The 72,089-nt window shown below is 37.4% G+C and overlaps 1 protein-coding gene across 1 annotated transcript; it reads left to right on the top strand.

Moving 5' to 3' along the window:
- Positions 1-20,904: 20,904 nt before the first annotated feature.
- Positions 20,905-40,936, top strand: GPR37 (G protein-coupled receptor 37; the record flags this gene model as incomplete). The annotated part of the gene is made up of 2 exons (XM_080700903.1): positions 20,905-21,918; positions 40,121-40,936. 2 exons carry the CDS (start codon positions 20,905-20,907, stop codon positions 40,934-40,936), a joined length of 1,830 nt encoding a protein of 609 aa, XP_080557029.1.
- Between the last annotated feature and the right edge of the window lie 31,153 nt (positions 40,937-72,089).

Here is a 72,089-nt window from a genome sequence, read left to right as displayed (position 1 = left end):
TGGATAAAAAGAATGGTGGTACACATGTACAATGCAATTTTATTTAGTTTATAAAAAGAAAAAAAGATATGAAACATACGATGTGGGTGAACCTTGCAGATATTGCATAGGTGAATTAAGCCAGTCACAAAAAGATAATTACTTTATCACTCAACTTATATGAGGTTATCTCAAGCAGTCAAATTCCTAAAGACAGGAAGTAGAACAGTGGTTTCCAGGGACTTAGGAGGAGGGGTAATAGGAAATTATCTTTAATGGATATGGTGTTTCTGGTTTGTGAGACGAAAATATTTTGAACATTGATTGTACAGTAATGTGAATGTAGTTAACATTACTAAACTTTACATTTAAAACCATTAGGATGCTAAACAAAATATTTTAACACCAAAATATGTGTTTGTAGTTGGACGTGGTGGTTTAGACTTGTAAACCTAGTACTTGGAAGACTGAGACAGGAGAATTTGAGAACTGAAGCCAGCCACAGCAATTTAGCAAGGTGACTCTCAGCAACCTAGCAAGACTGTTTCAAACTGAAAAAGACAATGAGATTTGAATGTAGAATGTCCCTGAGTTTAAGTCCTAGAACAAGAAAAAAATGTTTGTGTTTCTGTATGTGGATGCATACATGTTAAATAGGTATATACATATGTGTGTACATAATGCTGTATATATTGTATCTTGGTGTCTTAACTAGAAATTACTAGTTTAGAAATCACTTATTAAGTAATACCATGGGTTGGAAAGGAAAGCAATTTAGGAATTTTATTTGGCTGTTCTTTCTCTCTTTTTTTCTCTCTTTCTCTTTCTCTCTCTTTTTCTCCCCTTTCTCACTTAGAAAAAACTCTTGGGAGAAACTAATACTTCAAAATTTCACTGGCTAGAATGAAAAAGTTTGATTACTTTATGAATTAAATACAGGGCATTTTAAGTTAAAATTACTGTCAAAATTTGAAAAACAAAAAACAAATGTGCATAAGTAATACAGAAATCTGTTAATATTTAGATCTTTGAAAGCACTATTCATGTTCAGGCCACAGATCACACCATTCATTCCACATCTCTGGGTGTATGACCTGGGCCTCTAAGTCTCAAGGTTCCCCTGATGGCCCAGGGCCTGGGATAGAGAGGGACTCCACTCACTTTACTGGCTACGGTTATCCATCTGCTTCCAATAAGATATTTAGAACATTACAATACAGGCGAGACAAAATGAGAAAGTAAAGGGAGGCATCAGAAAAGATGCAGAGATAAAAGGTTTATGTAGGAAATACAAACTTTTGCTTCAAAGTTTCCCAGATGTCCAAGTTAAAAGTATAAATTTGATGGACTGCATGGATTTCTTTGGCTAATAGTAGAAAAGCTTTTCTGGAATACACAACCTTTTCTAAATTATTGGTTTCTCAGTATTGATTGTTCTGTTATTCTCTACATATACTTTGTATTTTGTATCTTTTCTAATGTATATCCCTTTGCTTAGAATTTTGCCTGGTCCTCTTGGTTTGCTCTTCAAAGTTCAGCTGAAGTGTGATTACAAATCATTTCCCTCTGCTCTCTGACTCCTTGTCTAAATGATTCCTTCTTCTACTGAATTCCCACAATAACTACCATCTGTTACACATCTATCATGTGCCACAGTTGCACACATAAACTATGAGCATTGTCTCTAATGCTGACAATGACTCTTTAAGAATATTTTATCAACTTTATTTTACAGATGAGAAAAGTTAGGGCTCAAAAAGGTCAAGTAACTGGCCTAAGGTTTGCTCAGTAGATGCTCTGCGATCTCAGGCCTTTTGGGCACACTCGTTCCTCTGTTGGCGATGCTCTACCTCCAGGTCTGGGTGCACAGGACCCTTACTTCCAAGAGATGCTGTCTCTGTTCACCCAGTCTAAAGAGCTTTCTGTAACATTTTCCCATTTTGATTTTTCTTAATATTAATTGCTACTTTATGTGAAATGTTTGTTCATGTTTTTATTTAGTTGTTTACTTATGTGTTGTCTATCCCATTGGAATGGAAGGATCTAAAAGGAAGATGCTCACCAACTTCAGTCTGTACCATACCCTTGGATCCCAAAACAGTGTCTGGGGTTATCATAGATGCCCAGGAGGCATTTGATGAACAAATGCATGAATGAATGAGTGAATGGATGCATTAATGATAATGGGTAAATGCAAAAATACAGAACATGACACCATGACTTTCCTACTCCATGATTTTTCTACCCTCATTTGATTGAATGCATCCCATTTAAGATACAGACACTGAAAGCTGAGCATGGTGGTGTGCACCTGTAATCACAGTACTTGGGATGCTGAGACAGGAGAATTGCAGGTTTAAAGCCAGCCAAAGCAACTTAGTGAGGTCTATTCAAAGTAAATGAAATAGCCGGGCGTGGTGGCACATGCTTGTAATCCCTGCGCTTGGGAGGCTGAGATAGGAGGGTCGAATAAGTTCGAAGCCAGCCGCGCTGGCTTAGGAGACCCTGTTTCCAAAAATAAAAAAATAGGTCTGGGAGTGTAGCCCGGAGGTAGAAGGGCTTCCAGGAACCCCAGTACCACCAAAAAAAAAAAAAAAAAAAAAGCAAAGTAAATGAAATAAGGTTGAGGATGTAGCTTTTAGGGTAGAATGCCTCTGAGTTCAGTTCTCAGTGCAACACACACACACACACACACACACACACACACCTGTTATAGACACTGAAATATGTTTTATAATATACTGACGGTATTGGTTATAGTTATCCAGAGAAATAAAAACAAAAGGATATGTATCTATAGAGAAAGAGACTAATTTTGATGGAGTAGCTTACAGTTGTAAAGACTGGCAAATTTAGAACTTACAGGAAGGGCTGGTGCGCAGGAGATCCAGGGAAGAACAGACACTGCAGATAGAGGGCAAAGCTGAGAGTTTCACTTCATTGCAGAGGCCGACTTTGAACCTGCGCTCCTCCTGTCTTAGCCATCCAACTACTAGGATTACAGGCATGTGCCACCACACCCAGCAGAATGCAATAATTTCTACATTGTCACAATGGAATGACAATATGATTGACAGAAAGAAATAAAGCCTTACTGACATGTAGTTAGGAAATTCAGAGCCATAAATAAGAGCAGAACTGTTACATACAGAAGAAGACATCATAGTGAAGTGTAAGCATCGGGTGTGGCTCTGCCTGTGTGCCCAGCACTGCAGTCAGTGGAGTGGAGCTGCCTTAATGGAGTGAGGACTCAGCCAGGTAGAAGAAGCTTCTTACACACACACACACACACACACACACACACACACACACACACCGTGTACACAGACACCCAGGCACACATTCTACTGATATCAGCCAGGCTGTTCAGGACACTCTGGCTGCATGCCTGCCTCTTCACTAGGTGAAAATAACTAGAGCAAAACAAAATTAGCACCTTCCCCAGTGTTTCCACAGGGCGGGATAGAGCGAGGTTCTATTACGCATGATCAGGCTTCAGCAGGCCTGGGCTTCAAGCTCTGTGAGGACCCCGCCTGCAAACAACCAGCTCAGAAGATTCAGTATGGAAATATTGAAACCATCTAGCATGGAAAGGTGCACAGTCAATAAAAAAACAATTTCCGTGGCTGTTATTATATTGTCTACAATCCATGGGGATATTACTAGATTGACATCTAAATATACTATTCTATGATCTGGGTTCTCTTCCCTACTAAAGTCACTTGTTATACTGAGTTATTATTATGGGTTACTTGGTATTATTCAGTGAATTATTCAGTGCTCTCCTTTCAGTGTATATTCCAATGTTTCATATCCCCCAACCTCTTGTGCATTATAATACCTAAATTCTCCCCAAAGGGACACTATTCACCTTTTCATGTAATCAGTGTTGGCGAGTATAAAATATTTTATTCATTATATTGTTCAGAAAAAACATGGCGTATGTTTAAATGTGATTACTTAAATATTTGATGAGGTTTAGTCAGAGAGAGCTTTCCCTTGATTCTCTTCATGTTAAAAATAGCAAGTAATGCCAGTTTGAATACACATAGTGTATTTTTAAAAAGCCAGTCAGTTGTATATGTTACATATGAAAACACATAAAGCTTACAATTCTGTTTTATGTAGGATTTTTAAATATTATATGTGTTATCATATTTGTACTTTCCATAGTCTACATGTAATAACACCATATAATCAACCCCAGTTGTTCTTACATATGTGTAAACTGTTAGCAAGGTCAGCTGTCTGTTAGTGAAATTAAGAGATGATTAAATAAAGCATAAGAGCAAACCTGATTGTGTCATGCCACTTAAACAGCAAGTAATTCCCACCACTAGCAGACACACACATGCACACACATGTACAAATACACACACACACTGTGTGTGTCTGTGTGTGTGCATGTGTATGTGTTTTACTGGAGAATGAACCCAGAGGCATTCTATTTTCAAGCCACACCCCCAGTTCTATTTTATTTTTTATTTGGAAACAGGATCTTGCTAGGTTTCTGAGAGTCTTGCTCTATTGCTGAGGCTAGTTTTGAACCCATGATCTTCCTGTCTTAGCCTTCTTACATACACACACTTTTGTTTTTGGTGCTGAGGATTAAACTCAGGGGCATTCTAGCTCTTAGCTATACTCCCAGCCCGGGTCTCACTAGGTTGTGGAGGGCATCACTAATTGCTGAGGCTGGCTGTGAACCTGTGATCCTCCTGTCTCAGCCTCCTATGTACTGAGATTACAAGTGTTCACCACCACTCCCAGCTAACAGACACACACCTTAAATATTCCACTGAATTTATATACTTCTGAGGAGAGAGACAAACTGTTATGCCTTTGATGCCCTTCAATATCTGACTCTCACTTCTCTCTTGAGCCCCATCTCTTGTCAAAGCCCCTTGACTCTCTCTGCTTTAACCATGACCACCAACCACCTCTTTTTAGTTTCTTGAGTGTTCATACCCTCTCCTGCCACCAGCCTTTAAATATGGACATGTCCTCTTCCTGGAATATCTTTCTCTTTTTATACTAAGTAATTAATGGCTAAGAATTCTTTCACCCCCCCCCCCCCTTTTTTTGTTATAGAAGGCGTGTTCAACATTCTGGATTAGACTAAGTGCTCCAATCCCAATTTTAAGAATCTCATACAGTTTGTTTTCACTGAATTTTACATTTATTTGGTCAGCCATGCTCCCTCCCCATCGTCATTATACTGTGGACTTGTGAGGGAGCATCCCCATCGATTTCAACCCCCAGAGCCTTGCATTGTGCCTTAGAGTAGCAGAAACTTGAACCTTTGTAGAAATAATGGACAACTAAAGTATGAGCAGTGTGTGAAATCATGTGATGGTGACCAAGTTGTCAGCTCATGTATTTGTGCAATAGTTCTATCAGAAGGCATGAAGATGGCATAATCTATCTGGAATCCTGAAATCTAAAGATTCTACTAGATTATTTCTGCCTTTGCTATCGATTCTTTTGGGCCCCTCTCCATTTGTCTAAAGCCTTCAATGAAGACGTTTGCATCTTCTTTGACTTTTATTTGTGTTCTTGTCATCCTCAGGGAGTGGAATGCCTGTCTGGCTCACCCTGACAGATCAGCTATGGCAGGTCTGCTGTTATAGAGAATTCTCCACCCTAAAGGCTGCGTCTCTCCTGCAGGGAAATCTCATAGGCAAATGCTGTCATTAGCAGCCATGCATTGTTGGAAACACACAGTGAAAAAATACATCAGGCATTGTTCCAATGTATAGATTTAGTAGAAAAGCACAAAGAATTTTTCAGGATATTGACTGCAGATTAAAACCACAATTTAAATCTGTCATCTAAATCTTGAGAATTTCCCTTGTCATTTTCATTTTCTTATTTTACCTTGCCCATCTTTTAAAATCAAATCATTTGCTTTCATGTTTTTCAAGGAAAGTTGCTTTTATTGGGGAGACATTTGAAACTATGGATGTTGCTTCCCTTTTTGCACAATCTATTTCATACCTCTTGCTTCAAAACCATCAAAAGAGATCTTCCCTAGATAGCTAAGACAATAGGCATTCTAAGCTTCTTTGTAAAAGCTTTCTTGTTTCACTGTATACAACAAGCATACTGCACCATCTTCTGTCTAAAAATAGAGAATATCTGTTGAATTAATAGGTACTTAAAATGTGTGAGTGTGTGTGTGTGTGTGTGTGTGTGTGTGTGTGTGTATGAGAGAGAGAGAGAGAGAGAGAGAGAGAGAGAGAGAGAGAGAGAGAGAGAGAGCAGTATTTCAAATTTTCTGGTCAATATACAGTATTTTTAAATTTTTTCTATAACAATAGACTAGGGTAATAATTCTATGCTTTCCAAGAAAACCACAAAATTGGGTGAATGGGTTGATTTGACCAGGAAAGGAATTCTCTATAAAAATGGCAGCAATTAGAACATAGAATCAATGGCACATTTATTAATATTTATATCTACGACCATTGTTTTTACGCTCTTTCTATTGGGTTGTTATGGTTGAGGGAATATCTATGCTTTGTTGATAATTAAAGAAGAATTGAAGAGGAAAAGAAAAGCTCAAGGTTAGAGATACAGTAGGAAAGAAACCACAGAATAATAAATATATTGGTATCTAAATAAATAGTGATAATAGGAATTCTTTTGCTTAGCTTGATGAGAACTTGCAGTTGGTTATATAATTGAAAAGCAGTGAAAATGAGAAATCATTAAAAAGTAATTAATGCATATCTTACTCTAAAATATATAAATGTCTATTTATTTGCCAGTTTTGTATGAGCTGGCCAGGAATAGGAGGGATATTGTTGACTGAAGATCCTCACTGCATAAAACACATCTGTGCATGTCATTTATATTTTCAGTTTGAGTCTCTTTAAGGTGGGGTAAGAATCTTTGTGAAGCAATATAAAAGTATAAGTATTTTTAACATTTTATCATTATGCTTTATGGTTGTCTCACTCACAGCTAAATTAAAGGCATTTAAACAAAATCAAGTCTTTATGAAACATTCAAAGAAACAAGTCTTCGTTTTCAAACTACATTTCATTTGCCTTTTATGTAATGCTCATTTGCATAATTTATAATGACAAGTACAACCGGCTTTCATAGGTAAGGAAGCAAAGACAACCAATTATGACTTTGAGAAGCAACACAGTCAAGGGAGAGGGCTGGGTAGAAAAGCGCCCCAGCCAGCTGCCCAGCAGCCTGGCAGCGGGGAGCAGACCACATTTCACGGGTGGAGTGAAGAGCACTAGTGAATTCCACAATTCGGGTAATTCCAGCTGAGCAATATCCTTTTAAAGTGTACATTTTCTTTAAGAGTAATATGTTTATTATATGAATTTGTGAATAATACATACACATGCTCACACAATATACCACCTGGAAAACCACTATAAATATTTTAAATAACTTATCCAGTCATTCTAAATTCATAATGATGTGAGAGTTTCAAACACTGTCCATGTTTTTTGTTATCTCATATTGCATGTATCCTATAAAAACATAACAATACATTGGAAGTGGTGGTGCACACCTATAATTCCAGTATTTGGGAGGCTGAGATTGGAGGATCACAAGTTCAAGGCTAGCCTCAGCAATTTAGTGAGACTGTTTCAAAATAAATAATAAAGTAGGGCTGGGTTCGATTCCCAGAAACACATGCACACCTAAATTACTTATTTATTTATTTATTTATTTATTTATTTATTTATTTATTTATTATTTGTGGTACTGGGATGGAACCCAGAGGCATACTAACTCCCTCTGAACTACACCCTTAGCCTTTTTTTTTTTTTTTTTTTTTTTTGCGGTAAAACTGAGGATGGAACCCAGGGGCATTCTACCTCCAAACTATACTCCCAGCCCTATTTTTTAGTCTTTTTTAGTTTTGAAACAGGGTCTCAATGAGTTTCAAATGGCCTCACTAAGTAGCAGAGGCTGTCCTTGAACCATAATCCTCCTATCTCAGCCTTTCAAATGCTGGGATTACAAGTGTGTACCACCACACCTGGCTCTGAAACGTATTTATAATGAACCATTATTCCTATCATGAATATTAGCACTTCTGTTGGACCTAAAACTAGAGTTTCTATCTATTTTTTTTTGTGGTACTGAAAATGAAACTAGGGGCATTATACCTCTGAGCTATACCCCTAGCCTTGTTTTTTATTCTTAATTTGAAACAGGGGCTCACTAAGTTGCGGAGGACCTCACCAACTAACTGAGACTGGTCACGAACCTGTGATCCTGCTGTCTCAGACTCCTAAGTACTGGGATTACAAACGTGAGCCACCATGTCCAGCAAGAATTTCTAGATCTCCTCCTGCAGTGTCCATGAAGATGGCGGGTAGCAGAGTATTTGTTGGTTGACATTTCTAATCGTTTTTTTTTTAATGTGATCACCAAGTCTTAAATATTGTATTTGTTTCCCTTTCTTGTTACCTCAAACACAGGGCAGAGAAATGCTCTCTCTATCCACCTTCTGTATTATGTGCTAGCGTCTGGTAAAGCTGTTGTAGTTTTAGGTTGCAGATCTGCTCATTTTACGTGCCACACTTCAGAGCATCCAGAGAAAAGGGAGCAAATATGACTCAGTTGCCTATAATAGCTCCACCGCGGAGTCAGGCTTCAAACTGATCCATTATAATCTATCAGGTAGAGGTGGAGAACCCTCCTGATTCTATTCTTTTAGGGGCATAGAGAGATGATCTGTTTATGTATTAAAACTTGCATAGATTTTGGATGCAATAACATATTCTTATTCATTACCTACTCTTAAGAAGAAATAGCTTATACAGATTTAAAAATCTAAGATCTAGAAAAATAATAATTTTATACAAATCCTGCTACTGTTTAAGTTTCCACATATTGTAGTCATTCTCTAATCCCAATTAGAATGGTGATTATTAAAAACACAAATAATAATGAATGCTGGCAAGGATGTGGAGAAGTAGGAACTCTGATACATTGTGGGTAGGATTGCAAATCAGTGCATCTACTTTGGAAATCAGTGTGGAGGATCTTCAGAAGAATGGGAATAAACCTACCATGTGATCCAGCTTTATCATTTCTGTGTATGTAATCACAAGAATGGAAACCAAATTACCAGCGTCATGCATATCTATATTTATAGCAGCACAATTCATAAACCAAAGTATGGATCCAGCCTAAGTATCCATCAACAGATGAATGGATTACATTTTATAAGGTATACATACAATAGAATTCTACTCAGCCATAAAGAAGATTAAAATTATGTCGTTTTCAGAAAAATGGGTAGTATTGGAGAATATCATGCTAAGTGAGATTAGCCAGTCAGAAGAAGTGAAATGTCAAATGTCTTCCATCATGTGGAAGCTAAGAAGAAATTGGGACACAGGAAGAACTCCAGATAAAGGAGGAGAAACCCCAGTGGAGTGAATGAGGGGGACTAGTGGAGGGAAGCAGGAGGAGGGAGTCTCAATGAAGAAAATACTTCAATGGACATGACGTATATATACAAATTTGTCAATGCCAAGCTCAGTGTCATGCATGGGGAGGGGGTGTGGGTGGGAGCTGGGGAGCAATGTAAATGTATGCCTCTATCACTGTGAACTTCACGTGTATGATTATAAAGAACCAAATATTTTTTAGGGGGTACAAGTCTTTGCAGTAGTGATACTTAAGACATTTTTCTTCAAAGTTGGGGAATTTGAGTAGATAAAAGTGTAACAAGTTGTCTGTGGGCAGGGAATGGATGTTAGCAATGACACATTTTATTGCAAGGAATTGAATCACAATTCAACTTAAATTAATAAAAAGCACCACAGTCCCCCATGGACTCTGAGGCCTGTGAAGCAACTGGGTTTCATCTCAGAGCCATACTTTGGCGCTCTGTTACTTCTTCTTCGGAGGCTCCTAGCTGCAATTGCTCCTCTGTGTGTCTTTATCCTTACTGGAAACACATCTACTCTACACACTCCTACTGAATTTTTTTTTCACCAACTGGAAAAGTTCCAGAGAAGTAACTAATTGGCCCACCTTTGGTCAATTTGACAAAAACCAATACAGTAAACTCTTGGTGTTGATGAACTTCTTAGGAAAGTATGTTTGGCTATAGTCATGTTGGGAGTGTTAAGACCAAACAATGGTCCCTGTAAACACTTTAATGTTCTCATCCACATTTAAGTGAGTAAAATCAGTTAAACAGCAGTCACCGAGCATCAGCTGTGTGTCTTAGATCCTATGCATGTTACCTGGTCAGTCATTACCACAGCCTTCTGGGTCAATGGAGTGAACACATGGCTTTGTTGGGTACGCCTTCGTGTACTGGACAATGCCCCACATTGTTCTCTGAACTCTCTTCTCTGAATATAACTGGGAGGCATATGAAAGAGCTGCCTGTTATTTCTATTTTCATAGTTCCTCTGTCGACCTGTGAGTGGTACATGTAGAGTCATCTGGCCATGTTGAGTCTCTTCTTGGAATACTGGAACAAAAAGTAAATGCATAGACAGACAGACAGACAGTTAGATGAAACCAGAAGAAAAAGAAATTGTTCTCTTCCTTTCTCTACTGAACGACTGACTTGGCAATGCCTATGTAAGGGAGGTGGTGGAAGGCCTATTTTATAATACATTTGAGATTCACAGGAAGCTGGAACTCAGGGACAAAGAAAAAAAATAGAATAGCAGAGGGAAGCAGAGACAAAGGATGGATCACAGATCAAATTAATTTCCTGTTCCTCCTCTTATTTCATCATGCCTCAGGGCTTTCATGTAAGACACACTTATTGTACGGGATGGTGCACTGTAGTTGAAATTCACTGGTTCCTAAGTCTATATTCATAATGTATCCCTTCATTGTCTCTCTGACCCATCATCTCCCCACTTCTACTTTCAACTTTATTCCCAGCCACCCTGTACTACTGCTACTTTTGTAAGCCCTTCCTTTGAGTTTCAGCTTTGTCTTCATTTCATTTGGATGACTATTTCCCTTTTTCCCCCTATAGTCTACACCATATTCATATGTAAGTCTCCGTTTAAAATTTCTTCTCCAAGGACATCTACTTTGACTCTGCTTCCAGTCTGTGTAACATCTCTTTATGTCTCCACAGCACTCCCTACTTCTCCTACTCTAGAGCTAATTTTGTCATGTTACATTCTAATGAAATGTCTATTTTCTTGATTGAATTCCCTCTTACTGTGTGAGCTCCTTGAGGATATGGACCATAACTACTTTGCTCACTACCATATATCTAGCCCACATGGCACAATACCTGGCATGTAGGATATAGGCAATAAGGATTATTGAGTACATAAAGAGATTAATGTATATTTGAAGATAATTAAACTCAGAATAAGTGGATCTCCAGGTCAAACAATGACCTAAGTGTTGTCCAATTAAGCAACTCTTCAAAAAATAAAATAGGAAGCATTTTTTCCCTAGGAACAAAATGGTCTCATATTATTTCTAGCAATAATCCATGCACACCATTCTTTTTTCTTTTCTTTTCTCCAGGTCTTTGCTGGAGCTCATCCCTTTCCTTACAGCAGGGAATCCTCTTCCTCCCACTTTAATTTCTCTCCATGTACCTCCTGCAGGAAGTATCTTTGCACCTCTGGCTAATTGCTTCTTCCCTTTACTCTCATAACACTTGGTTTCTAATGCAAGTTCTGTTTCTGCTGCAGTGTGTGATATGGTACAAATCAACTCACTCACTTTGGTCTCAGTTTCCTTATTTATTAAGTGAATATGTTGTACTGGATTTGTGAATGTTAATTTCTTCCTGGCAGTTAAATTATCTTATCTTACAAATAAAATTCTCTTAGAATGTCTAATATTACAATGTAGAAGGACTGTCTGAGATCAATGTGTTACCTTTTCTGTAGTAAACTAAAGAGCATCTTAGAATCAGGGATTCCTACACTGCCCTAAGGGAAGCACTTCACAATCACCACGTAGCACTTCTACAAAAGAGAGACCACTAAGAAGGTCTTTGGTCATGTCATATATGTGTCTCTCCAATACAATGGGAGAAACCAGTTCTTTGTTGTCTGAATGTCTAAGGACAAACCTTTCTCAGTTCCTAAAGGTGGATGTTCGGGGAAGGATATTGAGTTTAGGAAGGGGGCAAAATGCCACTAGTCCTGCAAAAGCACTCTATGGACCATCCAGAAGCGGGTACACATGGGAATCTAAAAATATAACAATAGAAACTAGTGTTTAAGTATCCAAATTTCATACCTTGGGATAAATCTTAACATTTTGTGGATTTGACCATTCAAATTTTCTGTTAGGTTAGTTTGCCGTGACAATAATACTCAGTCATACTCTTTTCGTATCTTGAGTGAGTTAAAAATAAACATAAAGCAGATATCCTTTTTACTATAGACAATAATGTTTTTCTTTCTGGACCCTTATTCCAATTTGGAAGCTATGCTCCATAGAAGATCCAAAAAAGTGAATGCAAGCAAATCAGAAAATTATTGTGGGAAAGTTTTTCTGATGTCGATCAATTTTAGGACATATGTTTATGACCTTCACAATGCAAACATTGTTTTTCTGCCATTTATATTTCAACTACAAAGCAAAAATATCTTTACTAAAAGTGCTACGACTCAGGGTTTAGACGTGTCTATTGAATTGATTTCTTTGCTAGAGCTAAAATTTAATAGGTTGCCAAGAAAGCCAAATCAATGGTATATTTTCTTTTAAAATCCACTTTAGCTACATTGAGCTTTCTTTCACATTCTCTATATAAATATATGATCTTCCTTACTAGCTCAGTATAGAAAAATTACGTTCTAGTCAGATCACTAAAATTTCAAATTTACTTACATGTTATTTTTAAGCAATGACTGATGTTTCTACAGTTTGGCTTGACTTGCTTTTATACTTACAGGTTAACCAGTATCAAATGAACAACAACAACAACAACAAAAACAGATTTAAAGTATAATTCTTAGTTAGAGATGAAGCAACAAAAGGATAGAGTTATTTGTTTTGGAGAGTCTCAGGAAGAATCTTATTGATACAACATAAAGTTTGAACCCAGATACTAAGAGAAAAAAAGTAAAATATATACCTATAATGTTACCTTTCTTCTGAATAGTTCTTTAATAGCTCTGCATAGTATGATTATTGACAGATCTAAAATTAAAGTGATATAATTACTAGAGAAAAGATATTATTTGGAAAATCATGACAGACCAAAGTCTGAGATGCTGTGATCTCCTGCTATACCATTACTGGTTAAATTTTGAGTAACAAATTGTCTATGCTTCTCAATGGATTTCCATCTAAAAGTTGGCCTATGTCTCATAAGCATTTATATGTATAAAAAGTAGTGAAGGTTGAGCATGATTAGTTATGTATGTGTTCATCTTCAGTTTTGCCTTTTTTGCATTTGAGTTTCATTTTATTTGTTCTTAAAAGAAGAGTTGGCTATATAGTTTGGTATGGTGGTCCAAATATATTTTATGCAGTTCCAGAATACTTGATTTCTGGCATACAGAAGGAATAATTATAATTATTGCTGTTTGGTTTTAAATTCTAAATACCTTGATTTTGATATTTGGGTGTTTTTTGTTTGTTTGTTTGTGCTAATGATACTGGGGAATGAATCCAGGGACATTTTACCTTTGAGCTATACCCTCAAAGCTACTCTCAGTTCTTTTTATTTTTATTTTGAAATAGCAAGATAGGTTGCTGAAAGTCCTACTAAGTTACTGAGGCTGAGTTGCTGAGTCTGGCTTCAAATCTGTGATCCTCCTGTCTCAACCTCCCAAGTACTAGGATTGCAGGTGTGTGCCACCACCCCTAGCTTGATAGTTGTTTTTGTAAGATAGACAACATCATGTTGATGTGTTATATTCCTGAAAGTACAATATTTCCTTCTTTCATTCTAATTAGGCTATCATATGTAGCAAAAGACAGGGAGTAGAGTAGGTGATCAATGGAGGTTTCCGAAATAACAATTAGTAACTCAGAGACAGAGAAAATTTACAACCATGAACTATTAGTAAAAAAGAAAAGGCATATTTTGATTCTCAGAAAATAATAATATATTGGTCATATGTTAATATTTATTTTAGGAATATGGCCCTATTGAATTCTCTTTTCTTTTTGGAAGTAAAAAGGAGCAACAACAAAAAAGATTACTTTGGAAGTGAATTGGCTACTGGGTAAAATGTCTTCTGTTCTGTGATGTATCTTAAAACATGAAACAGTCATTTTTTTTTAACTCTGTAACACGTCTCATTTAAGCACACCAAACATTAAATGGAGTGTAATAGATTTTATAGAAATACCAAGACAGGTAATAATTTACATGTTCCCTTTTGTATAAAAAGTCAATATTATTTAATGAAAACCCTGTAGAATGCTGACATGGAAGAATCTGTGTTCAAATCTATTATTTTGTACAGATCAATGACCTCGGATCTAAGCCAGACAATTTTTAGCTAACTTCTTTTCTAATCTATTTCTAAAGCAGAAATTACATAGATGGATGAGTTATGACTATTCCAATATTTAAAATTATAGTTACAGATGGGATAAGTTTGGGGAAAATACTTGAAGGATATTTGTTTTTATTTTTGCAGTGAATACATTATAAATTTCCTTATATGTTAAACCCATTTGTTTAGATTTATTTATCAAGCATAATCTCCTTTAAGGTTTATGTGTTCATAGTGACATTTACATTTTGCTGCGAACCACAAATAGTTGAGCTACTGAAAGTAACAACAATAAATATTTTATAATTTATGAAGTCTTTTCATATCTATTTAATCAATATAATGACTGGGGCTGGCAGAATTGAGAGAAAGCATTAGTACCCTTGTTTTACAGATGAGAATGTTATGTTTCTAAAAAAAAATATTAATACTGTGCCAGGCTTCAACAGAGTGGCTGGAGCTTCCTGGGATTTCTGTTTTCTGTTGTTTGCATGTTTCAGGGTCTGAATAAGTTTTTACTGAAGGATTTAGAACATAGTAGGCATCCAAGTGAGAAGCCATCAGTGTTGGGGTTCAGGAGGAGACTGCTTTTGAATAAGGAGGTGTCATCTTAGTGTCATGCTTAGGCAGCCCCTCCTTCTGAATTTTATACACCATTCTTCAAAACTGGGTACTAGAATTCTGTAGCCTGCCACTTTGAGAATCATGCTTCACTAAAACCAAGCATGTGTTAATAGCAATAGAGCTTTTAGGAAAGGTATAAAGAGATTTTTCTCTCCTGATTAGCTTTAAGTCTTCTCTGCATAGAGGTGGAAATTTGTGACACCCTTAAGTGGTCTAGAGAAAAAGGTAAAAAATATACCTTACATGTACGCCAGAACGCCAAGATCCTAAGATGAGAGGGAAGGTAGTCTTGCTGGCTTTATTTTGGATACAGACGCACTACTGGGGATTTAACCATGGACATTCTACTTATACCACCAGCCCTTTTTTAATTTTTAATTTTGAAAGAGGGTCTTGCTAGATTGATGAAAATCTCACTAAGTTACTAAGGCTGGTCTTGAGCCTGCAATCGTCCAGTCAACCTTTCAGGTATTGGGATTATATAGTCATGGGTATAATCCATGCCTGGTTCACCCTCCTACCCTTTTGAAAGAGGATCTCACTAAATTACTGTGCAATGCTCTCAAACCTTAAACTTCTTTCTTGGCCTAGAAGTGTTGAGATTCCAGATGTGCACGATTGCTCCCAGCTTGGCAACTTTTATTTCTGGTTTCATAATTAACCCTGAATTCCTCCTTTTGATTTTTTTTAAAAGACAAAATTCTAAAATCATAATACCAATTTGTTCTCACCCCATTCCTAGTCTTCTATTTTCTGAGGTGGCTAATATTCTGAAGTTGATATCTATTTTTCCATCCATGTATTTTACACTTTTATGGTATAAATAAGTTGTATTGTTTTGTTTGGATCTTAAGAGTTACACAAATGATAACATAGCAGAGTCAAGACAGTGGATCTTGCTTTTTTTCTCTCTTATATTTATTTTTCAGGTATTTGGCCTGGTCAGTGCATGTGAATCTAGTTTGTTCTTTTTTAAATTCACTATAAATAATTTTCTCACTTTTTTATTTATTAACATCAAATGATTTACATAATTTCCATCCTTGTTATTCTTAAACAAGCACAGAGTTTTCTTTGTGTTGCATACAAGAGCTCTTGAAGGGTTTTTGGTAGGAGTAGTGTTTGGGGGTTTATAGGGTATAGGCCTTCAGTATCGTAAGGAATTGGCAAGCTACTTCTTCTTCAACAGCAGGACGTGAGATTCTCATTTCTTCCTATTGTCAAATGCCTGGGTGTTATCTTTCATTCTTGCCAGTGGGCTAAAGTGCACTTTCATCTGTGTTTTAATTTGCAGTTCTCTGTTAGTGATGTTGAGAACCTTTCCATACTTTCATTGGTTAAGTGTTTTTTTTTTCTTAGTGAAATTCATGGTCACATTCTCTGTCCATCTTTTTTTCATTAGGCTATTTTCCCTTATCCTTTTGTGTTTAGTGGATAATAGAAACTTTTTTTGAGCAATAGAAAAATTACAGAGTGCTCTGAGGTATGTAGTATATTTGAAATATAATGACAAAATGGTAGCAAATAACCTCAAGATCACAGCATTCCTAAATGTTCCCAGGAGACTCTACCCTCTTAGTGCCAGAGAGAAACATAACAAAGTGTGTCCCTGGACAGTATATTATTGGATATAGGATCACCAGGGCACCACCTGAGGATTTTATCAACATGCATAAAAGCTAATAGATATTACATCAATTTATCATGATAGCATACAACAATAATTTAGCTCTGAGTGGGTGCCCCAAATATTTTCTCTTTTTCAGATATTTCTTGTGATGGTGTAAATCTGAGTCATACATTGCTCTGTGTCTTTGGAATGCCAGCTAGAGCTAGACTCCTTTCTTCTTGGTCTCACCTCTCTTTCCTTTTACACAGTCTGATTCCAACCTGGGTCCCAGTTGTAGCTTTGTTGATAGTTGCCTTCTGAGTTCAGAAATACGAAACATATTTATCATTATTTCCTTCCTTCCTTCCTTCCTTCCTTCCTTCCTTCCTTCCTTTCTCCCTCCCTTCCTCCCTCCCTCCCACCCTCCCTCCTTTCCTTCCTGTGTTGAGGATTAAACCCAAGGACATTCTACCTCTTAGCTAAACCTTTAGCAATATTTTATTTTACTTTTTTATTTGGGAGCAAAATTTTGCTAAGTTTCTAAGACACTTGCTCAGTTGCTGAGGCTGGCTTTGAATTTGTAATCCTCCTGTCCCAGTCTTCTAATTTCTGGGGATACAGACTTATACCACCATGCCTGGATCCCTTAAAGTTTTAAGTACTTAATTTTAATGTTTAGCTCTTTAATCTGAAGTAGCTTTTATATATGGTACAAAGAAAGAAATCTAACATTATTTTCCTCATGTGATTGTTAACTTTTTCTAGTCTCTTAATAGTTAATTGTTAACAATTCTTAATTGTTAACTTTTTTCTAGTCTCTGGATGAACCATTCCTACCATTTATAATGGCAGTTCTCTTGCTGTATAGAGCTTTGATCTGAAATAAGTTTTACAGAGAGCATGAAGGAACAAGCATAACTTGATTTTTCTCATGTGGATTGTTAACATTTGCTAGTACTATTGACTGGTTCAACGGTTCCTATCATTTATACTGGCCGTTCTCTTGTTCTGTAAAATTCCCACATCAGTTTATGCATGTTTCAGTATTTTCTGTTCCATTTCATTGTTTTATTTGACTATTGTGCTTTTGTAAACACTAGCTATAAGACAATCTTGATAACTGGTAAGGTATATCTACTAGCTATAAATTTTCTTTAGGACTGGCATTCCTCACCCATTACTCCATTACTCTATTTCCTTATTTTTAATTATTTTCTCCCTCCCATTTATTACCTAACACACACACACAGTTATATATAATTATATAAAATTGTATATAAATCATATATATAATTTTATTATATATAATATATAATCTTATTGCTTGTATTTTCTAGTGAGAATAAAACTTTATTCACTATTCTGCTCTGTGTAACTTGAATGAATTTTTTTTTTTTTTTTTTTTTTTTTTTGGTGGTACTGGGGATGGAACCCAGGGGCTTTTCTACCTCTGGACTATACTCCCAGACCTATTTTATATTTTATTTGGAAACAGGGTCTCAGTTGCTGAGAGCCTCACTCAGCAGCTGAGGCTGGCTTTGAAGCTGTGCGATCCTCCTGTCTCAGCCTCCCAAGTGCAGGGATTAGAAGCGTGCACCACCACACCTGGCTTGAATAAAATATTTAATAGTGTAACAAATTTGTAGTGTGAAGAAATGAATGCAGTTTAAATCAATATGGTTTATTTATTTATTTATTTATTTGGTGGTACTGGGGTTCCTGGAATCCCTTCTACCTCCGGGCTACACCCCCAGACCTATTTTTTAAAATATATTTTTATTTGGAAATAGGGTCTCTTAAGTCAGAGAGACTAGCTTCAAACCTGTGTGATCCTCCTGTCTCCGCCTCCCAAGCGCGGGGATTACAAGTGCGTGCCACCACGCCCGGCCAAGTATGGGTTATCAACTTATGATTTTTTCTCATTCTTCTTCTGGTTCTGATTTCTATATGAAAGTTATTCTGGTTACATGGAGTGAATTGGCTGGCTTTCAAAGTAGACATGAAGGTCTAGTGCCTTCTTGTGGTACATCTTGACACATGCTCTAGTTCTTTTAATGTTACAGTTTTACTTAGACTTCTAAAATTTTTATTCTTGAGCTTTTTTGGTGGTTTGCATATCCTTATAAAATTGTTTCTATGGTCTCATTTTCAGGTTAATTCATGTATTAGTTTACCATTCCTGTTGCAAGCAAGGACCACACGGATGTATATTTATGAGAGGCAAAGCTTCTTCCTTCTCTGTTCCAGCTTCCAGAGACTCCTCCCAACACTTCTTGGCTCCCTCAGACTTCAGTCCCTCCCACTTGGAAGAGCTTTTATGATCGCCATGTGCCACCTGGATAACCCATGATTCTCCTTCCATCTCAGGCTCCTTAACTGAGTCCCATCCACCTGGTCCCATTTGCCCTGAAAGGCATCATATTCACAGGTGTCAGGGATCAGGGCATGGCCACCCTTTAGAGAACCCTTGTTCTACTTGCCACAATTAGCATCCTTTGTCACTGTATTTTCTCTTGTCTCTCTTAGTTGTGTGGCCTTTTGTAAACTGTGTTAATGTCTTTATCCCTCAATTTCTGTCAATTTGTCCTATATTTATCTATTTTATCGGCAATAGACTGAGAGCTGCGACAGGCTTATATTAGCCCTGGTTGGCTGTGCTGGGGGTTCTTTACAAGTAACACCCCCACCCACCATCGTCTCTTACTATTTCACCAAGAAAACACGTTCCCTGTGCTCTGGATGCCCAGGAGCAGCCCCTAGTAGGGTGTTTCTTAAATGGGCGCTAAAGGGAATGGTATATCCCAAGCCTTCCCATTCTTCCCCACATTCTCTTTCTCTGTGAATGAAACCTCGGAGCTCCCTTTCTTTCCCGACTCAGCTCTTGGGGGAATTTATCTATGGAGGTGAGCGCCTCCCTTTAACACTCTCTCCGGGGATCTGATGCCAGGGCCTGCGTGCAGCCGACTGTGGCCATTGGAGGCAGTGGCGGGGGTCGCATTCCCTCTACGCTGCAGAGACGCCCCCTACACATACCCCTTCTCACCTCCCCTTTCGCCTCCTCCCCGCAGGCTCCGGACCGGTCTGGCGGGTTCTGACATCTGGGGAATTAACCTGTCGGGTTCCCTGCTAGGTAGCCTGGGCGCCTCCTCCCGGTTCCCTCGCTGCGCCCATCTCCTGGGAGTCAAATCCGCTACAAAAGGCTTGAATGAAATGCGTGTGGGTTTGGTGAGCAGTAAACCACCAGGGGATCCGGTCTCCCCACAAACCAGAATCTCTCGGAGGACCAGCAGGAGGAGGAGAGGAGGAGGCTGGGAGCAGGGCGTTCGCGTCGCCGGGGCCACCTCCCCCTCCGCGGCCGCGCAGCGCCTCGCCCGCCCGCCGCCGCTCCAGGCACCGCGCTCTCCGCCCGGGCTGCGCGGGCCGAGGCGGGACCCGCGGCTAAGCCAGGGAGGGACAGCGTCCACCCCGCCAGCGCCCTCGGCTCCCCGCCCCCAGGGCTCCCTCCCCGCCGCGCGGCAGCCGGCGCCGCCCCCTGGTCAACTTTGAGCTGGAGGGCAAGCAACTTTGACAGTGGCCGCGGGTTTCCAGTCGGGCTTCTCCTGGGCCACAGTGGCCCCGAAAGTGGCCAGGGTTAGTTAGGTGGAGCTAGTTTCCCCGCGCAGCAGCCGGGCTTCTGGTTGCAACCTGTTTCCAGGAGCAGGGATCAGGACTGAGACTGCTAGTCATCTGCCGGAGGAAGACTTTTTTTTTTTTTTTTTCTTCCCTTTAGAGACCTCGGCTTGCAACTGGATTGAGCAGTAGGGAGAGGATGTAAATAGGCAGCGCAACTGTTACCAAGAAGGCAGCAACCACCCAAAGGCAGGGAGGAGCGCAAGGCTTCATCCGGACTTCGCCCAGTTGCAACATTAATCAACCATCAGCTGTTGGTTGCAACTTTCCAAGGTCAGCTACCCGATCGGCTATTCCCTCCCGGATCCCGGTGGGTACAACATCACTTGGATTGGATTTGGCTGAGAAATGCACCGGACAGCAAACGAGGAAGGATTGTAGTGTGTGTGTGTGTGTGTGTGTGTGTGTGTGTGTGTGTGTGTGTGTGTTACCCCAACACCCATCCCCCCCACTCGCCCAGTAGTCTCCGGCTCCCGGCTGAGCGTGAGTATGTGACATGTGTCTAACTCTCGGCAGCAAGTTGGGCAGCAGGTGTCGGTCCTAAGCGAGAGCCGCGGCTGCAGGGTGCGCCCTCTCCAAGCCATGCGGGCCCGGGGCGCGCCTCTCGCTTGCGCGTCGCAGCTGCTGCTTCTGTTACTGCTCAGGATTTCTGTCTCTTCTGCCCGGCGATTTGCCCCTGCTCCCAGAAACGAAACTTGTGCGGGAGGGAGCTGTTCACCTACACTGGTCCTGCGCCGCAACAGGGATGCTTGGGGCCCAGGGAATTCTGCGAGAGACGTTCTACGAACCCGTGCACCCAGGGAGGAACCCGAGGCAGCGGTGCGCCCTGTGCCCTCCTGGGACCTTTTAGCCGCCTTGGGCGGCGACCCAGGTGCAGCCAGAGGGGCGGAGACGCAGGCAGCCGGGCCCTCGGGACCTCCACCTGGCGCCTGGAGGTGGAAAGGTGACCGGGATCAGGAGCCCTCGAGAAATTTAGGAAGAGGGGACCCCACGGCCCTCCAAGTCTTCCTTCAGACTTCAGAGGAGGAAGAGAAGAGTTCCAGAGGCGCTGGCATTTCCCGGCGGAGCCAGGAGCAGACTGTGAGAACCGAACCCGGAGCCAGTGATCTTTATTACTGGCCAAGGAGAACGGGGAAACTCCAGGGTTCTCACCACAAACCCGCACCCAAAACGGTCAATGGACAGGCGGGACACGAAGGGAGGACAATTGCACCCCCTGGCAGGGCGCTGCCCCAGAATGGGTCCTTGGATGACTGGGTCCACGAGCGAGGGGGTCCCAGCCGGGGGAACAGCACAAACAGGAGGGTGAGACTGAAGAACCCCTTCTACCCGCTGACCCAGGAGTCCTACGGAGCCTACGCGGTCATGTGCTTATCTGTGGTTATCTTTGGGACCGGCATCATTGGCAACCTGGCGGTGATGTGCATCGTGTGTCATAACTACTACATGCGGAGCATCTCCAACTCCCTCTTGGCCAACCTGGCCTTCTGGGACTTTCTTATCATCTTCTTCTGCCTCCCACTCGTCATCTTCCACGAGCTGACCAAAAAGTGGCTGCTGGAAGACTTCTCCTGCAAGATCGTGCCCTATATCGAGGTAATGCCTTTGGGTGGGGGAGGGGCCCAAGCTACTGACTATCAGTTTCTGGGAATATAGCATCCAAGAACTTCTGCTGGATGCACCTGCTGGGCTGAGCCCTTGGCTTTTCCTCTGGGTCATTCTGTTTCTCTTTCCAATCATTTGGAAATCATGAATGTGTCTATCTGTTTTAAAAGAGGCAACTTTGCTCAGTTACCTTCAAATCCATTTGTTCCTGGGCTGTGAAGAAATGATAATTTCATAATGTGTAGAATTGTTTGGATTTATTCTGCTTTGGCACACAGCAGAGATTCTAGGGTTAAATAATGGCCAGCCCATGGCTGTCCTTACAAAATCCAACAGGGGGGAGGGAGAAAAGGAAATAAAAATCATTAGCATTTATCTACTAGATTTCTAATGCTTCAATGTAATCCCCCTAGAAAGAGTATTGCATTTTTTAAAATACAAAAGTGACAGTAATATTTTATTTTTTATAAGAGGAAATATTTGTCTCTGTGTTTCATGATATATTAATCACCTCTCAAATTAGTTTAAGTGCCTGGCTGTCTTCCAAGCTATTCCATCTAAATTCTTAGGTCATTTCTTGTTTCTCTCTTTTTCCTCTTCAATTTCTTAACAATTTTATTTATTTATTTATTTATTTTTTGAATGAGTGGTTTAAGAAAAAATAAGCCTCTGGCCACCAGGACACAGAGTCTACTTAACATTCTCAAAGTATGTAGTATGTATTTTTTTCATTTCTTATGAGCATAAAGGATTGACTGTATAAGGGATTTACTATAAGGCCAGGATTTTTTCAGGAAGAAAGGCAAGTAATAGGTTTTCAACTGTGAAAATGAAAGTCACTGTGAGTATATCTTACTGCTTCATCCTATGGCTAGCGTCTCAAACTCTTCCTATGATAGTTGGAATTTGCTCTTTAAATGGCTTCTCTTTAAACACCAGCTCTTGGAAGGGGCCCAAGTATTTGGCTGCCAGTTGTGGTTTTAGCCAGCTGGCCCTTGATTTTCTCCATTCAGACAGTCCATTTCATTTATAGAAGCAGAAGAAGGGAAACTGTAAATATTCCAGAGCCCCTGATTCTGTCTGGCACCAGAGCCAGTGACACTATGTTCAACATTGTTGCAGGGTCTAAAACTAGGGGATAAGTAAACAGAGAACAGTACCTACTTAGAAGGACCAAAGCAAGAGACAGTACATAAGACCCTCTGTAATCCTGGCAGGGATGCAGAGTCATTCCATGGCCACAGAGTCAGCTGTTGCTACTTTCCTGGGCTCTAGGACTTCTCTGGTTGCCAAGTTTAAAGTGTTCCTGAAACATCCACATTTATTTGGGAGATGGTTCATTTCTGAACTGGGGAAGAGGTCCTTGACTTTATGTTAGAGAAATTAGGTCTATCTATTCATTGCTCTTTTCAAGGCCTGTTTTAGTTTAGGGTTTCTCTGATTGTTTGAATAATGCAAAGAAATTGACTTATACAACAAGGAGACAAAAAACAAACTAAGGTCAGTAGGAGAGGTACCCCAATAAAAGAGAAGTGTATTGGCTTGTTTCATTGGGAATGGTTTGGACATGCAGAAACCTTTATACATTAGCTAGAGAAACAGTAGAGAAGTCAGAAAAAACTGAACTGGAGAAGAAGAAAAGTCACCAAAGTTTTAGAAAGAAAACTTTAAATGAAAAGAACTCTATAAAATTCAGGAAAGAATAGAAAAAACTTAAACTAGTTTAATGACACCTAAAAGTTTTGAATGATGGCTTTTATTATATATTTGTTTTAATTTTCTTTCTCACTGATTCTGAATTTTCTAAATATAATGATACCGTCATCCACTTGTATTTCACTTCCCAACTTAATTTTCTCCATCAGAATATCTTGTTTTTACCATTTTACTGGTTGTTGGTAAAATTTCTCTTTACTCTGAGCAGTTTGATTAGTTTCTCCCTATCTTTTTTAGCCCTATTTTTTAGTTATAATACTAGGCTTTATTTTCCCCAGAGAAGTAGACTTAAAAATGACTTCACTTATTTGCTTTTTTCTTGAAAAAGTATGTTGTACATTTGTGCAACATGTGTATCTTTACAGTTAGGGTATTTAATGACAACCTATGTAGCTTTTCTATATCCCTATCTCTCCCTTTTTATTACAGGATTATGAGATCTTTGTGGCCTTGTGACAAATCTCATAATGACCAAGGACAAATGGAATGACAGGGCAAGGGGAATAAGAGAAAAGAAAATTCCAAATAATTTTGTGATGTTTTATAAAAATTATGATTGAACCATAGTATCAGTTTAATAATTTCTAATTACTAAGAAGAACTATAGTACAAACTTCCAAATAAAGCAGAAGACAATGCTATTTTTACAGATATGAAAGAGATATAGTGTCTCTCCCATGTTATGTTCCTGAAAACAAAAACAAAAAACAGATCCTGAGATGGAAATCCACCTTGTTGAGGCATGACATTCACCGGAGCATGACTTCACTTTCAACATTTGTTAGGGAATAAAGGAAGCAGGATGGGCAGAGGGAGAAGTTGAACTAAGATGACATTGCTACAAAGTCCCCAGCTGACAGCATGAGGACCTCTGGGCTTAGGGTGGTCAAATAAAGACTCCTTAAAATGAGGGATGAAGGCCCAGCCTTTCTTTTCCTCAAGGGACCAGTCATTGGAGAAAGCTGCTTCCAGGAATGGGGCATATCAGTGGATATCTTTGGTCAAGGGAAGTTCCTGGAGAGGGATGTGACTAAGGGCTGTCAACTACCAATAGTCTCAGCAGCTGGGAAACTGAGGCTTCTTTCCTGGAAGACTCTGTGAGGAAGCAGTCTGGGTGGAAGACCACAGTACCCACTACAGTGGCTTTAGAATTATGTTAAATTAGAGATAGGAACATTCTAAACCACCTCCCTGATATTAATGATGAAACATAGGAATTAGAGAAAAGAAACAACCATACTAAGCAAACATGCTAGTTAGTGGAAACCAGACCCCTAGTCTCATGTTGATGGTTGCTGATTAGACATGATTCTATGGGGCACAAGTAACACTCAGTGCTTTTTTTTATTTTTACATGTCTTTTAAAAATATTTCTGTGTACTGGACATGAAAAAATAATAAGCCAGTCAGCATTATTTATTACAGCATGCAATTTATGTTCATAAGTTTCATCTTATTTCTTTTATATTAGCAATAAGTTCCACAGTTGGTCATTAATTAAATTATTTAAAATTCCCCAAACCTGAGATATGTATGTCTCTTAATATGAAAAACATGATTGCGTTATTAAGTAAAGTTACATCGGTCATACTTTGTGTTCTTTATTTTTTAGGCAAGGAATACTTTTAATATAGAAATAATTTTTACAAGCCGGTGAAGAAATGATTTTAAGGGAAAAAATGAACAAAGACTATGCAATGAATATTTTTGCAGTGAAGATGAATTTATAAGAAAATACACATAATCATTAGAAAATGCATAAAAATCTTCATCTTCACTAACAGTTCAAGACATTCTAACTCACAGAGCAACACATAACATTTACTGTTTGTCAAATGTTTCATTGCATTTCATTGCATTTCGCTTAAAAGGGCAGTCATCAGTAATCCAAATAATAATAAATGCTTATGATGATTCAGGGGGAAAAGGAACATTTATACACCATTGTTGGGATGGTAAATTAGTACAACCACTATTGAGAACTGTATGGAGATTCCTCAAAAGCCTAGGGATGGAACCACCTTATGACCTGGCTCTACCACACCTCAGTACTTATCTCAAAGACTGAAAGTCAGTATACTATATCAATACATACATACCCATGTTTACAGCAGGACAAGTCACAATAGCCAAGTTATTTTTAAGAGATGATCTTAATGGGCATGAACATATAATGTTTAAAAAAATAAAAATTACCCCAGTACCACCAAAAAAAAAAAAGAAAAGAAAAGTTAAAGCTGGGTGTGGTGGCGCACACTTGAAATCCCACGCTTGGGAGGCTGAGACAGGAGGATCGCATAGGTTCAAAGCCAGCCTCAGCTACTTAGTGAGGCTCCTAGTACCTAGTGAAACCCTGTTTCCAAATAAAATATAAAAAGTAGGTCTGGGAGTATGGCCCAGAGGTAGCAAGCCTTTGGGTCCCACCCCCAGTACCACCAAAAAAGAAAAGAAAAGTTATACCTGTGTGGGTGTCGTGGCACACACTTGTAATCCTAGTATTTGAAAGGCTGAGACAGGAAGATCACCAGTTCATGGCCAGCCTCAGCAACTTAGTGAGATCCTCTTCAATTTGGTGAAGCGGTTTTAAAATAAATGAATAAAATAGAGCCGGGGGTGTAGCTCCGAGGTAGAATGCTGTGGGTTCCATTCCCAAGCACCACACAAACAAAAAGTCCATCTTTTTGATGGACTTTTTCTTCTTTTATTGGTGAATTATAATTATGCAAAATAATATATTTCATTGTTATATATTCATACCCATACATAGTATCATTGGTCTATTTTATTCCCCAAACCTCCCCATCATTTTCCCCTCCCTCCCCATCATTTCTATCTTCTAATCTATTGGCCATTCTTGACATTACATAAGATACCCTTTTCTTCCCCTCTTTCTCGCTAGCTTCAACATATGAGAGAAAACATATCACCCTTTCTGAGCCTGGCTTAACTCACTTAGCGTGAGGTTCTCCAGTCTCATGCCCTTTTCTGCAAATGACATTTCACTATTCCTAATGGCTGAGTAAAACTCAATTGTATATAACTATTTCTTCATCCATTAGTATATTGATGGAGACCTAGGGTGGTCCATAACTTGGCTATTTTGACTTGTCCTGCTGTAAACATGGGTATGTATGTATTGATATTGTATACTGACTTTCAGTCTTTGAGATAAGTACTGAGGTGTGGTAGAGCCAGGTCATAAGGTGGTTCCATCCCTAGGCTTTTGAGGAATCTCCATACAGTTCTCAATAGTGGTTGTACTAATTTACCATCCCAACAATGGTGTATAAATGTTCCTTTTCCCCCTGAATCATCATAAGCATTTATTATTATTTGGATTACTGATGACTGCCCTTTTAAGCGAAATGCAATGAAATCTCAGTGTAGTTTTGATCTGCATTCCCCTAGTTGCTAAAGATGTTGAGCGTTTTTTCATGTATGTATTGGACATTTTGTATTTTTTCTTTTGAGAAATGTTTGCTTAATTTATTTGCTCATTTTTATTGTTTTTCTGGTATTACTTTTTTGAGTTTTTATATATTCTGGACATGAATCCTCTGTCAGAAGAGTAGCTGGTGAGGATTTTTCTCTCATTCTGTAGGCTCTCTCTTCATGCTCTCAATTGTTTCATTCACTTTGCAAAAGCTTCTTAATTTGGTGTCATACCATTTATTAATTTTTGGTTTTATTTTCTATGTTTTAGGGATCTTATTGAGGGAGATGATGCATACATGTTGAAGAGATGGTCCTATGGTTTCTCCTAGAAGTTGCATATTTTCAGCTCTAATTTGATCCACTTGGAGTTGACTTTTGTGCAGAGAGAGGAATCTTGTTCCATTCATCTACTTAGGGCTATCCAGTTTTCCTAGCAGAGTTTGTTGAAAAGGCTGTCTTTTGTCCAGCATATGTTTTTGCCATGTTTGTCAAGATGTATCTGTGACTGTATCTGTGCGGCTTCTCTCTCTCTCTTCTACTCTAGTTCATTGATCTATGCCAGTATCATGCTGTTTTTTGTTATTTTAGCTCAGTAGTATAGCTTGAAGGTGGGTATTTGTTATATTTGTTTCAGTTTGTTGGCCCAAGTCTTGAGCATGACACCCAGCTTCCAAAGTCCATTGCATGAAAGGGAGTTTAATGGTGTTAATATGATTATGAGTAGGAACATTATGCAAACTGTTGTAGTTGATATGTTCTCACTTTCTATTCAAGTGTTGTGATATCTTTGTGGCCTCATAATAAGTCTCATAAAGTCAAGGGCAAATGAAGTGGAAGGAAAAGGGACATAAAAAAGACTAGAGTTTTGGATAGATATGGCCCATTATTATAGCATTTATCATATAACCACTAAAAACCTATACTCAAAGTTATCATTATATGAACTTTGTGTGTGTGTGTGTGTATGTGTGTGTGTTTGTGTGTGTGTGTGCATGTACATTTTAGATATTGGGGTTTGGGTGTGGATTGCAAAAGAAGAATGGCAGAGGAGTTCTCTAATCACTTGCTTAAGGATCTAACAATGGTTTAATGCCTAACAATTCAGGCATTGCCTATGGAAAACTGAATGGATCTTTGCTCATTATTTGATGAATAGAAGCCAAACAGAGTTAATGTCTCATATGATCCAGATCTATTGCCAAATATTTACTTTGGCTTGAATATTAATTGACGGTTTTGAATGATTTATGCTTTTCTTGTTTAAAGAACTCATACTTTCATGGTGTGTGGTAGAGCAAAAAGCTTCAGGAATCTATAAGATAAACCTAGACCTGACTGTATTTTTATTTTACTGAAAATAAGATTCATGAATGGGGGTAAAGAATGAATAAAGGCAATATATCTCACCAGGGGTAATTTGTGACAAATCTTGAATCTTTTCTGATGAGAATAGCTAGCTTTTCTAATGGTCATAGAAATACTGGTTTTAAACGGAAAGAAAAAAATGGCTCTTAATTGCCTTGGGCTATAATTATTGCTGACAAGGAGGAAAGGAAGCATTTTGGGGGCTAAAGATGTCCTCACTGTACAGGTATGCAGTTCTACACAGAGTTTTCTAGCACACCCACATTCAAATAATAGCACATTTATTATGGCAGATGCTCAATTTTCTTGTGTGGCAGATTAGCCATTACATATTCTGATAGACTTTTAAGTGGAAGCATACTGTTTTATGAGCAGTTTGGAAGTTGCTAATAATATTCTCAGGGGAAATGGACTCAGTGTGTGTGAATGGTGCTTAACAAATACTTTATGACTTCCCATTAATTCCTCTGTAATAATTTTCTACATTTTCATGCTAATGAAAATAGTTGATGACTGTAGCATGAAAGAAAAAAGTTTCTTAGAGTGTGGTAAAGTTAACTAATTTGGGTCTCACGTAGGAAATAAAAGCTCTGATATTTAAAATCGAATTTCAAATAGTTGACCATTGGGTGGAACGAGAATGTGTCTTTTTCTAAATTTTATCAATGAAGTATAAACAGGAACATGTATTTTGCTTTACGTCCTTTCTAAGTTTATTATTAGACATTTAATTTTTAAGAATTACATATAATAAACAATACTCAGTTACTAATAAAAACAGTTTGAATAATTCATTACTTGATATAACCTTTTTCTATTTATGTCATTATGCATTCACTTATTCATCATCCTTTCATTTGTTACACATTTATTGGCCTTTTTTCAATGATAAGTACCATGTTAGGAGTGGGCAAGTGGAGTGAGGGAAGAACCCAGGCAAAATTTTTCAAATATGAAAGTTATAAATGAGCTACTGTTATTAAAGTTTTGGAAAAGTAAAGATAAACCAGTATTGTATAACATGACACATACTATAGTAAAGATTTAAACAAAGCATTATGGATGTTCAAAAATTGCTTTAGGATGGGTCAGCTCACAGATACACCTGGATATGACCAAATATGGAAAAATACAAGTGAAAACTATGCTTCTTATAATTATCTTCAATTATATTCTTACTACTAATCTTTATAAATGCTTTATACAGCTTAAATCCATGTTGAAGAGTTACAAATATGAAAATATATAATTAATGCTTCCGTTTTCTTTAGATTTTCTGAGGTTAGAAAACCCATTATTGCCAAGGCAATTCAGCAGACAGGACAGTTGTAGAAATTTCATTTAAAATATGGGATTTGTGTTAATACCTAAAATAATAAGGTAGGTATTACTTTGCATTTGTCAGCTCTTATCTACAAGGTAATTAAGTAATTCAGATTTAAAAATTTTACTTAGTTTATTTAGCAGTGTGACAATAGTAGATTAAGTTGAGTTACTTTTTTTTTAACCTGACAATCTCAAAAACAAACATAGTATTTCATTTGGCCTAGGAGAACCTAGGAAGGAAGGTTGGCAGCAGAGATTCTTTGCATGGTATTGAAGAATAGGGAAAAGGGAAGTATAACAAATGGGCATTCCAAAGAACTGGATGAATCTCCTAAGTGCACACCCAGAGGGATGATTTACCCTGCATTCCTGAGGACTTTCAAGATATCCCGTTATGTCAGCAAAGCATCCTTCAACAGAGAAAATAATAGTCATGTCTGCAAAAGCCAAACAGGTCTGAGCTTACAAGTGTGTCCAAGGTTGAGTGGGGGAGGGTCTATCTTGCCCTTCACGCTAAGGATGCATGGATCTTGATGGAATTCTTCCAGCTTTAATGGCATCCTTATGTGGTACAACTAGACTGGACAGTGTCCCCCCGAAAACACATGGACCTGTATTTGAGCTGTAGATGTTGGGAGGAGAAGGATGTTGAAGATGCCAGGCACGGAGGTTTGTCTTTAACACTGCAATTCTCCTCCCATTTTCCAAGGATGATCCTGTCATTTTGCCTTCTAAGAATTGACCTGCCAAGGTCCCATAATTAGCTCAACCTTGTTGTCAAGACTAACTTTTAAATATTTGAATTAGGATAGTATTTTTTGTGTGTGTGCCAGAAGAGCTTATCTCATCCGAAATTTCAGGGTAGAATGGAGAATGAGATGTTGTACGTTCAGTTATGGAGTCTTTGTATTTGCAAAGTAGGTATAGGTAGTTTCCACAAAACTTCCATGTAACACAAAATATGATCTTAGTGCCAGAATTGTCCTTGAGACAGACTACTTACAGTTTGTAAATTTACGAAAGTTTTCAGTGTTATCTGTGATGAGTTTTCAGTGTTGTCTGTGATGATAGTTTTCAGTGATATCTGCATGTTTCATAGCATTAATGAGGTCAAGATCATTGACTTGATCCCTGCCTGGCATGAGTCATTCTCATTAGGTCTGCCACTTTTTGGACAAAAAATAGCCCTCTCTTCCACACTTCCCACCTTCAGGGAAAGTCTTTTCTTCTACCTCTACTGTCTTCTTCTTGGTTCAAATTCCTTGTTTAGAAGAAAAGCATCTGATAAACTAGTTTGTGTTAAGGTGTGAGATTTTAAAATATTCACTTTTATAACAGGGTTATATGAAGGGAGCTTCCATAACAGGTTATCAATGGTGGAATTTTGGTTAAAATTGAGAAATTTCATCTTAAAATGTTGTTTTTCATTATTACCCAAATCAGACTTATTTAACTATAAATAATTTTGGTTTTGGTTTGGATGTACCATCGTGAAAATAGGTGTCAGTCACAAAGGGGAAGTAGGTGAAATTTGTTACAACTCTGAATACTCATAAGAAACCCTAGGAAAACAGCTGGAATTCTAGGTCACTTTAAGATTAATTAGAATCATCATAATAATACCAAAGACTGAAAACTGGACTATGGTAGTGGGGGAAATATTATACTTTTAAATGAATGTTTAGCTACTGAAAATAATTATGGATTATAAAATTTCTGTAGGTTGGTTGATTTCAATAGATTGCTTATATCTTAGGACACATGATATTAATATTGCTTATTTGCATTTTATATTAAGAAATACTTGAAAATTTATAGTTAAAATGCTAGAAAAGTTGTCATAGGATGATTTTTTTTTTACAATAAAAGGAATATATTGTGATACACAAGTCATACTTAAAAGGAAATCTTAAAACTTTGACTATAAAGGGAAATATTTATGGAGTCAAGACAAGTTTGGGATGATAAACTTTTAAATAGCCTTAATTATTCTTACAGAAGTCTGAGCATGTTATTAAGCTTAAGCAAGTGATAAGAATATGAAAATGGATCAATAGTGACAGTTAACAATTAATACTTTCAAAATATGTGTTCTGTCTAAGAAATTTGGAATCACATATGAACAAGGTTGTTTGGGTTTACTAAACATAGGAGGATAATTATTATTGTAGGTGTGCTAAGTTAAATATCAATGATATTAATAAGTCTAAGAAGGTTTCTGAGCCAGGTCTGATGGTGCACATCTGTAATCCTAGTTCTTAGGAGGCTGAGACAGGAAGATCACAGGTTCAAGGTCAGCCTTAGCAAGGCTCTTAGAAACTTAGATCTTATGTCAAGATAAATAAAATAAAATAAAATAAAATAAAATATGGTAGTGCTGGTGGGAGTATATCTCATGGGTATAATATTCCTAGGTTCAACCCCTAGTACTATAAAAACAAACAAACAAACAAACAAACAAACAAACAAACAAACAGAAAGAGCCTTTCATTTATGGAAGCTTGGCTATGAAGAATTCTATTTCATTCCAAAGATGTGTGTATGCTTGTCAATGGTGAGCCACATCTCTCCTACTTGTTCTCTTTGGTTTGGGAACCAAATTGACGTGTATTCCTACTATGGTATTATGATCTGCACTCTGAAATGATGACCTTTTGTTAAAGGTCATCCTATTCACAGTAGTTCTATAAACCATGTTCCCCACACTGGTGCTCAAAGCAGTATTTTTTTTTTTTCGGTGAGGAAGTTACCCTGAAGTGCCAGTACCAGTACCCAGTAATAGACTGGGAGGATGTGGAAAATGCAAGAAGCCACAGGCATACAAGCTCCAGCCATTGAGAGTTGCACAGGAAACTCTGCCCTGTGCTCATCCTGCTTTTTTCCCCTGACTGGTTGTTCGTCCTGCAACCAATGGCTTATAATAGGTTATCATTCATGGCCCATATGAATGGGGTTTATTAACAATAATGCCCTTGTTTTTGAGAGTTACTTGTAAACAAAGGGCAACAAATGAATAGATGTATTAAACATTTTTTGATATGCAATAGAAGTTAGGTTAGAGTACAGTCATCATGACCATGGTTGGAAAATTCTCTGTTTTATAAAGATTAGTGTATTCCAGTCACTTCACTGTATTTAAGCACATAGATTCAACTTCATGTGAAGAAAACTTTGCTTAGAAGTTTGTTGATATTGACCATTTTTTTTTGCCTCATCAACAGCATCACTCATGTGTACCAGAAGACTTAGCCAAAAGTACTATTTGTTTTATAAGAACTTTGTTGAACTTTATGTGATCTGCATTGTCTGTTTCAAGGCCTACGTTCATTCTGAAGTTTCTTCATTCCTTTTTGGTCTTTAGCAAGCTTCTGAAAAAATGGAACAGTAGCCAACACAGGATCCCACGAATGAGTGTTCTTGCTAAGCATGGGTATGCTCTTTCTTTATACCATTCTGAAAGAACAGGGACATAGCGTAGTATATCATGAATACATTAGCCCAGATTCCTCATGGCCTAATAATTCCATTGATTTAGAAACTTAACAGTAGGAACAATGCAATCCAGTTATATCTTGATTTATAAAGCACACTTTCTACACTTTCTACTTTGATTACTAGGGGATTTCCTTATTGGTTTCTTTTTGTTTGTTTTATATTTATTTATTTATTTATTTATTTTTTATTTATTTATTTTGGTGGTACTGGGGTCCCTGGAAACCTTCTATGGCCAGGCTACACTCCCAGACCTATTTTATATTTTTATTTGGAAACAGCATGGCTGGCTTCGAACCTGCACGATCCTTCTGTCTCTGCCTCCCAAGCACGAGGATTACAAGAGTGCGCCACCACGCTCAGCTTGTTTGTTTTATTTTTAACAAAAACCTAGGAATACATTGGTGATGGGCAGAGCAACACATTTTTGTTTTCTTATTACAGAAGATAGTTTCGTTCTAAATCTTTTCTCAGAGTCACTATTGCCACAGACTTTTCTGGCTGGGTTAATTTCTCATCAGTGGTATAAAATAGCTGTTTGAAATCAGTCCACATAATAGCTAAGCAGAAATTTGAAACTCATCATAACCAAAATACAAGTTTCACAGGACAAAGCGTTTGAGAGCTGGGGCTATCTGCGGTTCTCAATAGTACTGGCTGAGTTTCTTTTGAAGAACTGCACCATTATCATGCTTGTGTGTACATCTGTGTGGCTTCATTACCTCAACTGGACTGCCCATTTTTTATTTGCTTGTTTCTGCTACAGCATTGGAAGGTGACTCTAAAAGCGCTCTACAAAAGCTTCAGTTATATTTTCAGAATCCTTTATATTATATGGATTTACCTTTTCTTTTTCCCATGCTATATTTTATTTTCAGTATTCATAATAAGGGAGGAATGTCACTTTTCTTGCTTCTCATTAAGGAAACTGAGGCGAGGAGAAGATAAGAGCACATCTGCCATGGTGTTGGATGTTAACTGAAATCTTCTGGGTTATTAACCAGAGTCGATGGCATTAGGAATTATTAGTCAGAGTCAATATAATTAGGAATATGATTTTTTTTGGATGATTTCAAAAAATGGAGTCTGGTTTGGGTTAGCAAAACATTTAAGGTATAGAATGTAATGAAACTTTTTTTTATATTATGAGTGATTTAAGCCTTTAGTATTCATTCTCAAATATTTATAAAACTCCAAATTAGCAAACAGTGCAAAGACATTAGTTTTATTTCTAAAATATATTAGTATATACGGGAAAATTTAAGTAACCCATTAAAACATCAAATGATCCTATAAATGATTAAGATACTATAGAAAGGTAATGGTATTTTTTTCTGGCTTATTTTTTCCTGCACAAGTACAAACCCTTTATAACTCGATGAAGGTTACTGTGTATTTCAAAACAACAAAAAACACATTGTGATGTGAGTTCTGGGTGATCGTCAAGTTTTCTTCCCTCTGTGTACAACCTGGCATCCCCCACATTTAAACACATGCCGTTAAGTACTGGCATGCCGCTATCCTGAATTGTTAAAACATAATTTAAATGGACAAATCCCAAATCCTAGTCTAATATACACCCAGGACATAGATTATACTTACAAAGAACCTGATCGTATCTCTTGAAATACAAATATATTCATGGGAGATCTTATCATTTGGTCACCTTGGGAAGCTAGTTAGATGTTTATTGCAATTTCCCTCGGAAATAACTTGAAATTATGTTTGTCTACCAGTCTCATTAAACTTGTGATTCTCAACTTGTTTTCATGCATACAGACACATCTCCCAGGAGCCACAGCAAGCATGCCAGGAGTCATGCATGGCAAATCTATCCATCTAGCCGACTGCAGCGAGTCATCCTATAGAAAAAGTAATTTGTTGGGTGTGTAGCAGCAACTGTGAGATAGTCAAGAAATTCTGCTTTAGATTCCAACTCTCTTGAGGACAAAATCCATCCCTTATTTATCCTTGTTCCTAGTAGAAATCACGTGATAACATATTTTATAGGTTCTCTCTCAAAAAAAAGAAAAGAACACACGCACAGAGCATTGAGCTAATGCAATGCTTTCTTTGCCACTGAAAACAGAGTTCAATAAGGCCATGATGATACTAACATGGTAACATTTAGTATCACCCTATACTGTATAGTGATCAGGAAGTGGCACTGTGGCTGCCCCTTCCCTGTATAAATTCTTGGGCTCAGCTTATGCTGGTCTCTTCTGTGCTTGGAGCTCAGCTGTAGGTAACGGCAGCTGCCTGAAGCTTCCCTGATCCGGGTGTTGACCAACCCGGCAGGGACTGAAGGAGCTTTATTGTTGTTACTGGTGGATACAAAGAACAGCAGAACATTGTTGTTTGAAAGAAAGATCTCAGAGTTGTTTATTTTGATTCCTTGCCCTTTCTGAACTTTGATGCCCCCATCCCCTCAAAATACTCAGTATCCTCTTTTGCCTAATAGTTACAATTTTCTCCTTTCAGATTTCCTCTGATCAAGGAATTCTCAAAATTAATAGATTTTTTTCGGTTAAAAGTATGTGCAGTTATGCTTTTGTTGCTGTTAATTATTCCTCTCATTGTAGTTTATTTCATAAGAGATTGCATCTTATTCAAAGAATGACCCAGCTAAGCCAACATATAGCAGCTTTCCTCCCAGGAGCATATTTCACAGAGATATTGAATTTTAGCAATCAGATATGGTCATTAAATGCAGGAGATCCAGCATTCATGATACAGTTTTATAATTGCATATAATTGCACCATTCATCTTGGTAGAATCTTTAATAAGCTGTACATAAACAAGTACAGTTAAAGATGTGATGGAAATCTTCTCATGTTATCCCTACATTTAGGAATTTTAATTACATAGATAGATTTCACATTTGGGCAAGCAGAAACTAGGCTGACATCACTTATTGAAATGATTTTATCAGTTAATTTCAGAGGTTTATTTATTTATTTAGGTAGTAGAATTTAACCCAGTGCTGTAGAGTTACATCCTCAGCCCTTTTTATTTATTTATTTTTTTGCTCTGAAACAGGGTCTCACTAGGTTGCTGAGGTTGTCTGGAACCTGCCTCAGCCTCCCAAGTGCTGGGATCACAGACGTGCACTCCTGGCTTCAGTTAATTCTTTGTGTATGTTAGAGCCCTCTAGAGTGACTGAGAAAAGTGTTGAGCGGGGCCTTTTTACATTTCTAGCTTTTCTGGATCCTAAAACTTAGTGCCTAAGTGAGTTTACAGGAAACATCTGAAGGAACACTGCAGGCAGTGGTGGCAGAGAATGAGGATGTCTGGACTGGCATTTGGGCCGCCATTGCAGTTGGCAGCGCCAGTGTAAGTAGGGTCTGCATTTCGGGCAGCTCTGTTTTTCTCATTGAATTCTCACCAACTCTCTTTGTTGCTCCTGGGATCTTTCTGGCTTGCTGACCCTATTTCAGCTGGATCCTAACTGCAGATGATGCCATCACGGAGATAAACAATAGGAAAACACGAGGCTGGATCTGGGAGTTCCTTGAATTCTGTGTATGAACACTGAAAAGGATCCACATTTTGTCAAGGACAGTAATGATGAAATGTGTTTGCGATTCTAACTCAGTACTAAAGATTTTAAAGCTATGTTTGAAGCACTGAGCATCTTCAAGTAAAGTAGTGTAAAATTGTTCCTAAGCAAAAAGTCAGAGCACCGCTGAGTCTTGCTTACAAATTTCCCTGGCTTTCGTAATCTTGTGAGATGGAATATACAGAACCAGAGACATCTTCTTAGACTTTTGGAGGCAGAAAGCATCTTCTAATTAGGAGTGGATGTGCAGAGCACCATTTCTAATATCTAAGGAGTTGGCAATCTGACACACCTGTCTTAATACAGGTCCGCCTACATGCACTTGCAGTTACCTCTCATGAACTCCTCTCTAACCATTTAGGAGGTGTGGATGCAAGTACCAGCACTTGTAGTAATTGGTCCAGATTTTTAAAAATCTCCAGACTTATAATTAGGGTGATTAATAGAGAAGATTCTCTCCTTTGTGTGTTGTGTGTTCTTTGTTAGCAATGGTGTACTGAGCCACTAACAGATCGCCTCTCCTCAGAGTCTCCAGTATTTTTATATTACTGAGCTTTCCTTTTATTAGAAATGATGTTCATAATTTTAAAGAAATGCACAGCATAAAAAGCTTTCATTTTGTATTTACAGGTTGACTCAGGACATATAGTGACAGAGAACCGTGTGCAATGATTTGCCTTAATGAAAATTACATGGAAAGCCTTGCTGAGCCTCCGCATATTTCTGATGGCTTGAATATTTTTTACATTTTTAAGAAAAATTAAACTAACCATTTGAGAAATGTAAACACAAATGTAAAGCCTGAAAAATCTGTAAGATAACATACAGCTATTTCCAATGGTATTTTTGATGTAGGTAGACCTTTGGACAATGGCAGTTTTTTTATATATTTCCCCAAGTGTGGCAATTACTGGCATTAAACAATATATGATCAGAAGTGAGGTGTACTATGTGGACCTCATTTTTAAAATAATATTGGGTCTCCAGCAAATCCAGTTTTTATTGGGGTGAACAACTCAGTCATTTGAAAGTTATTTTAAAAGGCAACTGTAGAGATGGCTGCCTCTTTTACCGCAATAAGATTGATGTTTCTTATGCTGGTGTTTCTAGGAGATTTTCTGAAGAATTATTTCTGAAGAACAAGAATTGTGGTTATGAGTCTAGTCATGAGCTCTTTATCTGTACTGATTTAGAACTTTGTTAATCATCCTTTTCTTCATTTTTGCTTCTTCATATAATTAAAATCCTATTATAACTCATTTTCAGATGGTCTCCACTAACAGTTCTGAGGCTAGTTATGGCATGGATACAGTGTCTGTATTTTCCATATTAGAATGAACAGATGCTTTGTCAAGCATAGTGTGGAAGAGGAGGAGAATATTTGACACTGAACTCACAGAAGCCACAAGGCATGTTGCCATAGCTCTGGGGATGATGACAGCTTGAGTACAGTCGATAAACAACAAAGGTTTTAAGTGCAAAAATTGTATGGCAAATGGTTTCACTTTTGTCAATATGGTCCTATCGACTTTTAAAAATAAAATGAGATATTGACATGAGTCTTATTTTTTCTCCTTGTCCTTTTGCCAAGGCAAGACTCATAACTATGTCTCTTAAACCTTCACATCAGCCTGCTGAGTGAATGCACACGCTGGAGGTTCTGAGCCAAAGCATTCCACCTGTTGTGATTAGACAGAGAATGTCTCATGAAGAGCTCATGTATTAATGTTCCTATTTTATAAAGCTAAGTCATGAGGGCTGCAGTGAATTCACAAGTGGTAACCCTGGAGTGTAGTGTGTGGATGGAGAAGGTAGGTCCCTGGGGGTGAGGCATTAGAGACTGTATTTCTGTCTTTCAATCCCCTTCCTTGCTGTCTCTTTCTTTTGGCCTCCATGATGTGAGAGCAGAGCCCTTGCCCTCTCCCTCTTTCTGCTTCTCATCACCATGCCCTTAAGTGCCACAGAACTGGCCTGACATGAACTGAATGTCTGAAATTTCCAAAACTGTGAGCAAATAAATCTTTCTTCCTTTTAGTTGTGTGTGGTCAGGCCTATTGGGTCACAACAGTAAGAATGCTGACTGAAACACTACCCACTTAAGCACTTTTCTTTTAGGATCAAGTTTTATCTGAAATCTCATTAATATTTTGCCTTTTATTCATTTTCCTTGTTTAGATACATAAATAATGGCTACACTTGACAGTAACTTAAATTTTCCCTAAGATACTTGAATAAACTCGATGCTCCTAGGTGATTGCAATATTTATCTTATGACTTTGAGAACTATTGTTTCCCTTTGAGTTAACTATGATTTCCTTGAAGCAAAGGACTCCTTATTACACCTGTCTATACCCCCAATATGAAGTATAGTGCTTGACATAGAGTTGGTATCAATAAATGTGTGCCTACTGGGCATAATCTGTGTGCCCTGTTAGAGTATGTATGATGCTTAATAGATATAAATAAATTAATGATAGTATGCTTACCTTTAGAAGGGAGTCTTTGCCCTAATCCTTACCCTCATTGGCCCTAAGTCTGTTTTATGTCTCCATTTACCTGGCCATTTGACCCCATCCTTCAAAGTAAAACTAACCTGAAACCCTCATCAGGACTAGCAGATACCCTGGGGGCAAACACAGGTTTGTCACTGATCTGTTTAGAATTTGGTTTCTCATTGACTCTGGCCTCCTGTGGATTTCCCTTTCCTGTTTTCCAGAAGTATATGCCTTTGAAAATAACATTAAAATACTTTATTTGAATTTAGGAGAAATTGGAGGAGATTTCTCATCATCTCACTTGTTGGAAACAGTAAGCTCTGGAGTGCTTGCTGTATATGAGGCACATTGCTGACTCTCTTGCTGGAAAACAGGAGTCTTCTCAGCAGTGGAAATGAGATGACCCCACTATCCCTTCCCTTTATCTAGATTTCCTGCCAGCAGGCATTTTCATGGTGACTGAAATTCTAAAGGTCTCTGAGTTCTTATCTGTATTAAAATGGTATTGGGCTTCCTGAACTTTTTAGAGGTTTCTTTCTCTCTCTCTCTCTCTCTCTCTCTCTCTCTCTCTCTCTCTCTCTCTCTCTCTCTCTCTCTCTCTCTCTCTCTTCCTTTCTTCCTTTCCATACCCCTTAACCATGTCTATTTTTTCTATTTTTTGCTTACAGTGATTTAGCTGTAATCGCTAGCCCAGTTACCATGCCTCCTTTGTGGAAACCCTTTCCTCTTTCTCTGTGTTCATCCCTTAGCACCTTGGTCTTCCAGAGTGTACCCAGAACTAATCTTTGCACGTTCCACCCGCAGGTCGCTTCTCTGGGAGTCACCACCTTCACCCTGTGCGCGCTGTGTATTGACCGCTTCAGGGCTGCCACCAACGTGCAGATGTACTATGAAATGATCGAAAACTGCTCTTCGACCACGGCCAAGCTTGCTGTCATATGGGTTGGTGCGCTGCTGCTGGCACTTCCCGAAGTCGTCCTCCGGCAGTTGAGCAAGGAGGATTTGGGGTTTAGTGGCCGAGCGCCTGCAGAAAGGTGTGTCATAAAGATCTCTCCCGACCTCCCGGACACCGTCTACGTGTTGGCCCTGACCTACGACGGCGCGCGACTCTGGTGGTATTTTGGCTGTTACTTTTGTCTACCCACGCTATTCACCATCACCTGCTCTCTAGTGACCGCGAGGAAGATCCGCAAAGCTGAGAAAGCCAGCACCCGCGGGAATAAGCGACAGATTCAGCTGGAAAGCCAGATGAACTGCACAGTGGTGGCGCTCACCATTTTGTATGGGTTTTGCATCATCCCGGAGAATATCTGCAACATCGTCACTGCCTATATGGCCACCGGGGTTTCACAGCAGACAATGGACCTCCTGAACATCATCAGCCAGTTTCTTTTGTTCTTCAAGTCCTGTGTCACCCCCGTCCTCCTCTTCTGCCTCTGCAAACCCTTCAGCCGGGCTTTCATGGAGTGCTGCTGCTGCTGTTGCGAGGAGTGCATTCAGAAGGCTTCCACGGTGACCAGTGACGACAACGACGAGTACACCACCGAGCTCGAACTCTCGCCCTTCAGCACCATTCGGCGGGAAATGTCCACTTTCGCCTCTGTGGGAACTCACTGCTGAGGCACAGAACTTGGTCGGGTCCGATTTATTTGTTTGATTTTCATATCCTGTGAATGTTTTTACTTCCTATTTTTTTCCTTATAGGGAAACCATGCAAAACAATAAAAAAGAACAAGCAAAGAAAGAAATCCATATTAACTACTATAGAACTGATTTTGCAAATTAATATTTGTGCTCTGAAAAAGATGTTTATATTTAGTTATTTAAGAGGAGCGAGAAGGCCAATAGTTTTTAGATAATTTTATCTGGTATGGTGCTAATATTTTATTTGGAAAAGAGTTAATGCACCTTAACTTAATTAATTGCTAGATTTATTTCCTTCTTTTTTAAAAATGTGGTTGCTGTATATTGATTATCAGCCATGTGGTTTTGCAAGTTACCTTCTGTTTGAGCTGTGATTGGCAGTATATTGTATATGGTACGGTGAGATGATTTGTATTTAGAGGCATTCACCAAGTAGCACCAAATAAATTACACTTTATTCTTTAATGTCATTGTCAATCTACTTTTAACCAAGATTCAATAAATCTTTTAATTGCCTTAAAGACACAATTACTGGTTCTATGCACAATTTGAAATTGGCCTTACTGTTTTGTGAATATCTTCTCCTTTAAGGCAGGTAATCACTATGTTATAAAGACGCTTTCCTAATAGTATTATTTTATATGCATGGCTCATAAGACTATGTTGTATGTTAAAGCAAAACTGTATTTTTAATATTCAGACATAGATGTAAAATTACTTCCTAATATTTATATAATATGAATAAATAGACAGCAGAGTAGGAAGAAAGTATCTTTTTTTTTTTTTTTTTGAATTCACCTCTGAACTAGGATGCAGAGTCACTGGTTTTCCCAAGATAAATTATGGGCAGAATCAAGAATATAAAAAAATATATTCTTGTGATTAGATTTAGTCTGAACACTGACCTTTGAAGTGTTGTGGAGCATACATGAAAACACTTTGGATACATGAAGCACTTTGGATTCTAATATTCTTCCTTTAAAAAAATACACTTGATTAAATCTGTATGACTTAATTTCTTTAAGTGGAATGAAAACACGGTAGTAGAATAATAAAAAAATTTACATCTTGATTAGAACAGTTGAATATTCAAATAATACCTTTGAATCCAAACTTTATAGACTCTGAATACAAAACGAGCATCCTCCATTTGGATTATTTGAACCCAGTCTCTTGTGTCCTCAAGAATTTCAGTTACAGCAATACTGTAGAGCACTTGACATGTGGGACGCATGTTAAATGAGATGGTAGAGATAGCGCCCTGGTGACACTGGGATATTTAGAAGCTACCAAGCAAAATATGTGATTGAATGTCTCTTTCTTAAAAAACAAACAAAAAACAGAAGCCAGATATGGTGGCATATGATTATAATCCCTGTACTTGGGAGGCTGAGACAGGAGGATTGCAGGTTCTTGGCCAGCCTCAGATACTTAGTAAGGCTTCTGCAAATTAGTGAAACCCTGTTTCAAAATAAAAAACAAAATATAGGGATGGGGGGTGTAGCTCAGAGGTAGAATGTCCCTGGATTTAACTCTCAGTACCACACACACACACACACACACAAAAAAAAATAAAATAAAATAAAAAAATAAAAAACCTATGGGTATGGAAACCCAATTTTCTATCTGGGAAACTATGTTTTTTCTACTGTTCAGCATGATGAACAGTAGAAAAAGAAATTCCTTCTTCCTGATTTTAACATGCTGGTATTAAAAATAATTAGGGCCAGAGGTAGAAAAATTAAAGAGGCTTCATTCAGTTTATTTCAGATAAACCCAGGGTAACTAAATCAGAGTACTCAGGCTATCTCCTTTCGCTGGTCCAATTCTCTTCAAAAGATTTTTTTTCTTCCAGTGGCTGTATTCTGAGAGGCTAGGGGGAGGGTAAGAACAAGGTGTCATTGTCCTCCCCAGAAACCCTTCATAGGTCTTTAGAAAACTTCACAAGAGGACATCTGAGGACACCTGGGTTTGTGCTTCATCAACAATTGATGTTCTACACGGCCTCTTAGGGTGCTTAGGCAACTTTACAAGTGAGAAAACACTGATGGAAAACATCATGTAGCAAACATTCTGCGATACTGCCTGTAGTAAACCAAGGTAAGTCAAGCTTAGTATTGAACCTTACACCACCAGGCTGGGGTGGATGGGCAGGAAGGACCATGACAAATACATAAAGAATTATGATATGAACCAGGACTTGTTAGATGACAGAACAAAGGTTTAAAGTTCTGTGACCATTCAAAAAAGAGAACAGTTGGGGTTGAAGGACAGCAGAGAAGGTTTTATGAGCTAACTGATGGGAAGGCTTTCAGGAGGCTTTGGTGGAAGGCTGTGTGAGGAGTGGACATTGGTGGGAGAGAGCTAAGTTAACAAAGGGATAGAAGAAGACATCACTGGGAGCCATTGAAGACTGGATGGAATAGTCCAGTTTGGCTCCTGTGCCATGGGCACATAGAACCAACTATGGTTTAGACATGATTTCAGTGTTTCTCCCAAGCCTTCCTGTGCTGGAGATTTGGTTCCCCATGTGCTGGTGTTGGAAGGTGGTAAAGCCTTTAAGATGAAGTGTAGGGAAAAGTGACTAGAGCACTCTCGTGAATGGATTAATTCTATGTAAAGCCATCTCTTCATGTGGGACCAGATGAGAGTATGAGAACAGAGCAGGTTTCTATTCATCAAGACCAACCCACATGTATTTGGCTGCTTCTACCCTCAGATGTTACTTTTTGCAGTTCACCACATGTGATACAGTAACAGGGCCAGCTTGAGAGCCAAACATATGGGGCTGCCTGATCTTGGGCTATTAGCTTCCAAAACCACAGCCTAAACAACCCTTTTTATTTTATAAAGGATCTAGATTCCTGGATTTTGTTATAGCAACAGAAAATGGACTTAAGCATAAGCCTTGTGGAAAACAGCAATTAAAATGTACACTGAAGCCATATAAAAGGGCAATGTTTTGAAAGACATTTAGATGGAATCCTTCAGAAAATGTGTCTTTGTTTTATTAGGCTTGTGAGTATTGGAGAAACATCATCGTAATTCTGCAATAAAAAGATAAATTTGGAAACAGTTTAAATAGGCTAACAGGGGAGATTATGAACTTGAAATCCAATTTGGAAACTATGACACTGAAGAAAAATGGAGGCAATGACACAGAAGCTTTTTTGTTTGTTTCATACTTGTCTTTGACTTTCAGTAGTTGAAGAATGGTACCTTTTATTGACTCCTGTTTCTGTTAAAACAGAAATTTAAGTAGTTCAAAAGAACTCAACCTTAGTATAAAGTTATTTGAAAGTTTCCTCATAGCCTTGTTTTCTACAAAAAGCAACATCTATCATATTTTTATTGTTAAGACTTTTTGCTAGATCTCTATTGTTTTATTCTTGCAATGACTGTCGGCTTTGGTATCATAATAATACTGGTCACAGAGAATAAGTTGGAAAATGTACCATTCTTGATTTTCTAAGAAAAAGTTTGAAGGGATATTATTATTTTTTCCCTATATATTAGTAAAATGAATGAGTAACATTATCTTGATTGGGGCTTTTCTTTGTAGGAAGATTTCAAATTACCAGTTCAATTTTATAGCTCTTGTATCATATTAAGAAAATACATTTCTTCTCAGTCAGTTTTGGTAATTTGTGTTTTTATAGGAATTTGTACCTCTTCATCTAAATCATCATATTAGTGGAATAAAGTTTTTTTTATAACATTCCCATATATGATAGTTAATTTTGAGTGACAATTTGACTGGGTAAAGGTATACCAGATACCTAGATAACTGGCAAGTATTATTTCTGGCTTTGTATTTCAGGGTGTGTCCAGAAAAGATTAATAATTAAGAAGGACTAAGATATGCAGCACCTTTAGCTGACAAAACAACATTCTCAAGCCACTAATGTAATATTATATTTTAAGAAACCAGAAAATGAGAGAAAAACTAAATCCAAAGCAAGATAAGAAAGGAAATAAATAATAGAGTAAAATAAATATAGCATAAAAAAGAAAATAATAGAGTAAACCAATGATATAAATACTGCTTCATTGGAAAACTTAATGAATTGAAAAAATGTATAGCCTAAAATCCAAGTGTAGTGATGGATGCTTATAATTTCAGTACTTGGGAAACTAAGATAGAAAAATCATAGTTTGAGGGCAGCATCAGCCAGTAGTGAGATGCTCATCAATGTAGCAAGATCTTGTTTCAAAATAAAAATGAAATAGGAATAGAGGTATAGCTCAGAGGTAGGATTCCCACATATTCAGTTCCTAGTGCCAAACACACACACACACACACACACACACACACACACACACACACACCAAAAACAAAAACATTTATGTAAAAGAAGAAAAATACTAAAATTAGAAATGAAAAAGGAGACATATTGCCAGCTCTACAGAAATATAAACAGATATAATGTGTATTTGAGTTCTCCAGAGGGAAAGAACTAATTATATATATCATATATATCATATATATTATACATTATATATATGATATAGATGATATATACTATATATGTATAGTATATAATATATACATATATTATATATAATATATACATATATAATATATAATATGTGTGTATATATAATATATATGTATGTAGAAAGATGATGATAAAGGGAATTTATTATAAGAATTGACACAATTACAGAAGTGGAGAAGTCCCACAATATGACAGCTACCAGTTAAAGAACCAGAAGACCTAGTGGTGTAATTCAGTCTGAGTCTGAAGGCCTAAGAGACAGGAGAACAGATGATATGACTCTCAATCTTAGTCCAGAAGCCTGAGAACTAAAGTGGGGTGGAGGTCGGGCCACTGATGTAAGTCTTAGAGTCAAATGGCTGAGAATAAAGAGTGCTCATATTCAAAACCAGGGGATAGCTGCCTCATCTAAAGTGAAGAGAGTAAATTTGCTTTCGTGCTCACTTCCTTCTCTGGGGACCCTTAACAGATTGTAGGATGCTCACCCACTTTGCTGAGCATAGACATTTATTTTTATTTTTACTAAGTCTACTGATTTAAATGCTAATCTCTTCTGAAAATAGCCCTCAAAAATATGCCCAGAAATAATGTTTTACCAGCTATCTGGGCATCACTTAGTCCAGTCAGTTTGGATATTAACCATCACAGAAGGTATATCCAGAAACTGTTTGGCTTAAAAACAAGAATTTATTTTATAAAAGTTCTTGAAACTACCAGTTCAAAATTAAGATATTTACAGGGTTATGCTCTCTACTAAGCCTTTCAGAGAAGACATTTCCTGACTTTTCCAGATTCTCGTAGGTCTAGCTTTGGCTTGTGGCAGCTTATCTGCGAAGGCTTCCCTCACCTACACAAGAACACTCACTCTCTTTGTGTATTTCCTCTTCCTATAAAGACATCAATTATATTGGAGTAAAAGCCCACACTATTCCAGTATGGCCTCATCTATCCTAACTAGTTAGATCTTCAATTAATTATTTCAGATATGATCACATCCTGAAGTACTGGGGGTTGACTTTGATATAACTCTTTGAAGGATACAAGTCAGCCCTCTAAGGGCACTCTACGCAGAAGATTGAATTATTTGGACTGGGAGATTCATCATCAGCTTTCCTGGTTCATGGACCTTCAGATGAGGCTGCAGTGTACCACTGACATTCCTGGTCCTTCAGCTTGCAAATGGAATAATATGGGGTTTCTCGGCCTCTGTAACTACCTGAGTCATTTCCCATAATAAATCCCCATTTATATATCTATATATCTCTATCTAGATACAAATGCTATTAGTTCTGGGAAGAAGATTAGGAGCTCACATTTTTGAACATGAGATGTATTTGTACATGCAGAGGCTGTATCTGCAAATATAAAATCATATTTATATAGTATAAAATACTGTGTTCTATGAGACTTAATAGTGATTCTGCCTTATTTAAACATTTTGTGGCTCATGTCTTGCATTCACTTTCTCTTTCTTCTATGTTGATTATTACTCTAAATATTAGATAATATTATTACTTACCAAACATAATCAAATAGATAAGGTATTCTAAGGTTATATGGCCATTATGTATTTATTCAGTTTTCTTTAAAGGAATTAGGAATTAGAAACTTGAGCATAATGTTAATGGTAACATTGGCATCTTAGTTTCTGGTAATTGATATGGATACTATTACATTATAATCTTATACCTCTTTATTTCCTAAGATTTATTTGAATAGAGTGATATCTGTTTCAAAATTAGTGAGTGTTTAACACTCAAAATTTTCCTTGATTCTATGCTCTTGGGTCCATGATTTATCTGCATGAAACCCCTTCTCTTTTTCAAGATAACTCTGAGGCATTGGATCATATTCTGATTAAGTCCGCACTGAGCAACTAAGTGGGTTTCGTCAGGAAGGATCTCACTTGGAGAAACATTGCCCCAGATGTTCTAAAAAACAGTCCATTCTTTATTCATTTTATTAAAGCCTTTTTCAATTCCTTAGAACTTCTAAGTTATATGGATATCTGCTCATATTTGAAAGCACCAGAGATCTGAAAGATATTGATAGGACCTTGATTCCATTCAGAAAATTTTCCTCACTCACCTTTCACCCTTACTTTGAAATTAGTGAATTTTTCTACTCTTCAAAGAGTCTTTCCAATAATATAACAAGATAAAATTTTTGATTATTTGAACACATCTTACATGTCAGTGTACTCTTTTATTAACTTCTGTTGGGGTGGATTTTTATATCCTCTTTCTTGGCAGTATATTCTCCTATATATAATTCTGGCTAACTCTTATTAAAAAGAGGAGGGAAAAAAGAACATGAAAAGCTCCTGTAATTTCACAATCATCCTATTTGTGTATTTCTCCCCTTCCTTTGGGAAATAGAACAGTAAGTTTTTTTTCTTTGTGTTATTCTTTTAGCAAATGTAATCAAAGATTATTTACTGAGACTCACTTTTGCTTTATAACTTATATTGTCAATTTTTGAATCTGAATTACTCAACATAGGGCTCATATTGCATACTGGAATTATGATGAACCTCAGTTATCTCAGTATGAATCTCTCATTCACTTGGTTCACTCAGTTAAGCACCTACATGTCAGACAGTTTGCCAAGTGCTAGCAATGAAACACTACATACATTATATACAAAATCCTCTTGGTATTTATATTGCAGCATCACATCCAGGCAGTAAACACTATTTATATAATTAGATATTTAGTGAAAACATGATCAGTGTTGAGAAAGACAAGTGCTCTTGTGATGGGGTGTGTCTATACAGCGCCTAAGAAGATTCGGCCTGAGCGGCCTACAGCCTAAGGCAAAACTTTAAGTAAAGTGATTCAGCAGAAAATGGGCTAAAGATGGCACCTGGAGGAAGCTAGGAAGGCGTGTTTCCCCATTCATTATGGGTGGGGAGACTGAGCGGTTTTTCCCTTTCTACCTTTAAAGGAGCTTTCCGCACACATGAATGGCTCATGTACTGGCCTGGGATTGGCTGTAAACTACGTGCTAGTGATCTTTATCCCGGATAGGCTAGGCTATTTCTCATGGAAATTCCCCTCGTGGCTTGGTGCTATATAAAGAACTGCTTGGAGAGAAATAAATGAGATCCTGCTTGACTTGACTCCCGGTTCGTGGGCTTGTGTTCGAGTCGTCCGGTACTCATCATCTCGCCAAGCCCTGCCAGCTGTCGGGCAGGATTCCCGACACTCTTGCAGTATGTAATGGGGCAGCCCGATGTAGTTGTGGTGTCAAGAGCAGTTCCTTCCAGGGAGTGCTAGGAAAGGCCTAGAGGTGGGCAGAGCAGGAGCCTATGTAAAGAAAAATATTTTATTAAAGCTCTGTGTGGAGACTGAACAGAGAAGGTTCAGGAAAAGACACAGGCCAGCTTCTTCTTTTGTAAGAAACTGGCTTACAGAAAAGCAAGAGCAGTAGAAAGAGACCAGAGTTTACATGGAAGAGATTGCTGCTCATTTGCAATGTGTTTCTGTTATATAAAGTAGGCAGTATAACTTCGTTCCGTTAATGCTAATCTGCCCTTCTAAAGTTTGGGGAGGCCACATGTCATTGATATTAAAAAAAAAAACAGACTTCAAATTTCAAATTCTATGTATTTGGATGTTAGAGTTTCACAGTATTTGGTTTTGATTTTTCACTATCTTTCATTGTTTTCCATGACTTTTACCCTATACATTATAATCTTTAGTAAGATAAAAATTCACTGATCAAAGAGATTGTATTGATATATAAGATGAAAAAAATTATTACTTATCATTATAGGTATGAGATCTTTGGTTTCTAGAATTCTAGTGCTATATCAATTTTCTATTGTTTTTTGCAGATATGTAGAGAATTAGAAATCTTTGTGACTCAAAAACTCAGAATTCTAAGATAAATTTTTTTTAATAATCTATGTAAACATCTTCCTGATTATATTTATTCCCAATGTTTGGTCACTATAATTTTTAAATTAACAAGAAATTTAAGTTTTTTTTTTATTGGTGCATTATATTCATACAACTTATTGGGGTAAAAAACTTGTGTGTACAAACATGTACTCATCGCTGATTTAACCCCTACCCAAATACCACCCCATTCCCTCCCCGTCCCTCCCTTCCTTGCTTGGCTTAGTGATTGACTTCGATATGTTTAAGTACATTGTGTGCTTTAGAGATTTTTCTCTTCCCCCTCCTTTCTCTTCCTTTAGGTTATCTTGTTTGCTGCTCTTTTCTCCCTAACTCTCACATATTAGGGAAAGCATCTGATTTCTTATTTTTTGTGACTGACTAATCTCACTTAGCATAATGTCCTCCAGTTCCATCCATTTCCCTGGAAATGACATAATTGAGTTTTTTTTTGATGGCTGAGTAAAATTCCATTGTGTACATATTCCACAGTTTTGTAATCCATTCATCTGTTGATGGACATCTTGGCTGGTTCCATAGTTTGGCTATGGTGAATTGTGCAGCTATGAACATAGATACACATGCATTAGTTTGGTAGTTTGGTTTCTTTTCTTTTGGGTAGATACCCAACAGTGGTATTGCTGGATCAAATGGTAGGTGTGTTCCCATTCTTCTGAGGATTCTCCATACTGTTTTCCAAAGTGGTTGCACTAATTTGCAATCCCACCAACAATGTCTTAGAGTTCCCACTTCTCCACATCCTCGCCAGCATCTTGTTGCTGACTAATCTCAGTTGGGTCGTTATTGTCAGCTCCCGGTCAAATCCTCAGAAAGATGGGGCAAAAGGCAGGTGGAGTTCTGCAGAAACTTATCTGCAGCGATTCTTTCCCCTCTATGAATTCCTTAAGTTTTTAGGTACGACGCTTTGGAAAGAACCTGAGATGGACAAAGGCTTCTTGAGCCAATGACACTTTATTACAAAAACTCCAAGAAATTTATACCCTTCACCAGTAAAGTTAATAGTAAGAGGAAAGGAAGTGAATGTAATCACTGTGAAACAATAGTGAATGACACGTAAACAGAGGTAAAAAAACTAGTCCGGTTTTCAGCTGGCTTTTGGCTTTCAAGGGATTAACTCCGGCTCTCTCCCAGATCTTGCAGTCAAGCAGTTCCAAAGGGCAATCTTTCAGAAGAAAACGGGCACATCCAAGGCTTGGAGGCTTCTCGGGGAATCTCCTTTAACTTTCCTGGAACTTTCCATCTTTTGTGCTCAGTTCCATATAGCAAGTGTGGGGAAATGTGGTGATTCAGGTGGATGTGATAGAGTTTCTCCAGGTGTTGGCATTTTACCTTCTAAATCTGAAAGCTTAAGCAAACTCACAACACAGTTTGGTAGACAAAATACCACAAACAACACCACAAAGTTCTTGGTTTTAACTGTCAGATGTATTTCCTTAACTGCTGAACACTCTTCTTTAGACAACGAGCCTATTAAAAGTCTAACCATCTTTAATAATCCATTTCCCTGTCACAAGCCCTCTGCTCTTAACCTTCTAATTCCTTTCTTTCCCAGTTGGGACTTTCTTATGATAAGCTCTTCTTCATGCAAAAATGCCTTTTTTCTTCAGGAATATTTACACTGGGCGTAAAAGTCAACAATCTTTTTCCTTGGCTCTATTGTATTTGGGCAACTAAGTTGTTCATCAACTAAATTGCTTCGAAGTCACACACAAAATTTTATCTTCTCTGTCTCCAGGCAGGATCTCAAGGGTAAGCAAAGTTTCCTTAAACTGAGCTACTGGTTACCGGAGTTAACAGCTTAACCTAGCGATAGGAGTGAGGGTCGGAGACCCTTTGTGATTGCTGCAGCTGGAATGCTTATCACAGCATCTGAGTTCTGGCCAGTTTTTTCATTACTATTGAGCAAAGCCAAGGACATTTAGACAAATTATTAGAGAGTTTATTTCCACGGACTCAGTTTCTTTTTATAGTCCTAATTTCACATCACCGGAGCAATTCATGTAGAGAGTTAAAAGGATAATAGTAAAAGTGGGGGGTACTTTGGCCAGAGACGATACCTCCTTCTCGGGGCATTCTTGCCGATTTAACTATGTGGAGTGGGGGTCTCAACACATAGATGCCGAGGCAGCAGGATGTCTTGGCACTTCTCCCATTTTTGATTTTAAAATAAAGGCATAGGTTTCACGTTGAATGGTAGAGATAGAACGACAGATTAGGCGAAAGACAATTGGAAATATGAGAAGTATGAAAAATAAAATTGCTCCAATGACTGAAAAGCCAATTATATTATTTGTCCAATTGAAAGGATTAAGTTCTTTTAAACCTGTCAATAAAGAATCAGCCGAAGTTTTAATATTTTTCGCATCCAGATGCGCTTTGCCCATAGTAGTGATTTCAGACCGTAAAAGCTGCAAATTATGTGTAATATCTGTATCCTTCCAAATACCTAACAGATGATTTCTAGTATTATTCCAATCAAGTGAAGAATTGTATGGCATAGGGGTTACACAAATATACTTAAAGCTGGCATGGCAGTGTGTGGACAATAAGATTTTTATATTCTGTATTTCCTGCCCCAGCCCGAGAACCGCTTGTTCCAGAGCATCGACTTTTGTTTCTAGTTTCCTATCAATAATCTCTTGCTGTGCTAAAGTTAGAGAGACATTCTTACTTAGATCATTTACATAATTAGCAGTTTGTATTTTCTGGACTAAGGCCGCAGTAAAAAGTGCAATTCTTTAAGTATTTGTAAAGCTGGATTTTTAAACCAAGGATCATCCTTTAAATCTACTGGTAACATTACATATTGTGGTCTTTTAAGAATCATAATTATGGAGTACTGCTTATTTAATTCTGATGTTAAACAATTTGTAAATATACAATTTTTGCATGAAATATGATAAGATCTTCCAAATCTATTTATAGCTAATTTTCAGGTTTACAAGCTAAAATTCCCATAGGATATCCTATACAAGTTCTTATCCCAGTTGGAGTAGACTGTTTTCCTTAAGTTTGTTTTAAAAGAATCATATTTGAGACTACAAAGAAATTATTGCTAACATTGCTAAAAACATATTTTACACTTGATTCATGAGTTTCTTAAATTGAACCCAGGTGGGGGGGATGTGCCTCCTTTGTAGCTCTTGCCTGTGTAGGGGAAAGTTTGAACTGTTTAAATGTCAGCATCATCCTCCTTTGCTGTCTCCTTCTCTTGCTGTCGCTCTCACCTGGAAAGGCTTCATGAGCCAGTCTGGAATCCAGATGGGTGATTCTGCATTCTGTGGAAAAAACACACACACATCCTTCTCCCCGAGGTTATCAGGCCTTTTCCAGGCCCCATGGAGGTCTTTTAAAGCACTTGTGGCTGTTTAGCCAAAGACATTTCCTCCCAATGTCTCTGCATGGGAGTGTGATTTTGATAATAATAATAAAGCATGATGTAAAGCTTGATGAGGTGAAAAATAATGATTTTTCTTTTGTCTTAACAATTGAATTTTTTTTAATTTACTTATGTTTACCCACTAAATTATCTCTTTTAATAACTAATCAATGGGTTTAACCATCATTTTTACAAAATAAACCTTTAGGATGATATTATAATTTAAACATCTATTGCCAGGAAGGCAATATGATAAACCAAGGAATGTTAATCTCTCAGTGACAATTTTAAAATTTCAAATAAACCTTTAGCAATTTATACCACATGAACTAAGGTGTTTTACTCATTTAATATTTAACAAAGTTTCTTATTTTAAGAACAAAAAGCTGCTGAGATTGAGCATCCAGAATTAATCCAGTATCAAAATAAGCCTTTATTTGTAGGCCAAACAATAAAGTCTATATCTCCGAGCCATCAGGCTAGAGTTATAATTTTACTTTAAACATTGACCTCTGGTCAGACAAAACTGACTCTTAGTCTACTTAATACCAAGTGTTAAAACACAAGCATCTGCACTTAGAAAAGCTATCATATGATTTGTTATAACAGTTTAGGCTAAAGATGAAAATTAAGCTGTATCAGTCTAATATTAAATTTTCAATTATATAAAGGAATTTTAGTTTAAAGCCTCTATACCTTGTAAGACTATATCTCTGTATTAGAAGTTCCCATTTAAATCAAACATAAATAATCTTTTAGTGGTCCAAAACTTTCTAAGGACACATGTGGACAGTAAATGCTCCAAATTTCAAAGTCAGTGTGTATAATAATTTTTGAATGTCCAGACAACAGAGCTGTTTCTATAGCAGGAAATATTGAAACCACATACTTTGAATCTGTATACAAATTAATCTTTTGTTTCCAATGTGTTAAAGCTAATACTACAGCATAAATTTCTGCTTGCTGAGCAGAAAACTCTGCACTATAATGAATTATGGGTGGGTGATCTGGTGTATAGACCACAGACCTTCCATTTGAAGATCCATCAGTAAATATAGTAACAGCCTCACTTAAAGGTTCCACAGATATAGTGTTTGGAAAAATAAATTGTACTTCTCTGGCAAATTTTACTAAAGGGTGTTTTGGTAAATTGAATTTAATTTCTCCAAAATAATTTAATAAAGCAATACCCCAATCATCATCATTCTGCAATAATGTTTCAAACTGTTGTTTAGTATATGGAATCACAATATTATGCATTTCTCTTCCAAACATTTCTCTTGATCTATTTCTGGCTTTAATAATTAATTGACTACACAACAAAACATAAGAAGCCACCATTCTTACTTGTGTATGAGGCAAATGTATCCATTCTAGCACACCTTCCTGCCACAAACACCCCGTAGGAGTATAAGTGGTAGGGAATATCAAAAAATCCCATTGCTTTTCATAATTTATTTGCTTGAATTTAGCTTCCTGTAACCTCTCTTCTACCAAGGCCAATGTCTGTAACATTTCTGGAGTTAATTTTCTTTTTGATTTAGGATTTGGGTCTCCATTAAGAGCTTCATACAAAACATGCAAATCACCTGTTGTGATTTTCAAGTAAGGTCTAACCCAATTTATATTCCCTAACAATTTTTGCAAATCGTTTAATGTTTTTATTTTATCCAATCTAATGTGCATCTTTTGAGACATTATGCACTCATCATATATTACTTTTCCTAAGTAATTTATAGGCCTATTTTGTTGAACTTTGTCAGGTGCTATCTGAAGGCCATATTTAGTCAAATGCTGAAGCAAATGTTTAAGAATTTCTAGAATGAGCCAGGAAAATATCATCCATATAATGAACTATATATAAGCATTTGAAAATTTTGTTCCAATTTTTAAAACTGCCTTGTCTACAAATTTTTTGCACAAGGTCGGAGAATTTTACATTTCTCGTGGCAGAACATTTCACTGAAATTATTTCATAGGCTAAACATTATTTAAAAGAGGGAAGAATAAAAACAAATCTTTGACAAACTTTGAGGAGATACAATTTTTAAGATCAATTATAATAATTTTCTAATCTTGGAGTATAATGCCTTCATGAGTCTAAAATCTTAGTAACATTTCTTAGATTAATTAACATTTTCTATTATTTATTTATTTATTGTTTAAGGAATTTTTATTAAAGCAAGAATTTTATAATCCAAATTATGTGATTGATTTTATTACTTGGAACAAAACTGATATTCTGAGCTATTTCCCAGTAAGGTTATAAAATTAAAGAAAGAAATGCTTTAAATTTCTGTATTTTGCTTTAAAATCTTTTCTCCAGGGTCTATAAGACATTAATTTGTTTTTATATTTCACTATTTTTATGGGTTTTTGTTATTTTTGGTATTAGGTCAGGTATGGGGAAAGATTAGCAATTAAGTGATATTTTTCTTTATCTCTATACTATTGGAAACATATCATGACAGAAATTACTTTTTGTTGCTGCTACAACCAGAGTTTAACCCTACAGTATTTTTTGGAATAAGGCCCACATTTCCAAGATTCATTTTATGAATATTATTAATAACTGATAATTGTTGAGAATGAGGAGCTGGTAAATCTATACAGCACTCCCTTGCCTGGACACAGTGAGTGTCAGTATGTCTGACAAAGTTGCAGGAGAGGACTATATTTCTTTAAACTCCTGTTTTAGAAAATTTTCTCTCATCTTACTTATGGCTGAGAGAACACTCGCCTATTAGTTTTTCTGATTTTTGTAATTTGCTTTCGTCCTTACCAAATTTAGATCGCATTTATTTTTTATTCATATATTTATTCAAATATTTCCCCAATTTATAATGAGGGCTTAGTCTAGGGAGTGGCTATTTTTTTCTCCCTTCTGTCCATCTTATTTTATTTGCATTTCTTTTATTGAACTTTTATATATCTTAGCTTCCCATGATTAAAACACTTTTGTTTATACCATAATTAGAACACTTTTGTTTATTCATGTGAATAGTTTTGCATACCTTTCTTATTTTAATCACACCTGTCTGGGCATTATGTCTTACTACTTCTATGTTGTTTCATACTTTCATATAATTTAAATTTCTGCTTTTATTAATGAGCTGAATAGTCACTTGACAATCTTTATTAATGTTATTGAAAACTAGTTGTCTAACATTTCTGACAATTTTGCATTCTTTTTTAGTTTTTTATTTTGTTTTGCTCTTTTTATTTATTTTTTGTTTATAATAGAATCTTGCAGTTTCTAATTAAAAGAACTATATTCTTTGGTGGGTCTCTGTAAAATTTTTTGTAGACGGCTTTCCTGTTTCTATTTCAGTTATTTTGCCAATTCATAACAGCAGCTTCTCGAATCCAATACGGCTGCCACAGTTGTACATTTCTGACCTGAGTCTTTATGTCTAATTAAGCTCCAATTTCAGTAAAATACTTTGTTTTGCCTTCTTACTGAGGCACATTTGCCATTGCAAATATTGTTGTCCTGTAAGGACCTGTTGCTGTACAGAAGCCACAAAGGATCCATTTCTCTGCTCAAGAGTGTAAGAATTCAATGCAGTAGTTAGAAATAAGCCCATAAAGCATGCATGTCTTTTTTGAAAGAAGAAATAGTATCAAAGTTAGACCCTCTCCAAAGAGTTTGCTGCAGCAGATCAGGATTAAAAGCAATAGGAAAGGTGAAAGCTAGTCCCAAGATTTAGAAAAGACCAAAGTTTTGGCAGGACTGGATCCACTCTTTGTTCAAAAGATTGTATGGTTATTTTTTATATTTTTTCTTTCTGCCACAGGGGCAAAAATTGGAAGTGAGCACTGGCGCCAGGGCACTCATCCCAATTTCATTTCCTGGGCTTTTTGATGCAAATATAGCTTTCTGATTTTTAACATGATCTGGATTTTCCTCTGACAATTTATATACATGAAGCAATTTTTAGTTTCACTTTCCTATATCAAAAATCGTGCCGTCAATTTGTTGAATGGTAATTCTAATTAAAGACTAAATGACCCACTACTAGGGGGAGGTGTTTCCCCTCTTGCCAACAGGCTTTCATAATAGATATGTATGTTCCATATTTCTTTCTTTAGAGTTCCTTCCTCTGGAAGCCAGGGAATGCATATTATTGATACTTTATAGCAATTTTGTAGTTCTTTTGATGACATCTTTATCTTATATTGCTTTAAAAGATGATACACTAATTTTGTAAAAGGATTCTTACTCACTTGATTTCCCATACTGTTTCCTGTTGCTTTCTTAGCACTACTCCTATTAGCTTTTATACATGAATTAAATGTTCGACCCTTCATGACTACAGCATATGTCATTTCCTGAATGACTGCTGGTGAGACATTTTGTATGAACGTCTCATGTTTTTGTGAATGCCCCATAATTTTCTTTCTAACTTTCTAGTCTTTTTCTACTCGTACTTAACCGATGTCCTTTATCGGCGAGTCTGCACCACTCTGACGAGGACCTATCCTTTTGCCTGAAATTTTTTAAAGAAATAAAGAGAAGAGATAGCTTACCTTTCCGGATTGGACCTGAAAAAAATCCACGTTGGGGGCCAGTTGTTGCCGACTAATCTCAGTTGGGTCGTTATTGTCAGCTCCCGGTCAAATCCTCAGAAAGATGGGGCAAAAGGCAGGTGGAGTTCTGCAGAAACTTATCTGCAGCGATTCTTTCCCCTCTATGAATTCCTTAAGTTTTTAGGTACGACGCTTTGGAAAGAACCTGAGATGGACAAAGGCTTCTTGAGCCAATGACACTTTATTACAAAAACTCCAAGAAATTTATACCCTTCACCAGTAAAGTTAATAGTAAGAGGAAAGGAAGTGAATGTAATCACTGTGAAACAATAGTGAATGACACGTAAACAGAGGTAAAAAAACTAGTCCGGTTTTCAGCTGGCTTTTGGCTTTCAAGGGATTAACTCCGGCTCTCTCCCAGATCTTGTAGTCAAGCAGTTCCAAAGGGCAATCTTTCAGAAGAAAACGGGCACACCCAAGGCTTGGAGGCTTCTCGCTTGCCGATTTAACTATGTGGAGTGGGGGTCTCAACACATAGATGCCGAGGCAGCAGGATGTCTTGGCAGCATCTGTTGTTGTTTGTGTTTTGAATGATGGCCATTCTAGTTGGAGTTAGGTGAAATCTCAGGGTAGTTTTGATTTGCATCTCTCTGATTGCCAGTGATGTTGAGCATTTTTTCATGCATTTATTGGCCATTTGAATTTCTTCTTTTGTGAAGTGTCTATTTAGTTCATTTGCCCATTTTGTTATTGGATGCTTTGTTTTCTTAGTGTTGAGTTTCTTGAGTTCTCTGTATATTCTAGATATTAGTCCTCTATCGGAGGGGTAGGTGGCAAAAATCTTCTCCCATTCTGTTGGCTCTCGATTGAGGTTCTTGATAGTTTCCTTTGCTGAACAGAAGCTCTTCAGTTTCATGCAATCCCATGTATTGATTCTCCTTTTAATTTGTTGTGCCTTTGGGGTCTTATTGAGGAAATGTTTGTCTGTGCCTATGTGTTGTAGTGTTGGACCTATGCCCTCTTCAAGGAGCTTCAAAGTCTCTGGTTTAATTTCCAAGTCTTTGATCCATCGTGAGTTGACTTTTGTACAGGGTGAAAAAGTGGGATTAACAACCAATTTCTGCATATGGTTAACCAGTTTTGCCAACACCATTTGTTGAAGAGGCTATCTTTTTTCCAGTGTATGTTTTTGGCCCCTTTGTCAAAAATCAATTGGCTGAAAGTGTGTGGGCTTGTTTCTGGGTCTTCTATTCTGCTCCATTGGTCTATATATCTGTTCTTTTGCCAGTACCATGCTGTTTTTATTACAATGGCTTTGTAGTATAGTTTAAAGTCAGGTATTGTGATTCCTCCTGCGTGGTTTTTGTTACTGAGAACTACCTTGGCTATTCTGGGCTTTTTGTTATTCCAGATAAATTTAAGGACTGATTTTTCTATGTCTGTGAGGAATGATCTTGGTAGTTTAATGGGCATTGCATTAAATCTGTAGATCACTTTTGGGAGGATGGCCATTTTAATGATATTTATTCTGCCAATCCATGAACATGGAAGATCTTTCCATCTTCTAAGATCTTCTTCAACTTCTTTTTTCAGTGTTTTATAATTTTCTTTGTAGAGATCTTTTACCTCCTTGGTCAAATTTATTCCTAGGTATTTTATTTTTTTGTGGGAGATCCTGAGTGGAAGTGTTTTCTGAATTTCTTTTTCAGTGGATTTATGGTTGGTGTACAGGAAAGCTTCTGATTTTTTAAGATTGATTTTGTATCCAGATACTTTGCTGAATTTGTTGATCAGTTCTATAAGCCTTTTGGTTGAGTTTGTTGGGTTTTCTAAATATAGTATCATGTCATCAGCAAATAGTGAAAGCTTAAGTTCTTCTTTTCCTATTTGTACTCCTTTGATTTCCTTTTCTTGCCTTATTGCTCTGGCTAGAGTCTCTAGTACTATATTGAAGAGAAGTGGTGATAGTGGACATCCTTGTCTCGTTCCAGTTTTTAGGGGGAATTCTTAAAGTTTTTCCCCATTTAATATGATGCTGGCAGTGGGCTTGTTGTAGATTGCCTTAATAATGTTGAGATATGTTCCTTCTATTCCAATTCTCTGCAGTGTTTTTTATCATAAATGGATGTTGAATTTTATCAAATGCTTTTTCAGCATCTATTGAGATGATCATGTGGTAAAAACCTTTGAGTTTTTGATTCTGTTTATATGATGAATTACATGGATTGATTTTCGTATATTGAACCAGCCTTGCATCCCTGGGATGAACCCTACCTGGTCGTGATGAATGATTTTCTTGATGTGGTTTTGAATACGTGTTGCTAGTATTTTGTTTAATAGTTTTGCATCCAAGTTCATCAGAGATATAGGCCTGTAGTTTTCCTTCCTTGAACTGTCTTTATTCGGTTTGGGTATTAGTGTGATGTTGGCTTCATAGAATGTATTTGGGAGAGTCCCGGTTTTTTCTATTTCCCGAAATAGTTTGAGTAGTATTGGGATTAGCTCTTCTGTAAAGGTTTTATAGAATTCACTTGAAAAACCATCTGGTCCTGGGCTTTTCTTTGATGGTAAGCTCTTTATTGCTGTTTCAATCTCTTTGATTGTTATTGGTTGTTTTAAGTGTTCTATATCTTCTTGACTCAGTTTAGGAAGGTTGTATTTATCTAGGAAGTTGTCGATTTCCTCCAGATTTTCCATTTTGTTGGAATATAGTTTTTCAAAGTAGTTTCTGATAATCCTCTGGATTTCTACACTGTCAGTAGTAATGTCTCCTTTCTCATCCCTTATCCTCATAATTTGGGTTGATTCTCTCTTTTTTTTAGTTAGGTTGGCCAGTGGTTTATCAATCTTGTTAATCTTTTCAAGAAACCAGCTTTTAGTTTTGTTGATTTTCTGTATTGTTTTTTTATTCTCTATTTCATTAATTTCTGCTCTAATTTTAATAATTTCCCGTCTTCTGCTGGCTTTGGGGTTCAATTGTTCCTGCTTTTCAAGGGCTTTGAGGTGTGTCGTAAGGCTATTTATTTGAAGATTTTCTGTTTTTCTTATGTGAGCACTCAGTGCTATAAATTTTCCTCTTAATACTGCCTTCAAAGTGTCCCAGAGGTTTTGATATGTTGTTTCTTTATTTTCATTTGTTTCTAGAAATTTCTTGATTTCACCTCTTACATCTTCTATGACCCATTCTTCATTCAGAAGTGTGGTGTTCAGCCTCCACATGTTTATGTTGTTTCTTTGGGTCTTCTTATAGTTGATTTCTAGTTTCATTCCATTATGGTCTGAAATGACACAGGGAAGTATGTAACATTTTTTAAATTTGCTAGTGCTCATTTTGTGTCCCAGGATGTGATCTATTTTGGAGAAGGTTCCGTGAGCAGCTGAGAAAAATGTGAACTCTGCTGTAGTTGGGTGAAATATTCTATATGTGTCCAACAGGTCCATTTGGTTAATGGTGTTCTTTAGTTCTGAGACATCTTTACTGACCCTTTGTCTGGAAGATCGGTCTAGTATTGTGAGAGGTGTGTTGAAGTCTCCCAGTATTATTGTGTTGGGATTTATGTGTGACTTCATGTCACAAAGAGTTTGATTTATGAAAGTAGCTGCCCCTATGTTTGGGGCATAGATGTTGATTATTGTTATTTCCTCTTGCTGGACTATTCCTTTTACCAGTAAAATGTGATCTTCTTTGTCTCTTCTAATAAGTTTGGGTTTGAAGTCTAACTTGTCTGATATCATAGTTGCTACTCCTGCTTGTCTTCGAGTACCATTAGCATGGATAACCTTGCTCCAGCCCTTTACCTTGAGTTTGTTCCTATCTTTACTTGTAAGGTGTGTTTCTTGTAAGCAGCAGATGGATGGATTCTGGCTTTTAATCCATTTTGCCACTTTGTCTTTTTATTGGGGAGTTGAGGCCATTTACATTCAGTGTGATTATAGAGAGATAATTTTTAATTCCCAACATGTTAAGATCTTATTTCTGTTTGAGATACTGTTTATTCTTCTTTGCTTAGTTGTCTGCTGGATGGGAATTCTTGTTTCTTTGGTTCTGGCGTGTATTACCCATTTCCTCTTTGCAGTTAATCTCCTTGAGTACTTTCTCTAGCGCTGGTTTTGAAGACATAAATTCCTTCAGTTGCTGTTTGTCATGGAAGCTTCTTATTTCCCCATCTAATTTGATGGATTGTTTTGCTGAGTAGGAAATTTTTGGCTGGAAGTTGTTTTCTTTCAGAGTTTGGAATATGTTACTCCATGCCCTTCTGGCTTTCATAACTTGGTTTGGGAAGTCTGGAGTGATTCTAATTAGTTTGCCTCTGTATGTCACGTGGCCTTTTGTTTTTGTTGCCTTTAAGATTCTCTCCTTGGCTTCCACATTAGTCATTTTGACAATTATGTGGCATGGGGATCCTCTTCTTTGATCCTGTCTAAAGGGAGTTCTATAAGTTTCCTGGACCTGTGTATCAACCTCTTGCTCTATGTTTGGAAAATTTTCTGCTATTACTTCCTTGAAGAGATTGTTGATCCCTTTGGTTTCACCTTCTTTTCCCTCCTCTATTCCAATTATTCTTAGGTTAGCTCTCTTGAAATGGGCCCATATTTCTTCAATGTCAGATTCCTGCTGTCGGGTTTTTTTTTTCTAAATTAGAAACTATGCGTTCATTTTTGGAATGGTCATCTTCAAGAAGCGAGATTCTATTCTCCATGTGGTCTAATCTGTTGTTTATACTTTGAATTGAAGCCTTCACTTCATTAATTGCATCCTTTATCTCTTTTTGACTCTCTCTAAATTCTTTTCGAAAGTCCTCTATTATTTCTAGAGTTATTTTCCTAATTTGATCTTCTAGAGATCTTTGGATTTCTGTGTTATTAGATTCTGATGTTGTGGGGTTGTGGGCATTCACTGCTCCATTGTTATTTCTCTTTCCCATGATTTTGGAAGTTTGTGCCTTCTCTGGGTTCTTCCCTGAGTCACTACAAGTTCACTTAAGATGTTCTGGATCTCGAGTCTGTGGTATCTCAGTCACCACTACTCCTTTACTGAGTTGTATCACAAAGTCTCAGACCCAGGGAGTCAATTGAGGCTGCTTAGACCGTGGGGGGTGCCAAGTTGGGTGTTCTCTAGCGGGGAGTTGTGACTATGGTATGATATCTCTGCCACTGCCACTCCCCCACTGGGCTGCACTGCTAAAATCTCCGACCCTGGGAGACTATCTGCGCAAGTCCCTGGGAGTGCAGTACTGGGATTTCTCCCCTTGGGGCCGCAATTTGACTCACGTTTGTTGAGTGCGCTGATGGAGCTGTAGTGAACTCGGTGGATTCGCTGCCGCCGCCACTGGCAATATGGCACCACTGCCACGCCCTTGGCCGTGATGTGGCCTATTTATTCTCTGGTTTTGAGCTCCGCTGAGTCCCTGCCAGGTGTGCTGTGCCCAGCCCTTGGGAGCTTTAGACGCTCCTTGCACCGGAGAAACTGCTGACTGCCGCCCGGCTGTTCAGCAGTGGCTTACCTTGGCTCGCTGTCCACCCCTCCTCTCAGGCGTCTGGTGGCTGGTTGTGTGGATTGGTCTAGGGCCGTCTGGTGAATTCGCCGCTGCTGCCAGCAGTAATACGCTGCTTCTGCATCCTAGGCCACGAGGCCAGAGTACCTCCTCTCTGGATTTGAGCTCTGTTTTGAGTCTCCCTCCTCTCTGGAGCCTGGTGCTGCTAGGGGAGATGTAAGCCGCGCCGCTCCGGCCGCTCTGCGCTATGGCTCAGGCTGCTCCGCACCGCGGGTCTGGCCACTCCGGCTGCTCCGGCGGTTCTGCGAAGCGGCTCTGGCTGCTCCGGCTGTTCTGACTGCTCCTCTCCGGCTGCTCTGGCCGCCCCGCTTCGCGCAGTGGCTCTGACTTCTCTGCGCTGCGGCTCTGGCCACTCCGGCTCCTCCGGCCACCTCTAAGATAAATTTTTAAGGAACAATTTAATCAATCTCAAAGTTATGATTCTCTTGAACTAGTAACACTATAATAAATCATATGGCTGTTATTTGATATTTACACTTCCTACTAGTTCAGTTGTTGCCAACCTGCAAACTGAATTCAATAGTTTTTATGGAATTTTTAAGACATAAATAATTCATATACAATACATCTTATAAAATCCATAGGAACCTTTGGAGTCAAATGCCTTATTATACAGCTTAGTATTCATCTGGTTTGTTTTCCTATATTATATATAGTGAATTTGAATATAACTATATACATTTAAGAACTTACTATTTAATCATGATTTGTTTTACTGAGGTTTAAGGAAAAAGGCCTCTCAGAACTGAATTCATCTTATTTATTGTTATATTGAAAATATAAATTTAGGCCAACTGGGATTTCTTTTTCCCTAGCTAAACATACAGAGCATTGTAAACTTCACAAAATTTGAAAATTAGTCTTAGACATAATTTAGAAATTTAATGGAATGGTGCTAGCAGGGAAACACACACACACACACACACACACACAGAGAAAGAGAGAGAGAGAGAGAGAGAGAGAGAGAGAGAGAGAGAGAGAGAGAGAGAGATTTAGGGTGTTGAGAATGAGTAAAGTGATAATGATAAATGTGGAGAAAGCTTTACAAAGGGTTTATATAAAAAAACTGATTCCACTGATGACTTATTTCTGAATACTTATTGTACCCAATCCTGTTTACCAAGAAGAGTGGGCTCTGATCACAAATGCTTTCAAGGTAATAGAATAGAGATTGGAACCATGAAGCGTGTTGGCAATTGGAAATTTATGTTGGAATGTACAATTATGTGCATTAGTTATTCTAAAAGTGCATCTGTGCTTTTTTTTAAAAAAAGTGTTTGCCACTTGTTTTGATCACATTGACATTTCAAATTTAAAATCTAAAGATTTTAAGAACAGCTTGTGAAGACAAAAATGTTCTCTTAGGAACTAAGCGTGTTTAGACAGGAGTGACCCCATGGATCACATTTAAGTCCCTGGAGTTCCACAGATCATGTATTCCTTCATCCTGAGAATGTGTTCTCAACCATGTTGATAGCCTAATGTGGGCAGAGTTTAGTTATATGAAGTTTTAATCTTGCTTTTACTCTGCTAAAAGAAGACTTTGTGTTCATTTTGGTCTGTGTTTGACTTAACCTTAGTGAGTTGGTGTTGGAGCAGCATTCTATCTTGCCTTACTCTGATTTGAATTCCAAATTGACTGAACAAACCCCACATTAACAGGTTGGCATTATTCTGTGGGCATAATAAAGTGATTGTTTAGAGAAGTGTGGCTTCAAAGTCCACCCAGGGTGTCATATAGTAAATGAGCCTTTTGTAGGCTTCAGGGGTTGGATTATTTTTCTTTGTCTTGCTGATGTTGAGATTGTTGGACAGAAATTTAACTTTTTCTTCTTTCATTTTGGCAAGAGATTACAAAATCTCAGCAATGTTTCTTCAAAAGGCTTCATTGACTTCCATAAAACTTTGTTTCTGAATTAACTTTTTATCTCCTGAAAAACTTTGGGTAGGACAAGCTAAGCATTTAGAGAACACTTGGAACAATCAGAAAGTTCAGTGGTTGGGACTGATCTTTGGTCACTAAGTTTCAAAAGATTGGATGTTGCAATGCCAATTGATTGTGTGATTGTTGCGACCTCACTCATGCAGGATTTTAGCTGAAGAGTCTTTGTTTAAGGCAAGCCAAGGGCCCCAGCTGCATCTGGCCCTGGGATGAATGCCTTTGTGTAAGTTGCCACCCTGGCTCTGATATTTGATCAGCCCCTATTTGTATCCCAACTTATTTCTACATCAGTAGAGTGTGCATATAATGCTGGGCTTTGTAATCTGGTTGAGAAAATGCATGGATATTTAGAGGTTTTCCCCTACACTGTCACCTTTAGATAATTAAATCTAATGGAAAGAAGCTTTCTGTGACTAACCAAAATCACAGTGACTGATCTGTACCACGCCGAGTTAGAACTATGACTTTGTTTTCAAGGCTGAGTCCCTGTTGCCAGGGTGAGCTATGCGGTTTTGCTGCTTTGATTGATAAGATTATCTAGAGAGTTTATAAGGTTTTTAATTCCAAGAACTAAGTCATCAGGCTTTACCCAACACTGGCAAAAGATAAACATGTAGGGGAAGAGAAATAATATAATATACATGTACTACATGTACATATATATGAATATATATAACACATTTTGCTAGAGTTTTTCAAAAAGTAAAGAAGAAACTCATAAATCCAACCACAACACACATACATACACGCAGGCGTGCACGCACACACACACACCCATTGCTATATACAATGATGTGAAATTAGAACAGTATAGCAATAGTAAATGCACTTAGATCTTCAATGTCTTTTCATTTTAAATCATAATCTTAGAAATCTACAGTTTATAAGGTACTCAGAGCAGTGTTTCTCAATAGAAATATGACTGCTATTTAAGTCAAGAGAATTCTTTGTAGTTCTTTGGTTTATGTGACTTTCTCAGTGTTGCAGGTTTCCTGTACCTGGCTCCAGTAGATACTAGTAACATCTCTTTATTGTTGTGACAACTAAAAGCACTTTTTTTCACCCGGACTCCTCATTTTTCAGATGTCCCTGGTAAGCTGTGGAATAGACCCAGACCAACCAGATTGAAAATCATAGTAAGGTAATATGGCTTGTGAAATATTTTGAAAAATATAGAAGCAGAGCCAACTATTCATAGTTTACCACGCTATGAAAATTAAAATATGTAAAGAAATAATCATTTTTAAAACCATATGACACATTATGGACAACTTCTGGGTTATAGCATATTAATCCAAAAAGGTCTTAGTCTTTTAGTTAGCTATTTGTTACTTCATTTGCATGTCCCCATAGAAACTGCTGGAATATGTCACTAAGATTCATTTAGCAAGTTGTAAATTGTTTTTGAATAGAAAGGCCACAGGCTTGATGGCATGATAGAAAGAAGTTCCATCTCAGATGATATTGCCAAAGCTCCAATCTGTTTATTAGCCTTAGACTTTTTTTTAGTATAACTCAGAAACAATGTTACTTGGGTTGATAAACTAAGATCTGATAAGAGTTCCAATTAATGTGCATATTTATATATAAGCATAGGCTCACATCCTTAATACAAGGTATTGAGTGCTAATACCAAATGACTTACATTAGAAACCAATGATTTTTTGGTGAGCAAGAGAGAACTGTAGGTCTGGAAGGCAAGTTCTTCTAGGCTATGGGGGTATCTGGCGAGCATCCTCCTTTCATAAATGAAATTCATATGTCCCTCTGATTCTGAATATTTCTCCTTTAGATGGTACATTAGCTATAGGACTTTATTTCTATATATCTCTTTGTTAATTTTGCTGATTAAATTGAATACTGCTTCTAGCCAAATTTACTTCCCACATGCCTAAGAAATGATTTGTTTCTTCCTGTTTGGGTTGAAATTAATTTTAAATTCAGATGGAAATAATCTTCACCATATCTCAGACTTTCTCCAGAGGAAACTCAGTCACCTTATACACTGCTGATATCTATCAATAGTCAAATAGCACTAATGATAAAAATATTTATATGGCATTTATCATACACAAAAAATTATAATAAGTATAAAAGTTGGAAAATAAGCCTTTGCAAATATCCAAACATCTAAAGAATTCTTGAAAGACCTCAATGAGCCAAGGAATATGAAATAAATTAAAACGGTTGCTGTAATACTTTCAATGAGTTTATGATCTATATCAATCTCTTTGGGTAATAAAAACCCTGCGCCTCCATAACCATTTGGTCCCACCTATATCTTACTCTGATTTTTCTTCTACTGAGGCACTAAGGGAGCAGTCTTCCAGTCATTAAGCAACATTTATCTCATTTCAGACAGGTCTTATGACAAACTATAGCCTCCACAGACATAAAAGTATATCAATCAAGAGAAGTCAGACATAGAAGAAAAATACTCTTTGTAGAAAAAAAAGAAGAAACTACTTTTCTGAGTAAGCTTTGAGCTGAAGAGACTGGAATCTTGAAATTTCATCCCAGTTTGACAACTTTTCTGAAAAAAGTGCACTACAGTGTATATTGCAGGCTACCCATCCACATTCCATTCTCCATTGTGGGGTGAACATGGAATTGTGTGGATTTCTTCAGCTTTTTGTTGTTGTGACCAAAATACCTAATATGAACATCTTAAAGGAGAAAGATTTATTTGACTCATGGTTTCAGAGGTTTAGTCCATGGTTGGCTGGCTTCAAGGCAGAAATGTCAGGGCAGCAGAACATGGATGAGTACAGCTACTCAGCTCAGGGAGCAGGGAAGGGGAGAAAGGGAGGGAGATGGGGCCAGGGACAGACATAGTCCTCATGACTATATCCACAGTGACCCTCCAGCTATGCCACACTTCTGAACCCTGTAGCATTGGAGACCTGCCTTTCAACACATGAGTTTTAGAGAGGAAATTCCATATCCAATCCTTAACATTACCCCAAATACAAAAGTAGACACAATGATTATTGGCCCATCTTCCCCTCCACTATAATTTGTGTGGGTCTTTAACTCATGCCTACACCATTCCATTCATAGTATTTTCTTTTTGACTATGACATGTTCAGTGGAGGGTCTAAATCTGTCAAATTGATATGAAACAGTATTAGTATTCATAGCTGGCACAAATTACTACAATGTAAAGGCTTAAGCCAGATAAATTTATTCCCTTACAGTTCTGTGTGTCAAATGTCTGACACCTACCTCACTGAGCTACCTTGATAAGGTGTCATCAGGAACACATTCCTTCCTGGAGGCTCGGGGGAAAATACATTTCCTTGCCTTTTCCAGTGTCTAATGGTCCACATTTCTTGGTTCAATATTCTCTTTGTTATTCTTCAAAGCCATGAACATTGTTTTCCCTGGGGTTATGTTTCCATCTGCCCACAATAGTGGATTCTTTGCTTTTAAGAATGTATATAATTACTTTGGGCCCTTTTGAATCATCCAGGAAAATTTTCCCATTTTAACATTCTTAATTTAATCACATCCCCAAATTCCCTTTGCTATGCATGATAAAATATTTATAATTTCTAAAAGCTAATGCCTAGTCTGAATGCTTGTGCCTTCTTGAAAACTTATGTTGAAATCCTAACCCCCAAGGCACTGGTATTAGGGGGTGGGATGAAGTCCTGAGGGCAGAGCTCTCCTGAATGGGATTAGTTCCCTTCAAGAGTGTCGCATGCATGCACAAATACACACACACACACACACACACACACACACACCCCTGTTGCTTTCACCACATAAGTACCCAATGAAAAGACAGCCATCAATGAACAAGAAAATGGGCCTTTGCCAAACACCATATCTTCTGGCTCCTTATACACTTCCCAGCTTCCAGAATAATAACAAATTTTTGTTGATTATCAGTGATCTAGTCTGTGGTGTCTCGTCATAGCAGTCTGGAGGGATTAAAACAAATAAGGGCAGATTTAGGCACTAGTATTCTACCCATCACACCCAGATTTTTATTCCAAGGCTGAAAATTGATTTTGTTCTAGACAGTTTTGCTAGTGATTATCCTAAGAAAAGCCAACTCAAGTATAAAACCCCAAGAGAGAGTAGCAAATCTACTTTTTATCTTGGGGATATAAAAAGATAAGTTATCTAGGAAACATTTATGTGCACACCCTAACTCTAGACATTTCTGTAATGTGAGCCAATAGCCAATAAACTTCCTCTAGTGTTTAGGTGTTGTTAGTTGAATTTATTATTTCTGCCTGAAGAATCTTAACATATGCATAGTCCAAGTGGTTCATTTCAGTATAGGTAATACCATGAGACTTTCTTTTCTTGTGCATGAGGTGCTACAGATTGAATTCAGGGCAATTCTACCTCTGAGCTACACTTCCTGTCCTTTTTATTTTGAAACAGGGTCTCCTAAGTCACCACACAGTCTCAACCTGTGATCCTCCTGTCTCAACCTTCTAATACTCATATTTCAGGCATGTGTGATTGTCCTCAGTACCATGGGGTTTTATTTTTTAATTGACACAGAGTACTGGAACATATTTATGGGATAAAATGTGACTTTTGACATATGTATACACTCTATCATGATCAGATCAATGTAACTGGTTCTATGTCTTCAAACATTTATTATTTCTTTGTGCTGAGAGCATTCAAAATTCTTTCTACTAATAGTTTTGAAATATACAATTAAATGCAGTTTTGCCCTTGTGACAATTCTTAACCTACTGTGGTATAGAACATTAGAAATTATCTTTCCTATCCAAATGCACTCCTATACTGACTAACTGTTCTTTCTCTGTATCTCCAAACCTACACCATTACCAGATTCTATTATTCTATTATCTACATCTATATCAAACTATTTTTTATCTTTCAATGTCCTCTGGATTCACCCATTTTTGTCACAAATGAAAGAATTAGATTTTTATGGTTGAATCATATTCTATTGCACACACGTACCACATTTTCTTTATCCATTAATCTATCAATGGTACCTATATTGATTTTATATCTTGGCTATTGTGTACAATGCTTCAGTAAACATGGTGGTACAAATGTCTTTTCTACATGAAATTATTTTGTAAACATGTAAATAATAAATTTATTCAACTACCAGGCAAAAAACTAAGAATTGTCGCAAAGGCAAATCTTTACAATATGCATCAGAAGCTGTTACTACTGAATCACCATGGCAGAAACTTTCCCAGGAGGGACACCTCCGTTATGGAGTAGGGACAACCTGGACCCAAGAACAGCCTTTCTCTGGGCAATATACTTGCTGTGTAAATGAGAGAAAAGCAGGCCACTGAGCTCTGGTCACTGCAAAAACTTGTTGTTCATCCTAAGCTTAAAAGTTCTGCTAATATGAGGAATCAGAACAAATTTAAATATAAGGACAATGTTGTTGTTCCTACCTTACTTCAAAACAGGGTGAAAAGTCAATCCCCATTTTCTGTAGATCTGCATTTTCTTATCTGTGAGTCTAAGGAACTGACCTAATACACTCCCTAGAACTTTCCACTTTGGTCCTCAGTTGACTGTTGCTCTTGGACAACCTCAGTGTTCACGCTTCTACATTTCAGGATTCCATTGCTTTGCTTTATTTTGCTTTTGAGTAGAGGCATATTAGTTTACTCCTGTAGCACAAGGTTCACTTAATGACGAATTATGGTCAATGACTATGATTGATATTTAAAAACCTGGTGTTATGATTAATTAGAAGAGTTTTGGTAAAAAATATTTAAATATACTACCATTCTACCTAGAGTCTTCTATTTTATTATTTGCAATGTTAAAATTTATAAAAATTTAAAATCTCGATAAGTTGGAAAATACAGATATTCCCAAGGGGCTAATGCATACAATTTAATATATGTGTCTTAGAAGTAGATTTGATTTGGGTAGGAAAAAATAAATAAGAGTATAGAAAGACATTGAATTCCTGGATATAGATAATAGGAAGTGCTTATATACAAATAGAAAAATGCCACAAAAGGCAAAATAATTTTTGGTCTAATCAAAGTTCTGCCAGGGCCAACTCAAAGGAATATGTGTTGGTGAAACAATACTAGTGTCATTCATCCTGTATTGAAACCTCAGGAGTAGAAGAGGATTGTTTTTCATTCCTTGCATAAGAAAACAACAACAACAACAACAACAACAACAACAACAATCAACCCCAAGAGAGCATCACTAAATTCAAAGGAGGAAAAAACGAATATACAGAAAAAGATAATGACCTCATATTTTAAGGTTAATGATTATATTTTTCTCCCATAGACATTCTTAATAAACTCAATTTGGTTAAGATAATCAAATTGACTATATAGATAGCTATATAGAAAGAATATATTGCTATGGAATGAGCAGTATCAGTGTATTTCCATCTCATATTTCAGATGACTAAAGTATTAGGTTTAGTTTCAATTTGCAAAGTGAATATCATAAAATTAGGTCAACCTTGTCTGGGAAAAAAATGAAAGAAAAATAAAGAACTAGATTTCCAAGCTAAATTTTTCTTCTCCTCCTTGTTTTATTTTCCCTAAGGGAAAAACTTTCAGACCATAAAAAGATAATTGACAAGGCATGATGAGGATATAAGGAGAGAAAAATATTACTCAGGAGTAAGAAGGATTATTACTAACATCAGAGAATTTTGGTTTTCAGCTGTTTTTAATTGAGGTGGGGGATAGAATTGTAACCATGTTTTTAAAAGTGTAGAGGTACAGATTTTTTAAGTCTTCAACCATAACAGTGTATAATCACTCTACCATATTTCAAAAAGCATATGAGTAAAACATTGTATAAAATCTAAAAAAATCATTAATTTTTTTAATTTTTGTTTTCTAATGCAAATTGTTTCATCATCAATGATCTCTCAATGATTATATATTGATCACAATTTTAAGCTTAATTTTAACCATTTTTATTGCATATAGTATAATAAAATTTCCCTGAGTCAACTGAGGAGGATTTAAAGTATTGTCAAAAGTTCTACTAGCCAGAGGCTTATTATTTAATTCAAACAAAATCTTTGAATCTTTAAATAATGCATTTTGTCTCGAAAATAGGTTACATAAAGCTTTGGTGGTTTAAAATATTATCAAAATAATAATTGCAAAGGCAAATATTTAGCCTTTGAGTAGATTGTCCAGGCAGATATAATTTTAAATTTTCTTTAAAATATGGCTACATTTAAATATATTTTTGTGGTATTGGGGATTGAACTCAGGGGCATTTTATTTCTGAGCTACAATCAGCCCTATTTTTTATTCTTTTTTTTTTTTTTTTTTTTTGAAACAGGG

The sequence above is a fragment of the Muscardinus avellanarius genome, assembly GCF_963383645.1.
Source record: "Muscardinus avellanarius genome assembly, chromosome: 9".
NCBI classification, from domain to species: domain Eukaryota; kingdom Metazoa; phylum Chordata; class Mammalia; order Rodentia; family Gliridae; genus Muscardinus; species Muscardinus avellanarius.
Note: the sequence above shows the minus strand (reverse complement) of the source record. Positions and strands in the feature narration are given on the sequence as shown.